This window comes from Clarias gariepinus, chromosome 15 (assembly GCF_024256425.1).
Source record: "Clarias gariepinus isolate MV-2021 ecotype Netherlands chromosome 15, CGAR_prim_01v2, whole genome shotgun sequence".
In the NCBI taxonomy this organism is placed as follows: domain Eukaryota; kingdom Metazoa; phylum Chordata; class Actinopteri; order Siluriformes; family Clariidae; genus Clarias; species Clarias gariepinus.
In genome coordinates this window covers 16,100,142-16,172,230 of record NC_071114.1, presented here as the reverse complement: position 1 = coordinate 16,172,230, position 72,089 = coordinate 16,100,142, and the positions used below count along the sequence as shown (strand labels likewise).

Below are 72,089 nucleotides of genomic sequence, written 5' to 3'. Positions count from 1 at the left end.
AATTTTCCCATAAGAAATAATGGAAAGTTATTGTGGAAGTTATAATGGAAATTATTCGTTCCACAGCCGGAAAAAAAGGCAGTACACGCATGCATGGATATTGATTATACCAGTAAGAGAGGTGCACTGAGACAATTACCCACAATTCCGCAGTGATCACGTGACGCTTGGCGTCAAAACAAGAAGCACATGCATGATACATGATACTCTGTATTCATAAACCAAGACTTGTTAGTTTTCCAAGTCAAAAATTATTAAAAATCTTTGCTAATTTTGTGGAACACTCACAAACCACGTTACGCACAATCCTAGGTTCCACTGTAGTTAGAATAGTTAGCACATTTGCCTCACAACTCCAGGGTCAAGGGGTTGGTCCCTGCATTGCACTGGGTCTGTGTGCAGGGAGTTTGCATGTTCTCCCTGTGCTTGGTGGGTTTCCTCCATGTACTCTGGTTCCCACAGTCCAAAAATATGCAGATTATGTTAATTGGCTGTACAAATTACAAATTTACAAATTGCCTGTAGTGTGTGTGTGTGTGTGTGTGTGTGTGCGTGTCCTGCAATGTATTGGCACCCTGTCCAGGATGTTCCCCGCCTTGTGCTCTAAGTCTTCTGTGATAGGCCCCAGGCTCCCTGCAACCCTGTATACTGGATAAGTGGTATAAAAGATAATAAACATTATTATGATTTTTAAAAAATATATTGTACCTAGTGGTCTAAATGGGAAATTCATTAAGTAGTTATAAAAGCCCTTTGGTGCAGAAATAATGCTGCATAAACAATGCTGTAATGCTGAGCATAGTGCAGTACAATTAATAACACAGTTGCCATGATCACAAGCCTCTGCTGTTCGTGACATAAATAAAACAGATTTTTTTTATGTCATATACTGTTATTTGGCAGCCTACCAGGAGGCATTAAATATGTTTTATTTACTCCGTAATAATTCAGTGATATTAATGTGAACATGGCATACTTTTTTTGTTAACCTATTCAATGTGGCATCAGTTGTGTGTTCAAGAATGAGGCTTCTTAGAGTCACAGTCTGAATTACAAAAGGAAGTACCTTTGTTCATTTTACATTAAATTTTTTTAAGTTGCAATTTTTTAATTAGGCACATGTCATCACTTTTGTTGAATGAAGCCTGTCTCACATGTCTCCATTCCACCTCCCAGAGAAACACATAATAGACTAATCTTGTCTTATTTAAAACTAAATGAATAGATGAATGTATAAAAATGCTGACTAAAAATATGTTAACAGTTCATAGAAAAATAACATCAGGGTTTTTGTGACCATGTGAACATTTTCAGGCAGAAGATGTTTTCTTTTTTAACTTGCACTGTTGAAAATACCTGTTCACTTAAAACTGGGGTTGCTGGAATGTCGGAGGTGTGCTTTAGCCCCAGGGGAGGTAGTGCGTACAGTTGAGCATTTTCTCTCCCCCACTTGAAATGACAGCCACTGAAGGGAAAAGGACTTTCTTTTCTGTACATGTCAATTTGTGCCTCTATCTCACTGATGGACTGTGTTCAGTGAAAAGAGTCCAAGTAGAGGCTCCCCAGTCTGCTTGAGAGAGATTGTTCCTGCTTGGCTTCATGCTCTCTGTGTGTGGTCTACTGTGTTTGTGTGGTCTGTATTTGGCACCTGCTTTCCTTTCTTCTGTTTCCTGTAAACAAATGGAAAAATAAGAACCTCCCATAAGAAAAGGGTTTACACATCCTTAGCAATTAGATAGACATTTTTTTCTGTTTCTCTCACGAACATACTGTGTGTAAACACCTAATTTAACCTTGAATCCATAAAAAATTATGTAAGCAATAATTTGCATTTTGGCATTTTTTGTGGTTAGTTTGTTGTAATCCTTTATTAACAGCCGTCTTTTCAAAATTATTCAACATATGTATTTTATGTGTGAGTTGACAATCCAGCCTGACAGAAGAACACCCACATTCAACCAACACTAATAGAACACTTTAATAGGTAGGGCCTCCCAAAAAACATTCTTAAAAGATGATGATTTCTTCATGGCATGGTTTCCCCAAGATGTTGAAAACATTTTCTGATCCATGTTGACATAATTGCATTACAAAATTTCTCCAGAATTGGGATTGGGAAGGCCACTGGGAAGGCAAACTGAAGTGATGTTTATGAAACCAGTTTGAGACAACTTTATCTTTGTTACATGGTGCTTTAACATGCTGGAACTGGCTATTACAAGATACGCTATTAAGGGGCCCATGGCATGATAAACATCACTAATTATGTTGACTATCACCCATAACGTTACAACAACCTTGCTGAACTCCACTGGACCTAAGAAGGTATAATGTGGTATATTGATAAGCAGGCAAGTTACATCTTCTGACACTGAGTTTCTGTTAACGTAGATAGATCAAGGCCTTTTCTCCCTGTACATCTTGTTGTTTCTTGCAGGTGCACATAGTTTAAGTTTGCAACTCTGCAACTCTAACTGACCCATGATTATGTACACTTTTAGTAAGACACACAGTTGATGTAACATTTTTTACCATAGCATCTAATAAGGGCCCCATGAATCAGACTAGTTTGTACAAGAGATATCACAGATGTTCAGTGGGATTAGAACTTTTAAAACTCTTTTTCACTTTCTTCAAACAGTTCCTGAACAATTTTTACATGAAAGAGTTACATGGTACTTGGTAGCAGGTAGGTGGTATGAGTTGTAGGTGGTAAGATAACATCCACACAAATAATAGGATTCAAGGTTTCCCAGCAAAACATTGCCTAGGGCATAACACTGTCTTTTGCCAACTGGCCCTTCTCCCATAATGCATCTGATGCCACCTCATCCCCAGATAAGCAACACAGACACACAAACAAACACACACACACATACACACACACACACACACACACACACACACACACATTTGTCCATAAATGCCCATGTTCTGTGAAAGAAAATGTGATTTACTGGACCAGGTTACCTTCCTTAATTCCTCCATGGTCCAGTTCTGGTGTTCACGTGCATATTATAAGTGCTAGACAATGGACAGGGATCAGCATATGCAGCCATATGCAGCACGCTGTAATACACTGTTTGCTCTGACAGATTTCTATCATTGCAAGATGTTTTTCCACAAAACTTAGTTTTCCAGCCATCACAGTTTGCCCCTTGTCAAAGATGCTAAAATTCCGATTGCCCAGTTTTCCTACTTCCAACACATCAACTTGTTGCCCACTCCTTGCTCCTTGCTAAGGAACAGGTAAGTGCCATTGTACCAGATAGTTAGTGTTGTTTACTTCATTACAGCAATTTACCAATAAATATGATGTCATAATGTTTAATCATTTATATTTATATACTTTCTGTGAAGTATCTCCAAAACAAGGTAACTGGTGTTACAAGGTTTTGGTGATGTTAGCGCAGTAACTCTACCATGAACACAAAATCTAAATCACAAAACCTAAATGAAAAAGAAAAAAAAGATGGTACCTTAAAGAGTTGTGTTAAGGGGAATACCAGTACCAGAGTGCCAAGCACCGCAGATGACACATTAATGTATTATTAATGTCAAGTCCTAAAATCATTTGCAAATTCATTTTACTCACACAATGAAGCATTTCCAGCTGCTAAGTGAGAATAAAATTATAACAAGATATAACAGAGAGATGATGTATGTATGAATATGTATGAATAACACAATGAGAGGTGATTTGAGCTAAGGCTAAAGGCTAAGTGCCTATAAAATGAGATTTTAAGCAGATGAATTAGTGGAGGTCAGAGAACCCAGAGGGAGAAGGGGAACACTAAATAAAAGATGGAGGTTACGTAGTTACATTGGGGTTGTAACTTGCCGCAATAGTATGTGTAAAGGTTGTTGACCTCCAGTCTCCAATTTTTATATTTGGAGCCACTGATGATTCTCTGCATCATATCTACCTTTGTTTTACTGTAACACTAAGATTTAGCCATTATATTTTTGACATCATAACAGAGTGTGTGTGTGTGTGTGTGTGTGTGTGTGTGTGTGTGTGTGTGTGTTAGCCACAAAGCACAAAGGAGGATGGCAAATATGTCTCAGTAAAGGATTCAGTAGTCACTGTGAGACTAATAGCCCTGTTAAGAGCCATTTGTGTGGCTTTCCTGGAGAAAGATGCACTTCATTAATAAGGTACACTAACGCTGTCACTATCACTGTCTCTGATTAAGCTTTAAAGAATGCATCTCTCTCCATCTCTTTCTTTTTAAGTCAGACTGAAAGAGGAAGTGTTAAGTCCTAATACCAATAATTTCTGTCTAGTCTTTGTTTAGAAATAATGAAAATAATAATGAATAATGTTTCAGTTAATGAAAGAAATAGGTTGTTGAGATGAACATTGAGGTTGACATTGTGGGAATATAAGCTAGACATTTATGTGCTACATCAGAAGCCACTTCTGCACACCATAAAAGCAAAAACCTAATCAATGCTTTATTTTTAAGCGCACACACATTGTGTTCGTGTGCATGGTCCAAAAACTGTTTGATTAATACCCAAGTCTCACCCTTGTGCCTGTGCATAATCTCATCTGGATAATGTAGATTTAACCAAGAAATGGCACTGCAACCATTAAGTCCTCAGCCCAGGACTTTAATTCACAATTAGATCATACAGATCATGCTGTAACACACGTAGTACTGTTTGACTTTTACATTAATAATTTGTGTAAATCTCTTTATCTGGAGTCATTCAGGAGAGGACAGGTTCTTTTTGGACTCAAGATTTTTCATTTGTGTAGTTTTAGAAGGTTGACCCTTACCTCCCCAATGGCTTGCTAATTAGGAATCCAAATCATTTCCAACAGTTTGAATACATTTCTGGACCCAACTGTAAAAAATAAATAAATAAATAAATAAATAAATAAAAGTATGCTTTTGAGTTTGCATTTAATTGATTCCCAAGTATTAGTAATGAACCAGTGAGAAATTTTTTGGAAAGATAAAAAAATGCCCTTAGTGAAGCTTTTTTATAAGCTAGTTGAGAGAATTTTAAAGCAGAAATATATATATATATATATATATATATATATATATATATATATAATATGTGAATGCTTTATTTGGTTAGTCCCATGTCCACATTATTTAAAGAAATCTATAAAATTGCTATCCATATAAAATGTAATAGAATTTAATTAAAAGAGTTCAACAAAACACCTTCGCTTTACTTATGTGGCACAAACGAAGGAAAAAAATACAGCTTTTTTAGGTCCAAACATGAACCATGTGAAAGATGTTCTCACCTTTTTTGCATCTTAATATCTGTAATAGCATAGCTGGCACCAGTCCAGCGCTCTGGTCAAGGAACAACCATGCAGCCGGAATACTAATGTCGTTCCATTCCTAGTGCATTTAGAAAGTCACAAATGTTCTTTATAACAGAGTTTAGTCAGCATCAAACAGCAACAAGGTCATCAGGGTCATAAGATCTTGGCACTCGAAATGACATATTCCAGCCGGCGACTTCAAAACAACTTTTAGCATTACAGAGGGATGACAAGCCCTAAAGATTACCATAAAGGAATTCAAATCACGCCTCTTTCCTGCTGCAACACAGAAAGAGACGGGAGGCAAAATCACGCTCACGCATTTCTTCTCTCCTCCTGCCACACTGCCACTGCGCACGGTCCTGTTCAACTCAAATTCCAATTCTTTTTTTTTTTTGCATCTGTACTTTTTCACAATTTTTCCAAAGCCACCACATCACTCTCTGTTCTGTGGAAGTGCAGTCAATCATACCATTTTAGGCAATTGCATCATCTTACAGACATAGATTTCTTATGTTGTCACACTGTTTCTAGATGCTTCTCTGAGTGCAGTTTTATTTATTTATTTATTTTAGAAACTTTTGGGGTTTTTATTATTATTATTTACCAGAAATTATGTGTTTTAAGTGGCTGAATATTTTTTAACTTGAATACAAAAAAAAACCTAACACGCTTGGAGAAAATGTCGTCTGCCCTCTTTTGCATGTAAGACCTGACAGATGCCTACGAAAGGCTTGTGTTATTTTGATTGACTGAGGAGAGAGAGCATGACATCCCTCCCACCCAGAAACCAGAGCCAATTTTTCTTCCTTGTAGCCCCAAGCCACAAATGACTGTTGCATCATCAGGATTCATCTCTAGACAACCACTTTTCTGTTCAGTTACTCAGGAAAACATTATTTTTTGATTAATTAATTATTTTTTTAATTATTATTATTATTATTTTTACAATACCTGAATTAGAAACTATTTGCCAAGAAATCCATTAAGTGGAGAATCAAAAGTCAAACACTCATTAACTCACCCATCTTCTATACCGCTTTATCCTGTATTCAGTGTCGCAGGGACCTGGAGCCCATCCCAGGAGACTTAGGGCACGAGGCAGGGGACACCCTGGACAAGGTGCCAATCCATCGCAGGGCACACACACATACCCACACTCTCATTTACATACTACGGGCAATTTGGGAACGCCAATTAGCCTAATCTAAATGTCTTTGGACTGTGGGAGGAAACCGGAGTACCCGGGGGGAACCCACTAAGCATGGGGAGAACATGCCAACTCCATGCACAGAGCCAGGAATCAAACCTGGCCGGGAATCGAACCTGGCCGGGAGTCGAACCTGGCCGGGAATCGAACCTGGCCGGGAATCGAACCTGGCCGGGAATCGAACCCGGACCCTGGAGGTGCAAGGCAACAGAGAGCTAAAGAAAAGCAAAGGCAAAGGATTCAACATCAAATCTGTCTGCCAAATGATGTCCTTGCCTCCTGGTACATCTCCGATTTAAGACAATCATGTATAGTTGTTTCACATATCACTCTGTGTAATCATTATATCTGATATCCACACAGTGTGATTAATCTATCTCATGTTTATACTGTAACTGTTTTTACCAGAGAAATGTTTTAGCCTAAGATTTTTAAACAATAATGCTGAAACACTAAACACACCATACACACACCACTACCATAAAGAAAGGACATACAAATTAACAACAAACAGACAGAATTTTTTTATTATTAATGTTTAATATTATTTAATATTTATTATTTAATATTATTTGCTAAGGAACAGATTATGAACAAAATCTTCAAATAGAAAATGTTTCCAAAAGCCAGGAAGAGACGTGCATCATGTTTTCAAACAGAATTCGTGAATCTTTGCTTTCGACTTTGTCACTAGGCAACTAGGAAAACAAATATCAAGAACTAAACACTGGCACTGATAAATAATTCAGTTCACAATTTATTTTTCTCAGACAAGCAAATGAAAGACTAAGACTAAAATGAGAGCGTATATTCATGTATATTCTTTATTAGAAACATCAATGTTGAGTGAGTTCAAGCTTTTAAAAATTTGACCAAGATTGGATCTCATTGCACTCAATCCATTTCCCGCCTCAGGGTTTGTGTGCATAAAGTTTGCATGTTCTCCCCGAGCCTGATGGGTTTCTTCTGGGTACAATCCAAAGACCTGCAGATTAGGCTAATTGCCGTTTCCCAAATTGTTCAAATTCAAATTTTATTTGTCACATACACAGTCATACACAGTACGATATGCAGTGAAATGCTTGTACGACCGCCGGTGACCTTAAAAAAAAAAAAAAAAACTATATATAAGGAATAAATATTAATAAAATGAAATGAAATACAAAAGACAATAAATGTAACTAGTAAAATAAACAAACTGTACAAATAAGGGCATAATACAAATATCACAAAATATAGAAATATAGGAATATGGGGGGGATGTTTATATAAAAAAATGTTAATGTTTTGGCATTAAAAGTGGCAAAGTGTCATGTGCAATGGCAGATATATAAACAGATATATAGACGATGGCAATGGCAGATATATAAACATATATTGTATAAAGTGACTTATGAAAGTGACATGTGCAAGATATATAAATATGTATTGCATGAATGTGTCCATGATTGTCCAGTCAATGTCAATGTTTAAAAGATATTACTCCTGCATGGTGGTGTGGTTGAGAGACCTTATCGCCTGCGGGAAGAAGCTCCTCCTCAGTCTCTCTGTATTGGCCTTCAGGGAGCAGAATCGCTTCCCAGACCGCAACCGAGTGAACAGTCCATTGTTGGAATGGCTGAGGTCCTTCACGATCTTTCTGGCCTTGATCCAGCACCGCTGGTTGATAAAGGGGGTTTGGTAGTTCCTCTTCTGCTTTGTACTAAGTCCACTATCAGCTCCTTTCTCTTGCTGACGTTCAGGAGATTGTTTCTCTGGCACCATTTCTCCAGATTTACAATCTCCTCTAGGTAGGCCAACTCATCATTGTTGGTGATCAGGCCCAGCACGACAGTGTCGTCAGCAAACTTGATGATGGCGGTGGAGTTCATAGTGTGTGTGTAAATACTGTAAGTGTGTGTATGTGTGTTCGCTGCAATGGATTGGCACCCCATCCAGGGTGTACCCCGCCTTGTGCCCGAAGTCCTGGGATAGGCTCCAAGCCCCCCACGACCCTGAATACAGGATAAAGCGGTAAAGACGATGAGTGAGTAAGTGAATGACGAACATTAAGACATTTTAATAAAAGACTCAGAAAAATTAAATAATGTAATAATTAGACTTTGAACCAAAGTTTTGCCGTATTGAGAAAGGTCAACATAGAATCAACTCTCAGACGCTGCTCACAAAACATTCTCTTGAAAATATCACAGAAGTTCAGGGCAAAATATGAACATAGCATAAGTAAGAAGGATTGCTGTGGAAGCTGTAGGCTAAGTGCATAAACCTGAAGATAAATGTAGAAGCTGATAAATGTAGAAGTGACTAGAATAGCAGCCAGAATGTAGCCGTTAAATCTTTTATACACAGCGTGGCCCTGATCCAGTATCGTTAAGAATATTAACATTTTTCTCAGATGTCTTCAGACATTTCCAAACAAAGATGCACTTAGGGTATAATTACACTTAGTATTTTAGCAAAAGACAAACTTCTAAACCTTATGCTGTATTTGGCTTACCGTCAAAGTATTCCGTCAGCGTGTTTTCTTGTAAACACAAGAGAGCCTCATGTGAACAAAACAGCAAGATGAGTTGTTGGGTAAAGGTGTAGGGTGAATGCGTAAAGGCAGCATCAAAACTTATGGTCACTAACTGAACCCATTTTTTATGTTATGTCCACTGACACATGAAATCGTTCAGCTGGATGATACAGCTACTCAGAGAAAGCCTGCTTATCAATGGCAGTGGTAATCATGGAGGAAGCTAACGTTTAGGGCTGATTAGAGAAGGTTAATGCCATTGCATTTATCAAAACGTCCGGGTCTCACTATGTCGTGCATATAAACACAAAAACACACTCAGAAACTGTAAACACCACAGCAGGAGAGTAAATCATCCCCCTTCCTAAATGGCACAGCACTGGTTTGCTTTGAATTGCAATCAGTTAGCTAATGACTCTCGTAACCTGAAGTGGCTACACTATAAAAAAAAAAAAATCTGTGGATGCTTAATAGCCTTTTAAAGGGTGAACTTTGAACTGCTGTCACTAAGTTTTACATATGTTGTCCATAATGAACAAATCAAAATAATTACAAATAAGACAAGAAAAGGTCATGGGAGAAAACTAATAGAAACGTGAAGCAAAATCTCAGAAATTTTACAAAACGGAAAAATGGAACGCGTTGCACCTAAAGTGTCAAAGGTTTGAGTCCTGCCTCTTGCCTCGAGTCTGTGTACGTGGAGTTTGCACGTGCTTCCTGTACTTGGTGGCTTTCCTCTGGGTGCTTTCGTTTCCACGGTCCAAATACATGCCGGGTAGACTAACTAGCATTTCAGAATTGTCCATAGTGTGTAAATAGGCATGCAAGGGTGTCCCTAAATGGAGGGATGGGGAGCTATCAACACCAACGGGAATACAGGAGATCCTTTACATATGAACTTCCATAGTTCCATTCCGAGAGCTCATTCGTAAGTCTAATTTCGTACAGTAAGTCCAACAAACATTGTCATTGTCAACATACTTGCAGTATATTACAAAAAAGAACAATTCTTGTCTCAATTATTTTACTTTTGTCTCTATTGTTATTGCTCTGCACTTCTTAGCAGTCCCAGCTTCACCACCGCTGCTTTGATTCTTGCTTCTGGACATCCTGGCATGCTGCACACACGTGGCAATGTATGCCGGACATTTGATTTACCTTCCACGCTTAAACAGACATAAACACATATTTGTCTTCAAAAGTTTGTAACACAATTGTTCACAAATGTTTGTATTACTTGGTACTACTGATTGTAGTATCCATGGATAATAAATTATATCCATGCCTTCTGGCCTTGTCCAGTTATCAGAAAATACCTATTAACTAACCAATAAAACCAGTAAGTAAAATAAGAAATCACAACGCTTGACCATGCTCAAGGAAATATTTTATTCAAGCAGCAATTGCTCACAAATTCCCATTCTTACAGTATCTCATCAACTTATTTGCTTGCTTTTCATTTTTCTTTCCTGATCAGAAAAGTACATACCCCAGCATTTTTACAATCCCTTGCCTCTGAGCGTCTGGGTCGATTCACTAAAGAGGGAAGCAGCCCTGTAAACAGTCTGTACCTTCCTAATAAATAAATAAATAAATACAACATCTTGAGATTACAATTCCCCTTTTTAGTGCAATCTGTTCATCTGTGGTCTTTTACTATCACCCAGTCTTAAGCTTTTAAATTGTGTATAGACCCCTCAAGCTGTGTAGGCAATGCCTCCTTCACTCACAAATGCACAAGCTTGAAAATTTGGCACAACTCAAATACTGTATATATTTCACCAACTGATCTTCCATCTGCTCCAAAGATTCCTTCACCTGAGCTGACATGAAAGTAGGAGTGGTGGAGAAAAAAGATGTACATAAGGTGTATAATATACAATAAGATACATGAGCACTAGGGTTTTGTTTGAACCCAACTGAGACCCGCTGTAAATGTGGTTGGATTTTAATAGTTTATTCAAACTTTCCACAGCTCTGTCTGATTCTGGATGATGGGGCAAACCCTGTTTCATATCAATATGAACTTTTCAGACAAATATCTGTTCATTTTTTAAATCAAACTTCCACTGTTTGATGAACGTTTGCTAAGAATACCCAATGAGGGATTATTTAGATGGCCAGATGTTAGGCACTGTAAGTGCATGTTTACTCATTCATTCAGGGTAGTTGGAAAACAAACTAACAATAATTTTATCTATATGTTTTGTACAGTTCTCTAGAATCCCTATCTTAAGTACATGATCTAAATCATAAATGAGTTTTCCTAAACATGTTGAAATGGTTTTTGGAATGGCTGGTCTGTTCTGATCATACAGACATGTATTTTTTGGGGGTCGATTCTGCACTGTGATTTCCACAGTCTCAGTTCCTGTATTGGTAACAGCTTGCCGTGAGAGAGTCAAATGAGACTACCATCTGGCTGTAACAACATCTGCAAAGTGTATGCATAATGTGACTGCAGTCTTCGGAGTGTAAGGGAGGCAATTTATGACATTTAATAACAATGTTGGTCACACACAGCAAATGCAAATGTAGATGAATGATCGAATCTCTAAATAATGGGACAAAAAGGCATTTATCCTACCATCCAACCATTGCAAGTTTAAATCCATGATGACGTCATGACCGCTAACCCTAGGAAGAAAGTGTAAAGGGCTGCCTTAGTGGCAGATGTCAAAGATCTTTTACAGGGTTATGTCCTCGCATAACAGCATCAATGTACTTAAAGAGACTTTTTACCATGACATTCATCCACCATACAACATAAATAGTTAACATAATCTGGGTTATCCAAACAAGCAGCACAGGCTATAGCGAATTCAAAGTGCTCAAATGCAACTCTCCAAACCACTGAATTGCTGAACCACAGTCATCTAAATGGGGTACTTTTAAGCTAAATCTAATACCGATTAGGAGATTTCACCAATAAATATCAAATATTAAAGCATTACAACAATTGAGTGTGTAAAGAAAAGACATAACCTGCTTCTTAGTGCAAAGTTTGGGTAACTTGTATTTTCAATTATACAAATCTAGATACTATCTCATCTACCCTCAGTGGAAATAACATTACCAATGACATTAATGACATTTTAAAGAGGTTAATCAGTTGCAACTTTTCCCATTATGATCATTCCCAGTGAAAAATATTAACAAAGCCTCTGCATTCTAATTTATGCATAGTGGCTTATTTTCACTGGCTAAATAATAATCCCAAAAATATCAATGTGCTACTGTGATACTGCGCATAATACAAAAAAAAATAAAAAATGATGGAGCATAAATCAACACTGCCACAGAAAATGGGAAAACAAGTTTTATCCACTCTTACTTGTTACACCTTATTTACTGAGGGTTCAGTAAATTCCTTAACATTTAAAACTATATGCAACTAAACAGTAAAGCTTGTTTACTACAGGTCCCTTGACCCTCTTCAAAACATTCTACTTGAGCAAACCAACGAATATTTTCACGTACTAAATTCAAGGCTTAGTCACTTGGGCAACCACTCAAGTTCAGCAGCGTGACTCAGTTGCTGAGAAACAATTCATGTCGTTCCAATTTGGTTGCCAGATTGTAATCCTTTATTCAGATGGTTATCTCCACTGAGAAGTGGGTTATCTAAGAATTCTGGTTGAAATTTACATGTAAAAAAATGATCACTATTATTTTAACATAATAAAACCATTTATTTTCCTTACCAGCATTTTCTTTCCATCATGTACCCCAGTCTAATATAGAATATCATTTTATGGTCATAAAATCGCACACCACAGCACTTTTCGAACCTAGTAATGGTAATTAGCTTAGAATTTTTGAGCCCCTCTTCATTTTCCTAATGATTGTTTTCTCAGAAATAGTAATCATGAAATGTCAGATAAAGAAAAATAAATAAATAAATAAAAGGATTTTAAACATTTTTAAATTAGCAAGCTGTTTTTGTACCTAATTGTTTGCTAGATCTGGAAGCCATTAGAATTTACTGTTCACTATTAATAAACCTACAGTAGATTGACCATCATTTTGTCTCTCTCACACACACACACACACACACACACACGAGTCTCACTCTGGTCCTGCTTTAAATAAAACAAACCCCAGCTGTGTTTGACCGCTGACCTTCTCTCCTCTAGCCCTGTACTGCATCACATATTAACAAGGCACATATTAGAATACAGATGATGAGTATGAGACTAAGGTAAGGGGAGGAAAGACATGCACATGCACACACAACTGCCTGCTCTCTGCTGTGAACAACACACCGATTTCAGCTGAGGTAATGAAGAATTGCACAGACGCACAGCAGTTAATGAACACAGGTGTCATCACACATCGTTTCAACTACCACATGCACACACACCCTGCTGAGTAGCACACTGCTCTCTCTCTCTCACACACACACACACACACACACACACACACACAGAGTGAGAGCAAGCAGGTGACCATACTTAATAAAACATTATTAGGATCAGAAGAATATGATTGACAGGCTATGGCACGGAATCAAATTTTTAGACTTCCATTTAATAAAAGAAAAAACTGCAGCTGTGAAAATGTAAATTGTGAGGAATAAATTTGAAACTAAAGGGTTTTTTTAGAAACATTATTTATTTTCAGTATATCAACCATTTTAAAAGCGTAAATGTTCATGGGTGACAAAGTAAGATGGATGCAATGAAGGAAAGCTGGGTTTAATAAAAGAAATAGATCAGAAATACTTACTGTAATCCTTCAGACCCAGAACTTTACATTTGTCCACCTTCTTGAGGGTAGTATGAGTGTAAGGAATTTATAATTCTATAATACTAACTAATTTTATAAAGGAATGAAGAAAAGTAAGAACAAAGAAAGCTCTTGGATCACAAGTGTCATTGATGTGTTTCATAGAGCATTCTATATACAGGAGCTCATTGTGAAGCGTGTTATTCATTACATATGTATTTGTTAGCTAATATATATATATATATATATATATATATATATATATATATATATATACACTTATATATATATATATATATATATACACTCAGCAAAAAAAGAAACGTCCTCTGACTTTTAACTGTTTTTACTTTCAGTAAACCTAATGTGTAAATATTTGTATAAACACTAAAAGAGTCAACACCATAAGACATAAACTAAAAATGTTTCACAATGTGTCCCTGAATGAAGGGAGGCTCAAAATCAAAAGTTCCAGTCAGTATCTGGTGTGGCCACCAGCTGCTTGAAGTACTGCAGTGCATCTCCTCCTCATGGACTGCCTATTGCGGACAGTCTGAGCACTGATGGAGGGATTGTGTGTTCCTGGTGTGACTCGGGCAGTTGTTGTAGCCATCCTGTACCTGTCACGCAGGTGTGATATTAGGATGTTACACGTTGTCTTCCACTGCGAGGATGATCAGCTGTCCTTCCTGTCTCCCTGTAGCGCCGTCTTAGGCGTCTCACAGTGCGGACATGGCGATTTATTGCCCTGGCCACATCAGCAGTCCTCATGCCTCCCTGCAGCATGCCTAATGCACGTTCACGCAGATGAGCAGGGACCCTGGGCATCTTTCTTTGGGTGTTTTTCACAGTCGGTAGACAAGTCTCTTTAGTGTCCTGCGTTTTTAGAACTGTGACCTTAAATGCCTACTTTCTGTAAGCTGTTAAGGTCTTAACGACCATTCCACAGGTGCATGTTAATTAATTGATTATGGTTCATTGAACATGCATGGAAAACTTTGTTTAAACCCTTTACAATGAAGATCTGTAAAGTTATTTGGATTTTTACAACATTATTGTTGAAATACACAGTCCTGAAAAAGGGACGTTTCTTTTTTTTGCCGATTTTTTTTAATACTTTGTTATATACCCTTTGTTGGCAATGACAGAGGTCAAACATTTTCTGTAAGTCTTCACAAGGTTTTCACACACTGTTGCTGGTATTTTGGCCCATTCCTCCATGCAGATCTCCTTTAGAGCAGTGATGTTTTGGGGCTGTCACTGGGCAACACAGACTTTCAACTCCCTCTAAAGATTTCTACTTAGTCTGGAGACTAAGACTGGCTAGGCCACGCCAGGACCTTGAAATGCTTCTTACAAAGCCACACCTTTGTTGCCCAGGCGGTGTGTTTGCGATCATTGTCCTGCTGAAAGACCCAGCCACTTCTTCAAAGTCCTTGCTGATGGAAGGAGGTCAGCCCCAAATCATGATGTTTCCACCCCCATGCTTTACAGTAAGTTTGGTGTTCTTTGGATGCAACTCAGCATTCTTTCTCCTCACAAGTTGATTTTTTACCAAAAAGTATAATATGGTATCTGACCATATGACATTCTTCCAATTCTCTTCTGGATCATCCAAATGCTCTCTAGCAAACTTCAGACGGGCCTGGACATGTACTGGCTTAAGCAGAGGGACATGTCTGGCACTGCAGGATTTGAGTCCCTGGTGGCGCAGTGTGTTACTGATGGTAGCCTTTGTTACTTTGGTCCCAGCTCTCTGCAGGTCATTCACTAGGACCCCCCGTGTGGTTCTGGGATTTTTGCTCACAGTTCTTGTGATCATTTTGACCCCACGGGGTGAGATTTTGTGTGGAGCCCCAGATCGAGGAAGATTATCCGTGGTCTTGTATGTCTTCCATTTTCTAATAATTGCTCCCACAGTTGATTTCTTTACACCAAGCTGCTTATCTATTGCAGATTCAGTCTTTACAGCCTGGTGCAGGTCTACAATTTTGTTTCTGGTGTCCTTTGACTGCTCTTTGGTCTTAGCCATAGTGGAGTTTGGAGTGTGACTGAGGTTGTGGACAGGTGTCTTTTATACTGATGACAGATTTCATTAATACAGGTAACGAGTGGAGGACAGAGGAGCGTGTGAGAGTTACAGGTCTGTGAGAGCCAGAAATCTTGCTATAAATTCTTTAAAAATCCTACATTGTGATTTTCTGGATTTTTTTTCTTATTTTGTCTCTCATAGTTGAGGTATACCTATGATGAAAATTACAGGCCTCTCATCTTTTTAAGTGGGAGAACTTGCACAATTGGTGGCTCACAAAATTTTTTTTTGCCCCACTGTATATGCCAGGCCAAAAACAAAACATATCCACATACTCTAATATATTGTTAAACCACCATTTGCTTTCATTACGGCATGCATTTGCTGTGGTAATATTTGCTTATGTAACGTCACAACATTTATTTTCATACCATCACATACATTTTTCTTGTACTGATGAGTCCATTGCAAAAAGTGCTCTCCAGCACAGTACAATAGTGTTGGCCATCTCTTCGGTTGATTTCTTGACACAAGACAATAGTTTGACCCTTTTGAAACAGAGTAACATCTTATGTGACTTTTTTGGGCAGGCCCTGTAATTTTTAATAAAATATTGTCAAGTCTACATGATCTCCCATGAAAATGCTTTGAGCATTTTGTTGCAACATCATTTTAACTTAAATACTGTGGAAATAGTGTTTTAAAGTCTGGAGTATGGATCTCTAGGTACGCAGTCAGACACAACTAACAATTTGCCTTTTAGAAAAAACACCATAATCCATTTTTCAGGTTTTCCTATACTAACAAGTGCTGTTAACAGCTGTCTCGGATAAAGTCTGGTGCTGCTTTGCAGCTAATTAAAAAAATAACAATCTCACAAATTAGAAGTTGTCGACTCGAGGTGTTGTTGAGCAAGAGGAAGCCCTGCAGGCAGCTGGGTGTGAATGTGTTCTGTTTTTATGTGGAAAAAGACAAGAGTCAGAGATTCACTTCACATTTTAATAGAATTTATCCCATAGTTTCTGTAATTCATGAACATCTACAAACAGCAGAACTTGTGATTTTGGGGTTGACTTGCCCTTCTTGAGAGGTTACCAAGTTATTGCAAACTGAAGAAATTTTCTGCAAAAACCGCCTGTGATCTCGGTGAAGCAGTCAACGGCATCGAGTGAGCAAACAGTGCGTTTGATTACAGACAACAGGAGACGAAAGAAGACGAGGAGCGACCGTCTCACTTCAGAGACCAACCGAGTCCGGCTTATAAGTTAAAATATGGAGGAATGCAACATGGAGTTTTAGAAAATCCCCACTCTGAAGCTGAGAGAGAGAATCAAAACCATAGAAAAAAAAGCATTAGAGGCAGGGAGGACTTTCAGAAGAAACATAATTATGACAGACTGCTTTTCCATCATTTTATGAGCCAAAGTAGTTTCCGAAGAGGGGTTTTATTCAAATTACAATGCTTGTTGTCTACACCATAAATATACATATTAGAACCCTAGATAGATGATTGTTTATTACATCGTTGTGTCGACAGGGACATAAACCCCTTGGGTGCTACTGTATACCAAAATTATTAGGGCTCCATTTTTGACCTTTTTCTCCCAGTACACTAAATGCAAGTTCAGTGCTGAGAGATTTTAAATGTAACTATTCAAGCGAATGATATTTTAACGTCCAAAGAATTTGTTTTTAACTTGTGCACATAGTGTTTAAAGTTAGCTAATCCTCCATTAATCTGATTATATCCAGGTCAGAGAGGAAGATGGCCATACTGTACCATGCTCATGAGTGTATACAACACTATGGTTGTATTACAGACTCAGCTAAATTATAAGCATTTTTCTCTAAACAAGCAAGTGCAATATTATATGAAAATAATTTAATATATAAAAAAATAATAATAAATACATTTATTATGTTGTTAATATTTAAAAAGGCTAAAATAAAAGTCAATGCAAGGCTGTGGAGTACATCTGGGAGTATGTTCCCTTAGAAGTGTTTGTTACCTATCGAGGCTTTTATTAATGCAATCTATGGTGCACTTTTAAACATGTATGCGCAAGAGGGCAGATAAGTGCTTTGGGGTTTTTTATGGCTCTAATTTTAAGTTGAATAAAAATTAGCATTCATAAAGTAGCTCCCATTCAGGTCATTACAGTCGTGGGAAATTGGAAGTTTCCTGTTGATTTTTATTTCTCCTGCCAACAAATCTTTTAAACTCACCACACAGCTCAGGACTTGTTTCCTTAGCAGTTAGAACCAATTTATATACAGTTCTAAATCTAAAACCAGCACCTTGTTGGTCATTCCATAGACCAAATTTCATGGTACTGGTTTTGGATGTAGACCCATATTTTCATGAACTGCACACATGCCCAAGAAGTGCCTTCCTTAAGCAAATGGATGAGCAAATAGGGAGGGGGACGTGGAATAATCTCTCAAAAAGCTCTTAGCTTGTTGGGGAAATTCTGAAATAACACTGCCTTTTTCAGAAATTCTTTGGCTTGCCAGACTGCCTGTCACCATCTTCTAACGGAGTGTGTGTATGTGAATGTGTGTGAGCAACTCAAACGCACCATCCAAGTGATAGACAAAGAGAAATGTGTATAAAAAGATATAGGACACAGTAGGATGTTCCTAATGTACATGACACTATAGGTATAGCTCTATAATGAGCAGGGCTTATGGTATATACACCATCTGTGCGCATGTCTGTAAATGGGTGTGATGGTGTGATGTAGGGCTTCTCATACTTTTGTAGCACCATGAGAAAGCCTGATCACAACTTTAATGCTAATATTATACAGGGTTTTTCCATCTATTCACGTTTTCACAAAAAGATAACTTGTGCCACTATTCTTTTCACCAACAGGGTAAGTACTATAGAAAGTAGAAATGCATTGATGACTCAGAGGAGTAGGACATCAATACCGCACTGATGTCAGCCTGAACAATGTCAGATTCAGATTGAAGGCTGTTCATTATTTATCTTGGTATTCACAATGGCTTCTAATGTGTACTTTAATTTGCCTTGTTAAATTTAAAATGTACACAATGTTCCACCTCAAGTGTATTCAGTGTCCAACATTTTCTTATTTAGCTGTATGTTATCACGATAATGTAACATACAAGTAATGCAAGTCTATCACACACACAAAAAAAATCTCATCCAGCACAACAGAAATAAGGTCAATCTATTACCAGATCATAAAATTGAATTCCAAATGCCGACATGCTGGGAGTCTAGAAGAGCAAAACTGGCTGCGTCCTCTGCCTGAGAGAGATAGTATACCCAATCTGCTGTCAATCACAGTGTCACCAGCCAATTATAAATATCAGAGAGGTCTTGTATTCAGAGGGCATAATCTTTCATACATATCGCCTTCCTTAGTATGTTTTATATTGTCGTATGGTGCAGAATGAGCAGTAATTCTCATTTACATGTAGCCCAGAATAAGAGAGAGCCCTCGTACCCTCTGGTTGGTAGCAGTCTTGATAGGAAGCGCTACCCCGAAAACAAGGTTTGAAAATGTACATACAGTAGATTTTGTACATAAAGATTTGTGAATTGGGTGAGATAGACATCCATTAGCCCAATATTGTATCACAGCTGTTCAATTAGGGGGGAAACATTGTGTACATTTCTGTTCCAATATCTCAAAAACAATGACGAGTGGGGTGTCCTTTAAAAAGCAAACGGCTTTTGGAATACCAAAATCAGAATCTATCGAAACATGAGACGGTGAGTAGGTGCATACCTACCAGAAAGGAATAACAGCAAAAATACAGTGATCGTAATAAAAGTGGACAAAGTGTGAACAGTAAAGCTCATATATAATCATGTCTACACCTTTTTTTTTTTTACGAAGTCTGCTACAAAACAAGCCCATACACCCGGCACTGAAAATACACCATGACATATTGATTATAAGCATTAACAAGAATTCTTAAACACATCACCTCTACACCGACTCTCAGGCAAAAGAGTGGAGCATCTAACGGCGCCGTATAAGCTTTATACAAATAATAAATCTATGTGTCAAAGACGTTTAAATACTTGAGTTAAACCCCAATTTACCACCCCCCAACCCCACCCCTCCAACCATGCTTAACCACCCATCCCTTCCAACATAGAGAAAAAAAATCCTGTACAGGAACAGACTGTCCATTTGTACTGTCCAATTCAGAAGAATTTGTGTGTGTGTGTGTGTGTGTTGTGGCTCAACTTATAAAAATACTTCAAACTGGATTGATATGGTTCAGTATAAAGTGTGTTGCACAATAATTAGTCCAAAAACATGTTCGTTTTTCTCTCAGTGAGCGAGAGAGTGTACGTACAAGGGATCAGATAGGATTTAATGCATGACGGATGGTGGCCCCGAACGCCCAGAAAGCACGCACGCACACACTTCCTATTGCCTGACTGTATGCACAGGTCAGGGTTTAAAAATAAAGAAACAGAAAGGCGAGTGAACAAAAACATGCAGGAGGTTCTCCTTGGATTGGGGTCAGCACTAATACATGGCCCCCTGTTCCTGTTCACCGTCCTCTGGGGGGAAGTCCGAGTTGAGCAGAGATTCCATGTAGGCGATGTAGCTCGAGCTGTGTGTGTAGCTCTCTTCGGCGGAAAGGGGGGGCACTGGGGTGGATACAGGCGCTGATTGGGTGGAAAGGCAGGGTGGTGCGCCGGCGCCGGGGTTAACACTGAAGCCTGAGTAAGGAGTGACACTGGAGGACCCCTGAAGCATTAGAGGGGCATCAGGGGACTCCATAGCTGCCGTGGTAGAAGGAACGGGCAAACGTGGACGCTTTGCGGCCTGAGGCTCGTCGCCAACTTTATCCTGAGAGCCATCATTGGTGACGGTCGCCTGTGGACAGAAACACATCGACATCAGAACACATGTAATATAAAGAAAACTCTGTGGTCTGCAGAACAAACTCCTAAAAACTGACCCCTGGAAAGGAATCTCAAGGATGCAGTAAACAGTTTGGTGTTTTGGGGAATTTTCTTCTCACACCTCAGTCAGTTTAATATCTGTGACTTAAAAAATAACGAGTCTATGGGGAGCACTTAGTTATGAAGGAATGTGCCAAAGTAGGGTATGCTCTGTTACCTATGTCTATTAATTTCGCACCCAAGCCCATGATTATCCTGTGATTTAGACTTGGCAGTGCAGGCAGACAGTAATTTCATCACAGTTTAAGAAGTCAGCTTGATGCTTATTTAGAAACAGCGTTCTAAGCTCACTGCTGATGGAAGATGTGAGCATCTCCTTGGTACATTACTGTTTTGAAGCTGAAGCATAGTGTGTTTCAGCACTGTTTGACTAGTTTTTGGCCTGAAGTAGTGTAGCGTTGTTACTTTGTATCAGCTAAAAGAAACAAAAGACATACAACATGCCTAAGGAGTCAATGGAGGTTAATGAAAGCTTACCAGACGAGACAGCACTCTCTTAGGCAATTCCTGATGGAGGGAGTGAATCTCACTCTGCTTCAACAACAGCTGGGTCTCATCCTGAAACTCCACCTGAGCGAGTGAGAGAGAGACAGAGAGAGAGACAGAGAGAGAGAGAGAGAGAGAGAGAGAGAGAGAGAGATTTTGTCGGGTGTGGGACTTGGTGCGTGGGCTTGTGTGTAAATCTGAAATCGATGACGACATCAGATCGAACATACGATCGCAATGTCTCCGAAGGAATGAGGGGGAAAAGCATCTAATCCTTTCAGCTCCTCACTCCATCCCTCGCTTTCTCGCTCTCTCTTTACCCATAATCCTCAGCACTGTGCTACTTTATGACTCTGTCAGGCACAAACACACAATCCTGCTGTGCTCATCATCATCACCTCCAATCACATCATAAAGCTGTGTGAGGGCTCCACGTACTGCTTCCTTTCTCAAGACGAACTACCTCAGTTACAGCATCCATAAGATAGATGAATATAAAGATACTCAAGGAAACAGAAATTACACTGAATTTAATATCCTAGCTTTGGTTCTTTCTCTTTCATTTTCTATTTTATACTTTCTTTATTATTTATTTCTTGCTTTTATTTTTTTTTCTTGTCTTTTCATTTCCTTTCCTTGCTTCTTTTTACCTTGATTTCCTATTTTTGGTTGACATTTGTTCAAAATTTTCTCATTTTTTAATTTTTTTTTATTTAGTGCTCGCTTTTCATATTTTTCTATTGATCTTCTGCCACTCTTTTAAAGTCTACCTAAAACTCCACTATAAAAGTAAACTAAATTACAGCATGGAGTAAAAGAAAAATTGTGCAAGTTTAATTAAAAGTTTGTGTGTGTGGTTGGTATTATTATTATTATTTCACAGAATTATTTAGATACAGCTTTGATGCTGCAAGTGTGAAAGACAGTGAGTCAGAGTCAGCTTATTAATATCATGAGAGAGTCAAGGTGGGAGAGAGAGATGATGCTGAATGAATCTCTGTATGTGTGGAGGGGGTCATTATACATTTCCTTGAAGCGCAGATGTAAGAACATGAAGATGGAAAAACAACGACAATGTGTGTGTATAGGGGGTCTTGTGTACATGGTAGCAGAGACCCCTTTATAAATGCGGACAGAGACAGTAAAAGGACACAAACATACCGAAAGCAGCTACAGCATTGCTCAATATAACCCTGCACACTACACACACAGCCAGCTGGATGTGCACATACTGCTGCTGAATGCTAATCAAAAGGAGCTGGTGCTAAAACTGGTTTTCTTCCCCGCTCCATCTTTTTCTCTTTACCCATAATCCTCAGCACTGTGCTACCTTATAACTCGGGCTAATAAACACACCATCCTGCTGTGCCGACCGTAACCCCATATATATCATAAACCTGTGTGCGAGCTCCATGACACCACTTCTCTCCACAAGAGGAACATTCCAAGTTATAGCATCCATAAGATACAGAGAGTGAGAGGGAGAGAAGGTGGGGGTTGGGGATATTACCTGGTAAAATTTGTGCACATGCTCCTTGACAAAAGAAGCGTTAAGAACACGTCCGTCTATCGTGTTTATCACCATCAGTTCACCAAGTTCAGGAGAGCCGTTTCGCAAACAGTCATGACTCTGAATGAAAAAGAAAAAGAGAAACAGAAAGAAGAAGAGGAGAAAAAAGAGGTTGTATGTTACTTCTGGTTATTTAATTTCACTGATGTCTGATATATCTCACTACATAAACATTGTTAAAAAAAGTTAAATATTATTTCTCTCCTCCTGCACTTACCAGCACGTTCTCGGGGTAAACGTTGTCGCAGTACGAGCCGTCATCGAAGTTGACCTCGTAGAAGGTCTGTGAACCGATCCCGATGATGGTGCAGCGATAAAACCAGCCGTCGCTGCTTCTACCGATGGCCTGCTGACCCAGTGAGAGGTCGCGCGTCACCGTCTTTACCTGCTGCACAGCCACATCACAACCCACACTGTCAAACCCCTCAGCGTGAAAAAAAACAGATGATTACTAAGTCACATTTAAATAATCTATCAGTACACCTCCAGCCCCAACACAAGAATGACATCACAGAGGTCAGGTGTGTGTGCTAAAGAATCTATGCTTTTTAATCTCTAAACTGGACCTGTTTAGAATATATATATATATATTACCCTGTCCTCCCAAGCTGCATCCCTGCATGTTTTCCAGTTGTACTACTCTCTGATGATTACCAGGATCAGATGTGTTCAGCTGATCTTCAATTCTGATCCAGGTTTTCAGCAGTGAGTAGTACATGGATAATTGGAAAACATGCAGGGCTATGGCTCACGAGGACCAAGGGTGGCCACCTCTGTTCTACGTGTTCCCCTCCTTACCTTTGCGTTGACCTGTTTGTGCTTGTGACAGGTGACGGACACGACGTACGGCCAGTCTGCGGGCTTCATCACAACACCAGCCAGGTGCGCACAAGTGACATGGAAGGAGGTGGCGCAGTTCTCGTAAGAACACTGGATGCACGCCCCACAGATCTTCTTTGTTGTCTTGTGGCAGTAGATGCACTTCTGCAAAAAAACAACAGAGAGGAATACTGTAGAACTTATAGGAAAGGAGGGTTGTTACATCTATACAAAAACATCTCCCTACTCATCATTCTGAATGACATTATTACACAGTTTAATGCACACTTCATTGCTAACTATATTGGAAATGAACTAGGAAATGAAAAAGGTAAGGTTATTTTACTTATGCACTCAACAAATAGGCTATATAATTAGACTTTCCAATTTAATTCTGAAAATAAATAATAAGAAAAAAAGATTTGTTATAACTTGTAATAGGACATCTTAATATTTCTGATGATTTCTAAATATCAATTAATAAAAAGAAAATTGTCAGACTGGAATGTGCGAGAGAGGGAGAGAGAGATTGTAACATTTAAACATTTTATCGATTCTAATTACCGATTTAAAATTCATTACTTTTTAGTAAAAAATAATAATTATAATAATAATAATGTCACTTAATTTAGGAATTTGTATAGAAAGTTTGTCAAGATACACCCAGGAAATGCTGCATTGAGAGTGACAAATCATGTAAAACAATTTCTTTTGGTATTTTTTCCTATTTTTTTGTAAGCAAGAAAGGTTAGATATCCCACCTTCACCAAAGCTATTGCATTGGTTATGTATAGTGTTTCATAGTTATTAGCCAGTTTGATGGGTCAGTAGAATTGAAGGGGTTTAATCTAAACCTCAGTGACTCAAACACCTATAAATATCTAATTTACTATAAAACCACTGAGCATCAGGACAGTATAATTTTTCTTTTTTTTTGCTACTCGTGACTACTTTTTTTTATTATTATTAGTTCACAAAATTTAATGTTGTTGTATTCGAAATAAACGTCTTAGCTGACCTCTGGCTATGAAAAACCCTGAGGAAAATGCTTTCTCAACTAAAAGTCGGAACAGGTCTCCTCAGCTCTAAATTCAGCAAGTGACATTAAAAACATAGCTGCACAGAGCACCAGCACTAATTTGTATAACACTGGTCAATTTAGGGTTGGAGGTTTCATGGGTAAATTTGACCAGCCTGGTGGCCAATCTTCATTGATTAGAAGTAAGAGCAGAGTGTGAAGTTTTAACTAGCAGAGTAATCACACAGTTTTGCTTAAAATACTGCAATGCATACAACATTGGGTGACATATCAGAGTTTAAAAGAGGACAGATTGTTGGTGTGCGTCTCCCTGGCGCATCTGTGACCAAGACAGCAAGTCTTTTTGAGGTATCAAGAGCCTTGGTATCCAGAGTAATGTCAGCATACCACCAAGAAAGACGAACCACATCCAACGGGAGTAACTGTGGACGCAAGAGGAAGCTGTCTGAAAGGGGTGTCTGGGTATATCCAAAAAACATAAAACCACAGCTACCCAACTCCATGTGCACATGTGCACCTCAACTCTCCTGTTTCCACCAAAACTGTTTGTTGCGAACTCCACAGGGTCAATGTACATGGCCGGGCTGCTATAGCCAAACCTTTGGTCACTCGTGCCAGTGCCAAACGTCGGTTTTTAATGGTGCCAGCGGCAAAAATATTGGGCTGTGGACAATGTGAAACATGTATTGTTCTCTGATGAGTCCACCTTCACTGTCTTTCCCACATCCGGGAACGTTACAGTGTGGAGAAGCCCCAAAGAAGCACACCACTTCAGTGGATCAGTAATGGTTTGGCCTGCAATATCATGCCATTCCCTAGGCCCATGACTTGTGCTAGATGGGCGCGTCACTGCCAAGGACTACCGAACCCTGGAGGACCATGTACACCCAATGCTTCAAACGATGTATCCTGAAGGCGGTGCCGTGTGTCAGGAAGATAATGCACCAATTCACAGAGCAAGACTGGTGACAAAGTGGTTTGATGAATATGAAAGTGAAGTTGAACATCTCTCATGGCCTGCACAGTCACCATATCTAAATATTATTGAGCCACTTTGCTGTGTTTTGGAGAAGCGAGTCAGAAAACGTTTATCTCCACGATCACGTAGCGACCTGGCCATATTCCGCAAGAAGAATGGCTCAAAATCCCTCTGGCCACTGTGCAGGACTTGTATCTGTCATTCCCAGGACAAATTGATGCTGTATTGGCCGCAAAAGGAGGAAGGAAAGTAATTATTGTGGTCTAAAACCAGGCGTTTCAGTATCATTGTCTAATCCCTGTATTTGCTTTAGATTGATCAACATCCAGACATATTTGCTTGTTAAATCTATAACACTGAATAAACACTTGAAAAAATACACATCACTATTATCATTTCTGTTTAGACCATTGCTAACAAAAATGAATTTGGATGCATCCATGTTCCCCCAATACACACTTTGTGCTTGAATGCACAGAGCTTGAAAATGATGAAAAAACTGAAGCCAAGTGAGAAAACAAATACAATTTGTGATTAAAAACGCATCAACCAACTTTTTATTTTCAAACAGAATTACACTCATTTCTTTTCTTCCTGGAAACGAGCAAAAGTCCATTTAAAAGAAAATTCATTTCCATTTTATGGCTTTCATTATGTGTATAAAATTGATCTCGGCTCAGCTTTTGGGAGTGTGCACGTTTTCATCAGAAACATTTTAGCGTTCAGAGTAACGAAAGAACTAAAATGAATATAAATAAAATATTGTGATAAAGGTTTAGTGATGTCATATCAGTCTACACACGTATGCCGTCTTTAGCATAGCAACACTGTCCTGATATAATCCTCTTTTCTCAATTTCCATCCCTCTGACACTTTCGCCCACATCCTCCGATGACCTGGGTTTATTGATGATAATAAAACTGCTTTATGAATTCATCAATACTCCATTTCAGCTTTTAAACCACCAGCACACTTTCGGCATGCTGCTGAAGCAGAGGCTTTGTGGAAACGATGGCCATGGCAGTTTATGGACAGCGATGTTTCCTATTTGTATTTATAAACATATTCATTGCAGTTCTTCATTGTTGCTATAAAACAGATTCAATATATTAAAAACGTTAAGGAATAACAAATAAACCACTGATGCACTTAGAAATATGTTGATTATTCGTACCTTGTCACTCGTTTTTAGTCATTAAATGAAGCACAAAAAACAAAAGAGCACCGGCATTTCAAATACAAGGACAGGTCTACTTCTCCTTCAAAATAAATCTTCAGATTGAGTCTATAACCTGCACAGTTGCTCAGAACACAATTAAAAATTTACAATTCTAGATGACTTCATGACTTATTTAACTGAGGACCTATTTACCAAAACATGACATGTATGCCACTTAGCAAAACATCAGCGTCGGGACCTGGCGATGCGTTCCAAAAGCATCATATTACAGAAAATCTATTACAATTGTTTTAAAGTTCAATTTATGTTTATTGTGATGGAGTTATTTTTGGAATCTAAATGTTCCCTGATGTAATTACTGTCTACGTGAGGGACATACAGGCAGCGTTCTCTAAATGATTTATAGATCAATGCTGACTCAGATTTAAAAGGTAAAGTGCAGGTTATTTAGTTAAATTTTTACTTTACATTTTGCATTAATTATTTTACATAAATATTTTTTTTTTTGTAGAACAAATCATCTGAGTTTCCATAATAAAGAAGTCCAGCCCAACCTTCCTCCATATTTTTCATATAAAGTGCACGGTCTGGAGTGTGGCATTCCATTATATACCACAGCATGCTTTGTATTATTGTTAAAATAATTTATGTGATCTTTAACAGCATCCAATTTTTATTGTGTACTAAAATTATGTATTTTTAGATAAGTTTTAAAGACCTTTGATCAATATTTTTTATATATTATTCTATATTAACTTATTCAAAGTTGACCAGCTGAGCTGAAATAACCACACACTGGCCAAGCTCTCTGACACGGCAGAACTGTATTATATAACTGAATCACAATTTGGGACTTGTCGAACATATCAAGCACACACACAAGCACACACTTACAAGACTTTTCCTAGTGTCCGGGATGGCAGACACGTCGACCGGCCCTCTCTCCACAACGTTAACGAAGCGAGCCTCGGCCACCGCAATGGCACAAATCACATGCACCCACCTGCACACAGCGCACACAGCATTTACTCACCAAGCAGCCTTTTAATGAAATGTACAGCATGTATTCAATCAGACAGGACATGATACAGTGCTGGCAATAATCCAGATGTCAAACTCTCCCTTAAATACACTGTGCCTTGTATTTTATCCTTTAGTAAAATTGTAAGTAAAAACAAACAACAAATAAGGCCAAATGTTTTGTATTTAGTCATAGACAAAGACACGTTGAAGAGTGTAGAGTTAACTGTATATAGAACAGTGTATTATATACAGTATACACTACATTCTTAAATATTTATGGACATCTGACCATTACACCCATACATGCTTGTTGAGCAGCCCCCTTCTGAAACCACGGGCACTGACTTTGAGAGTCTGTCCCCTCTTGTCTGAAAAAGGACAATCTTCTGTGGCGTTCTGTATCCATTCAACCACAAGAGAATTAACGAGCTCGGCTACTGACGTCAGGGGAGGACACCTGGTATGAAGTTGGCATTCCAATTCATGCAAAAAATGTTGAGGGAATGAGGTCAGGGCTCGGTGCAGGCCACTCAAGCTCTTTCACACCGACTTTGGCAAACCATATCTTTCTGACGCTTGTTTTGTGTACATGGGCTTTGTCATGCTGGAACAAGCATATATTTATTTCTACATAATACACATTTTCCATGCTATTTCGAGTGCTTCCAATTTTAGGATATCCTATTGGGAGAGGTCCACATATGGATGTGATGCTCAGCTGTTCATGTACTTATAGCCAGATATAGTAATTGACTAAGTATGATTTAGACTGATATAGAGTATGGCACTGCCCTTTAGACTATTAGCGTCTCTTACTTAGTATGTATAGCAAGTGCTAAAATAAAGAAGCAAATTACGCTATTACTGTCATTCAGCATAGAGATACATCAGTTTAACAAAATGAAGACTTTAGTCTAGACTTATTAAAGAGCAGCTTCAATACAGCATGAGTTATAGTACGGTACCTGTTATCTGTGGTCATCTTCAAAGCCCCTCCTCTGAGATTACATAAACAACATGCCTGTAAAACCACACATGCATAGTTTAACAAGCATCTATACAATAGTAATGAAGAGTGTGTCTGTGTATATATGTGTGTGCGCGCCTTACCGCTGTCCAGGCCACTGTGGAACAGCGAGAACACATCCAGCTTTCACGTGGAGTGTCAGGCTTAACGCCATAGCAACCTAGAGAAAGAGACAGACAGAGGGAAAGAGACAACGAGAGACAGACAGAGGAAGAGACGTTATCGACATTTCTTTTTTATGTTCTTCTGCATTGTTACTGAACAAGCATGCCAATAAAGCACACCTTAAATCTGAACGACAGACCGAGAAAGAGACAGGCAGTAAATTATCCAACACACATCAGTGCCATAAAGTTTATAATGTATTTTATAGTTCATCATCAGCTTCCATATTGTATTTTCTACAGATTTTTATAAGACTTGTGTCTCTAGCAGCTACTGCACCTTAATCAGTTTTAATGCATTCTGATGTAAACATGTATCTTATGCAAGTCTATTTGCATGTAACCATGACAACAACCCTTATCTGGGGTCTAAATTAGCACTTTGCTATTAGACTAATAACTTCAATTATGCAGAAAGATAAAAGTTATAGGCTATGGTGTAAGGAAAGGTTTTTAATTAAAAGCGACAAAACCGCATACTAAATAAAAACCCTGCTATTATAGAGTTTATAGGTTTATACACTTATAGAGAAGCCTCCTTATAATAGCAGTGGTGGCTAAAAGTATTCAGACAAAAGTAAAATTAAATATTTTAATGATGCTCTCATTTTTTTTTTAATGACTGTAATTTGTAATTTCATGCAATTAAATTGTTATACAACAAATCAATATGTAGTACAGTATGTAGTCCTTTATTTTTCAAAATCTGCTGGTTCTGGTTAATCAGAGTCCAAAAGTCAACTGCAGTACTCTCATCACTCCCTTAATCTGTGTCAGTACTCTCATTACTCCCTTAATCTGTGTCAGTACTCTCCTTACTCCCTTAATCTGTGTCAGTACTCTCATCACTCCCTTAATCTGTGTCAGTACTCTCATCACTCCCTTAATCTGTGTCAGTACTCTCATCACTCCCTTAATCTGTGTCAGTACTCTCATCACTCCCTTAATCTGTGTCAGTACTCTCATTACTCCCTTAATCTGTGTCAGTACTCTCATTACTCCCTTAATCTGTGTCAGTACTCTCATTACTCCCTTAATCTGTGTCAGTACTCTCCTTACTCCCTTAATCTGTGTCAGTACTCTCATTACTCCCTTAATCTGTGTCAGTACTCTCCTTACTCCCTTGATCTGTGTCAGTACTCTCCTTACTCCCTTAATCTGTGTCAGTACTCTCCTTACTCCCTTAATCTGTGTCAGTACTCTCCTTACTCCCTTAATCTGTGTCAGTACTCTCATCACTCCCTTAATCTGTGTCAGTACTCTCATTACTCCCTTAATCTGTGTCAGTACTCTCATCACTCCCTTAATCTGTGTCAGTACTCTCATCACTCCCTTAATCTGTGTCAGTACTCTCATTACTCCCTTAATCTGTGTCTGCTTGATTGCTTCCTGAAGATCATGTACAGAAATGTGCCACAGAAGTTCACTTCAGAATTCTCTAGTTTTAGCCATTTTTGTAAAAATAAATAAATAAATAAAAAATTTAGTCTGATTAGTCTCAGTTTTTTTTTGATGGCCACACAGCTCTTTAGTTCCAATCCCATGAGTTCTCATCACATCGAGTGTTTATTAGAAAATGTAAAAGCATTTTTATAAGCAGCTTTTTCTTACTAAGCAACATCAAGTGTTTAAGTGATCTCCAGTCATGTTTTTTGTCTGACAAAGTTGTCAGTTCAGCACCATGAGTCCAGGTTTTGATAATTTGTTGCCGTGTTCTTAACCCAGTTCATGTCATTAAAAACTTCTTAGTTGTTTTCTGTGCTTGATACAGCCAACATTCAGAATTTGTATTATTATTTGAGACATATCCTTGGCCCATAACAACTTCTAATTTATTTGTATTTTTTATTTATTTTTTGTTTGATCTGCTGATTCTAATTTTGGGCATACACAATTAATTTTGTAACCTTTCTTTACACTATTTTTTTTTAAACTGCCGCTTTGTTAGGGGGTTGGGAGAAAACCACTAACCAGGTAAAAAGACCGTTGATTCGTGTTTATGTAAGTATGCCATCCCTCCTATTCTACATCTTTAACTTGTATAGTAAATGCTGGACCAGGAGCAGTGATGTAAATCTTTACAGCCCAGCTGAACATTCTGAACATTCCCATCAACTGTGTGTGTGTGTGTGTGTGTGTGTGTGTGTGTGTGTGTGTGTGTGTGTGTGTTTAAAGGCTTGTTCAGTTTTTTTGTAAATTCATGCTGACTGCACCACAACAACTTTCAGTTAGGACTGCAGAAAGCAATCATATAGCAGCATCACCTCACTGAGCAACCCTCACACACACACCCCCACCCACAAGCACACACGCGCGCACACACACGCACACACCTCCTAATTGGCTACGCAGCTTACGTTCAGCCTGAGCAGAGGAGAGAGGCACAAACTAAACAAACCCTTTTTTTCCACTTTTTCACACCACCCACCCCGAAACTTTGCAGAAGCAGAATGTTTTTTCAAAGCAAACACAGACTCTTGAGGTTCAGGCCATGCAGAAGGAAATTGGCTAGGATTATTTGATTGACAGCGTGGTGTTGAGACGAAGATGAGGACTAGGCGCAAGAGAAAGATGAGAGGGAGAAAAAAAATGATTAAGATAAGGGAGCAGTGGAGGAAGAGCAGGCTCTAGTGGAATCATGCTGCAGAGCTCACATCAGGCAACTACTAGGCAAGTATTATTATACTGCAATTAATTTATTCTGCCTCTTCTTATTATTATATCCCACTTTTTTTTGTGAAAACTGCAGGTCGTTCAGATGGATCCTCCATGAGGTGGGCTATTGCTTTTCTAAGGAATTGGAAATCTTGCTGATAGAAAATAATTAAGCACTTTCTAAATGGCCCAAAACTTCCATTCCAAAACTCCATTTCAGGTCCATGTAAGGCCAGAGTGGGCACAGACTAATCCCCCCCCTAAAAATACCCTTCTATATATCTCTGACTGATACTAGCTCAATTTTGCACAAACCCCTAAAAGATATGGAGAAGATTGATGAAACCGTTTGGAAGCAATCAAGCATTGTTTGGGACCTGACAAATGCCGGATTTTGTCACAGGAATGAATGCATTTCCAACTGTGGCTGATTTTCAGCAAAATACACTTTTGGACCAATTTGGAAAAAACTGCCATCCTGTGCTCAATTTTTGAAATACACACATGTGAAAAAGCCTTTTCTCTCAAACAATGCAAAGCTCTAGCACCCAAAGCTCCTCTGGTACAGCGACGCTGGCTTTAAAGTTTATGCAGATACACTTTCTGTACCTGTGAGATTCGAAATGCATGAGGGAGGGGTGGCTGCAGCGAGTGGTCTATACAACAACCCCTCAACACACACACACCCTAAAATCACAGGCATTATACAAACTCGTATCTTTGTAACCACACATGGCTAAAAGCTAATTTCAGTATTTTGCTCAGGAAAAGTGGTGTGCCATTGTGCAATTTCTCTAGGAACTGTACCCAAATGTTGATGGGAACCAGGGACTGCCCAGTAAGATATCAGTGTGAGGGATACATGAACTGCCACACAAAAGTGAAGTAACTGGGACTAGCTTCATCAAATCTTTAACCTAGAACATGGATTTTTATTTAATTTTATGGGCTGGATTTAACTCTTCAACAGATAACCATATATTTGATACTTCTGCTTTTAGTGAATTCCAACATATTGCATTGCACATGGCAGAAAACTCATGGGGGTGTACTTTTTGAAAAATAATTAACATTGAACCAATATCCTCATGACTGCAGCCCACAGCCTGTTTACTACAGAACTATAGGAAAGTCAATGAGAAACACTGCTGTAGGGTTGGACAGAATGCTGTGTAATAAATTTTGTGTGTGTGTGTGTGTGTGTGTGCACTCACTAGCATGGACCTGCAGGTTGCAGCAGGTGCAGCTGAGCAGTGTGCTTGTCTCGGCAATGGAGGGAAGCGGCTCAGTGTTCGCTGTACCTGCACTGAAACACATCTCGGGCACGAGCGGCCGAGTCTGTTCACCACAACGAGACATGGAAATGCTGGCGGCGTCGGCAACAGTGCTGTCCTTTTGGGGCTACAAACAAAACACACACACACACACACACACACACACACACACACACACACAGGTGAGTGACTGGGAGACTGAAAATCATTACAGACCAAGTACTACTTCTTCTTTGTCTTTCAGGTGTTCCCTTTCAGGGGTCGCCACAGCGAATCATCTGCCTCCATTTAACCTTTTCCTCTGCATCCTCTTCTCTCACGCCAACTAACTTCATGTCCTTTCTCACTGCATCCATAAATCTCCTCTTTGGTCTTCCTCTAGACCTCCTGCCTGGCAGTTCCAACCTCAGCATCCTTCTACCAATATATTCACCATCTCTCCTCTGAACATGTCCAAACTCCTCAATCTGGCCTCTCTGACTCTGACACACCAAGTACACACCATACTATATTAACAAAGAGGACAACATACATTTTGTTCATTTATAGTTGCATTTAATGTTGTCGAGCATATGACTGTCTAACATTTATTGCTACTGCATGCTGCATCTTTGTAAGAACAGCAGATAACATCTGTACATGAGATGAACATCAAGATGGTTTAAGGAATTTTTGTCTATCTGGTTGTGCATTCGTCTCGTAAAAACTACTAAACTAATTTTAATGGAATTTTCACACATGTATTTGGTTAAGCTTGAGGTAACATATACTGTAGGCTTTGTTTCATCGCAAACGGCCCATAGAAAAATCATTGGACATGCCATTGCTTATTGCTTATAGCGGATTAAATATGTGCTTATGATCTTCACAGTAACATGTAAAAATTTTAGGTCACAGCAGGCACTGAACATTTTTTAAATGTACTTTTTTAATAAATGTGCAATTAAATTTCCAGAAAACAAAGTCACGGTCTCATCTGGTATTACCATATATGTATTACTTGCTGAAATGCTACCTAGCTTTTGTTAGTATGCGACATGCCTAATCACATACTCAAACAATGATAAACAAGTTTCTAGAAATGGAAGATGTCTATGATGTAGATTTAATTGTGTCGGGTTGAAGTCTTATTATTTTGATCTCTCGTGAAATGAATAGTATAACTCGGCCCCGCACACTTTTTTCGGTGAAGTAATGAGGTGTTACCTGTGAGTAAGGGCAGAACATCATACAGACAGCACAGTGTGGCTCCAGTGTTGCCATGCCAGCATTAAACTGCTTCTCTGCCACAAAGTCGGGTGAAAGGGTTTGCCACAAGGGACACTGATCCTGCTTCTTTGCTTCCTGCTCCACTGCACCGCCTACTGACAGCCCTGAGTACATCTCTGTGAAGAACCCAACACAATGAAAGACACACACACACACGGTTAAAACAACTACTTTCTTCCTATTCTTGTCTTTCCTACAGCCACATACTCTAATACCAGAGTTGCTAAATACAACCTTTCCAATGTTTTGGTGATAAAAGCAGCAGTGTCATACTGGCATATCCTTTAAGTAAGTGAGGACGAATACAGCCTAAACCCCAACTACGTGCTCCTTGTATTCCTCTCATTATAATCCTCATGAGTCCCTGTCTTTTTCTCTTCTCATTGCCTTTCTGTCTGTTTGGCAGAGACACTGAGCTGATGCTGCTCTGCTGCAGGCTCAAAGTGACTTTGAAAGTAGGTAAGCACTAGTCGTGATCTTCAGATCGATAAGTGTCAGTCTGAGCAGAAGGGGAAAAAAAGGCACAGATGGTGACATAAGCTGTGCTTTGTTCCAAAGCCCTTATTAGCTGTATCCTTTAAAAGTTCCTGTTTTATTGGGCAGTGTTTTGGCTGACGGGAATCCCTGGCTTGTATCATGCTCGGGCCATTTAACAAGATCATGAGTGGAAGCCCAGACACCACCAACATGCCACTGGTGGGACCTTCAACAACATCTTAACCCTTTGTGCACTGTCCCATGCCCCATCCAGCACTCTAGTGCTAGATTTAAACCAAATTGAACACACACGAAGAATTTCAATACTCTAGTTGTACTGAACACTTAAAGAAAAAGAAAAAAAAAAAAAGCAAAGTAAAATATAAAAAGCTTATCTTCATACTTTTGAGTTTGCAAAACAAGCAAATCATATCAGTGATGATTTGGTGACTATAAACACTGGTTTAGAAGCATTCAGCAATGATGCAATGTAGAGTGACCCACCCTCGTCGCTGGAAGCCTCCTGTTTGACAATGAAAGTCGGGGTGCGCATGGGTGGTTTGCTGAATGGATGTCTACGACTCTTCTTCACCTCCACCTTCATCTTCATCTTCGGGTAGGAGTTGGTCTGCAAATGAATAAAGGGGAAAAAAAACACATGTTCAAATACACATGCTAGGACCCAGAAATGATCCTCTCACCACCACCATTCACAGTTTAGCTTTTTTATGTTCTAGTGTGCAGTGCATTCTCTAAACATAGGATATTTTTGGACCAAATAACTCTGCTTGGAAAGCGTTAAAGAAAATCTCCATGTTGACTTGAACAAGTCTTTTTTTATCCCCATGGCACCCTTCTATTCTTTCTCTTTAGCTTTGTCCCTTTTTGTACTGGGGGTCGCAACATCTAATTATTTGATCTGCAAGATCTGGCACAGGTTTTAAACAGGATCCCATTCCTGTGGCAACTCTTCCATTTTGGGGTTGTATGGGACGTAGAGTTAAGTGGCGACCTGGTGGTGGCGGAGCTCGAACCCCTGACCAACCTGTCAGTAAAACAGAGCCAGTACTGACCCTTGGTATCTTTCCAATCACCAACACTAAAACCTCATTTCAACTGTGATGCATACTCAAAAGAGTTGCTGTTTTACAATCACCGAGAAAATAAATTGTGTATTGCAACATGAATTTACAGGGGAATATGTTGATAATGCATAACCTGAAGCTAAATAGAAACTGGAAAATGCAGCAAGGAAATGAACATTTAAGTCCAGGTAGCATAAATCACTCCTACAGGCTTGGTCTTCGAGATTACTTTTTGATAACTGATGGAATGAAATGAAATTTTCCAATAGTGGACATGCCTTTGCAAAAAAAAAAAAAAAGGTGTTTTTTAACAGAACAGGACCTCTAACAAATTTCTTTCTGCTGTTCACTTGCTTTTCTACAATGTTCATTATGGCTGTTATGCATATCATGTAAACAATATTGAACCCTACAAACAAGCAAGTATCAAACCTGTCTTTGTTAAATTAAAAAAAAAACTTTTATGGACACATACTGTACGAGCGGCATAAACCTGACAAATGATTCAAAAACTCTGCTAACCTGTAAGCTGGTATCTGAGCTGTTGAGCACTGTGCCTCCATTACTCTCACCCTCGTTCGCCTTGGACAATTTGTAATTTTTGAACGCCTCCTGAAAGCCGTCCTCCTCAGGCGATTTAACCTGTTTCTTCTTCTTCTTCTTTTTTTGCTCATCTTCTTCTGCCTGCTTGGGCTCCTTTTTGACTTCAGGCTGCTGGGAGGTTGCTGGCGCAGGACAGAAAGAAAAGACAGTCAGCAAATTCATATCAGAAGATTTGAAAACCTACAGACGTGGCTGAGAGGCAGGGGATTCAGAGGTACATTCGTGCTTAGTTTTTAAACAAAGTTGAGCTTCTTGTCATTAGTAAGCAGTTTTGAGGGAAATATAGTAAATCACTTTTATAAAATAGGTACATAAAAACAAACACAAAAGTCCTGGAGGTAATATCTGAAACATTTTCATTGCCATTCGACATCTCAAAGAATCCTCGTCTCAGCAGGGAAAGAAATAAAACATTCACTTCTGAACTTGAATTACTCAGAGTCAAAAATATACTACAATTTCATTAAGAAATAAAACACTGATGGTGTGTTCTTAAAGGAAAGTAATCAGTGAATGCTGGGAAGTTACTGTTACCACTGTTTATCAGATTGGTTATTTTCCAATAACATGATAACAGAATATGCCAAAGCCATGCTGATATCCAGTAATACAGCACAACCTTGGGTGTGATATTGTTTTTATATAATACTTCCACTAAGAAAATATATTATTTAACCGGTTCAGCCATTATTTTCTTTAACCAGTTAATTTGCTCTGGTTTTGAGGTTGAATCCCAAATAGCATTAAATTGAAAAATATGCACTGTGTGGGGTGGTATAAAATAAATTTACACACACACACGCACCAATTAGGTGTCCTTAATCACCAAGGTTGGAGAACGATTTGTAATTTAGAATTGTGTTAGGAGCTAGTTAGCTTTGTAGCAATAAACAGTAACACAGTTATTAGAATTTATTAATTATTAGCAATTATTAAGCAGTCAATTAAAATTTTTTATGAAAACATTATCAGATGTCTTCTTGACAAACGTGTTACCATACATTATTAGCACTCATGGAATACGAGTTACTCATTCTGTTGTAACTGTTGTATAATTCCTTTTATACTGCAATAACTATTATTTATAAAATAAAATAAAAATAAAAAACAGTTGTGGGATGGCTGTGTTGTTCGATGAATCACTTTCATTATTTTGAAGTCAAAAGCCAAGAAAGCCATGTTTTTTTAAGAGTAACAACTGTTATCTTTCGCCTTTGGGAAAAAATCAGTTACATCAAGTTGAATAAATGTCTCCGTACAGACAAATACAGAACCTGGGCAGTCTACGGGTTCTGCACCTAGCAATTTGCTGCAAATCAAGCATGCTGCTGTTCACCTCCTTCTCGGATTGCAGCCTCCTGTTCCTCCCTCTCAAGTGCCTCCAGAGTAAGCATGGCCTCTCTGGTCATCTTCTCCTCCCTCTGCTGCTTCCTCTCGGCCTCCTTCTCCTCCAGCCGCTTCTGATAATCATCCAGGTCCAGGTCAATTCCCTCGTCAGACAGCAACTTTAGTTCCTCAGGCTTTAGTCGGCGCACCTGCTTTATTTTCTGCTGAACTCTGTGTTCACAGAGACACATGTGTATTAATGTACAGTAAGCCAAGCTCTGGCCTTTCCATTCCCAGCAGTGCTTGTAAAATAATAAAGAATTAGCCTAGTCGGCTACTGGACATTCAGACATAATCAGAATTATTCACAAACATGGTGATTGTGACAATTCTTCTAACCTGCGAATCTGTTTCTCCTTATAGGTCACTCTGTTTTTCCTCCAGTACTCCAGTTCAGGGCTGGTCAGTGTGGTGGGCCTTTGGTGGTCCAGGATGGGCGTGTCCTTGCCTTTCTTCCACAGTTCGTAGCGGTCCGGCTGCAAGCAGCGTACGAACACGTCCATGGAGATCTTCACCATGTCCTTCCGACACGTGCACTACCACAGGGGAGGGGGGGAGAAAAGCAACCAGTTAATAAATAAGCTATTTATAATACCTTTTTCAAATCTCAAGTTAGCTTGGACAAAATTCAAGGGTGCATGACCAAGAAAACAAAGTTTTACTAATAATATAAAAAAATGTAATGGTTATTGAAAAATAAGTAGAAATGCTTTACAGTGAGCCTATAATCTTCAGATTTTAATTTACTTAAATACATTTTATAGTTTTTTTTCCCTTGATAAAATTAAAGAAATTAAATACCAATATCAATACAAAACTGAAAAAATATTTACATAATAAATAAGGAAGCAGAACTTTGGTGACAAAATTTATGCAGAAAAAGGAAAGAAAGAACGAACGTCGTGTCCACTCAGGTTTTATGCAGGGGATAATGTCAAAAAAAAAGCAGAAGCATCATGATTGCCTTTAAAGATGCAACTGTTTGCGTTTATTAAATGTCTATGGATGATTTCAGATCTGATTTAGCTCCATCCACCAGCAACAGCATTGGGGAAGCAATATTCAGAGCTGCTTTAGGCCATCTTGTGCATTTTCACAACATAAGCCTGCTTATCTAGAGCACTTGCTTATCAAGGAAGCATACTGTAGATATTATTAGGTCTTTTTGAACTTCCTTACATTCTAAAAGGATTACCTTTGGAAAAGTGTAAGTACCCTGCTTTAGATGGTTATCAACTCAGGTTTCTCATGAGCTGTCTCTTTTGGAAGGGTAAAATTTTTAGTAGAAATCCAGTCGAAAGAGTTGAAGAAATGTCCCGTCCTGACAGGGTCATTGTCACGACAGAGTACCCATTTCCTTCCCAGTCCCTACCACCACCTGACCGGTTTCCGTCCAGTTAGTATTTCACCCTGAAAATATTGGCTTTAGTGACTGGGTTCTATCCTGTTAAGACTCCAAACAGTTCTGCATATTCATTTATGAAGTTTGCCATTTTTTACTTGGAATTGTCCCGAAGTTCCTTAACAGAAACAGCCTTTGTAAGAGGTGACTATTTTACCTCCTAAAATATAAATAAAAACTAACCTCACCTTAAAGACATGTTTAATGGAGCATCACCCGAGTCAATAAGTGTGTCAAGAGTAATTTGTGAAAAACTTTGAAATTCTTTCTTCGCATATCCCAGCATAGTGGGGGTCAGAGCTCAGGATCAGCCATGATGTGAACCAGACAGGGTTAAGGGCCTTGCTCAAAGCCCCACAAAACCTGGTGGAGCTGTGGCTTGAACTGCCGACCTTCCAATCAGTAATTCAGTGGCTTAACCCTTTGAGCTGCCACTGCCCTCCATGACTGACTTTCTAGAAAACACCACACCAACTTTCAACTCTTCTTACTTCACTCTTTGTGCAAAGTGTACTAGCGATTTCACTGATGCTTAAAAAAACCTGGATGTGCATCATTTTGAATAATCGATACAAAAACAGTAGTCTCCATTTTCAGTGATTGATTTAACCACTTTTCCAACATTAGTCTTTGCTGGCAGTTGTTTTCTGTGTGCTAAATCAGAATACGAGTGTGTGATTACCAAACGGGGAAAAAATAAAAATAAAAGGAAGCGAGAGAGCGTGAAACAGCACGAAAGGGAAAGAGAGATGAAATAAAACTAAATTTCGTAGAAGTGTCTGTCCTCTATATTACATCTTGTTGTACTTTCTCCCCATTATGAGAACCTTGTGTTAAATTACGGGAAACATTTCCCTGCAAAGCGACAGGCAGCAATACTGAAGTGAACAGCTCTATATACACCCTGGTGTGTGTGTGTGTGTGTGTGTGTGTGTGTGTGTGTGTGTGTGTGTATGTGTGTGCTTCGCCTTAATAACCATAACAACAAGCACTAGCCGCAAAGCAATAACACTACACCTCCTGTGTAGTGCTCACTGGAGTCCTGTATTTTTCTGCTGAGCTGAGGGCAGAAAAAGAGGGGAAAATGGGGGGTGGGTGGGGATGCTTTTGAAGGAATCAGGAACACCTACGATCATCATGCGAGAACTGCCTCCATTTGAAAGACTGCAAGTGTATAAATATTTGGTGGAGGTTGCTTAGAGATGAGCAGAGGCATTGTGTTTCCTTTTAAAGATGATAAGTCTGTAGACAAGGCAACTTTCAGTGCTTATTTAGCTCTATGCATAAGAAACAGCAATGGCAAAGCAAGGCTCAGGCTGTTTTAAGCTGTCTGGTGCATTTTCATAGCATCAGCCTGCTTATCCAGAGCAGCAGGGTCTCATAAAAATGTCCTCAGTAATGCCAATCATTTAGGGATTGTGCATCACTGGGTGGGTGTATGGATGGCAATTTTTAATCAGCCCAGACATGAGGTCACAAAGCTATTTTGATCGTGTAAAACTAATGCCAATTGAAGAATGCAGGAGTTTCCAAAATGCGGTATTGCTACAGTGATCGTTCTACAATGAGCACACTACATGTCCGACTGCAGACGAGACCCACACATGACGCAATCTTTCACCCAGACAAGTCATTCTGATCTCCAAATCTAGCATTCCCATGAAAAAAAATGTTTGTGGTTGTGTCCTGTTGGGTTTTTTTTCTCGACGCAAGACACAGACGGCAACGATTATCTGTTCTGCAACATGCAGCAATTTCTCAACAACTTCAGAGAAGAGGAATCCGTCATCACAGACATGGTTATTGTGGATAAAACTGTGTAATGTTCATTCAGCATAAGCCATTATGAGGACGGTGGATGTCATGCATCCTTTTACTCGCACAGCGGTTGGCATTATAAACACACTGATGGCTACCTCGATGTCTATGAATCACTATCCTATCCCGGCATGCTGTAGCTTCTAATTGTCCTCAGACATAATTACAGTGGCTTATCGCCCTAAGTCAACACGACCTTCACGTTGTATCTCTTAACACTGCTTTCTTGTGTACTGAGCGGAAACCATTTATGGGGGATTTTTTTCCCCAATCATTTCCTGTATGTGTGGATGTGCATGTGGCCCTACAGCCTGACTTTAAAAAGGCTCCACTAATGAGCTCCTTCATTAAGCGCACACAGAGGAAAATCCTGCAAAGTGAAATAATGATCGTCATTTCTTCTCCTGCTTACTGTAAAAGCGACAGCTGTGCAGCACTATTGGAGTGTGAGAAATGGAGAGATAAAGCTAAAGAGAGAGATGGTAGAATATGTACATGAATTTGCTGTTTTTTTTTTTATTTGCTGCTTTTCTTTGGGGTATTGCAAATATTATTCATCCATCCATGCATCAACACATCTGTTAAAAATTTCATTCATCCAACTATCTACCTGTCTGTGCAAGTACTCCTGCAATCATCCACGTGTCTATCCATCCAGCCATCTCTCTTCTTTACCCATCCATCATTATATCTTGACATAACTTTACTCATCTCTAATCAGAGATTAGATCAAAGATCTATCAACTAATCTGCTTACCATTCATCCATTTTCCTGAACTATCTATATATGCATTCATAATACACATTTAACTTGTTTATCCATGCATAAATTTCAACTTGGATAAGCTCCTCCAGGTTACACTTATTAGAATAATGCAACTGCTTACCAGCATTGCCATTTTGCCATAGTCAACCCAGCGGAGTGTGGCGAAGTTGGTGGACTCGGCACAGTTGAAGCCGTGGTTGAATCCTGCGTGGTAGCCGTACGGGAACGTGATCATGAACTCCCCTGCTTCCTGTGTAATCTGCAAAAGACAATATATTTATTTGGAAAAGTACACAAACTCAGAGTCACATATTATCTCTCCATCAGTCTTGTTCTCTCGCTCTCTCTCTCTCTGAGAAACCCTAACAAACACCCCCATACGAAAGAGTTTGAGAGCCAAAAGTTTGTTAAATATTAAGCTATTAAAATGAAATTACTTTGCATTTTTAATTAGTCTAAATTAGTACCATTCCAAGCTCCAAGCTGGTTAGACACATCTAATGAGCACCTCTTACATAACTGCAAACTTAAACAAAGAAAGATCACATTGAAGGATTTTTTAAGGATTTATTTGCGAATTATGGTGGAAAATAAGTATTTGGTCATCTAGTGTACAAGGAAGCTAAATTTCTGGCTCTCACAGACCCGTAACTTCTTTAAAAGGCTCCTCTGTCCTCCACTCGTTACCTGTATTAATGGCATCTGTCATCAGTATAAAAGACACCTGTTCACAACCTCAGTCACAAAACCCCAGAACCACACGGGGGACCTAGTGAATGACCTGCAGAGAGCTGGGACCAAAGTAACAAAGGCTACCATCAGTAACACACTGCGCCACCAGGGACTCAAATCCTGCAGTGCCAGACGTGTCCCCCTGATTAAGCCAGTACATGTCCCGACCCATCTAAAGATTGCTAGAGAGCATTTGGATGATCCAAAAGAGGATTGGAAGAATGTCATATGGTTAGATGAAACCAAAATTGGGGCTTTTTTTGTCGGGCTGAAGGACCCAGCCACGTTTCATCTTTGCACAATGATCCCAAACACACCGGCCAGGCAACGAAGGAGTGGCTTCAAGGCCCTGGAGTGGCCTAGCCAGAGTCCAGATCTCAACACCATAGAAAATCTTTGGAGGGAGTTGAAAGTCTGGGTTTCCCCCGCGACAGCCCCAAAACATCACTGCTCTAGAGGAGATCTGCATGGAGGAATGGGTCAAAATGCTTATTTTCCACCATAATTTGCAAATAAATTCCTTAAAAATCCCACAATGTAATTTTCAAGTTTTTTTCTTATTTTGTCTCTCATAGTTGAGGTATACCTGTGATGAAAAATTACAAGCCTCTTTCATCTGTTTAAGTGGGAGAACTTGCACAATTGTTGGCTGACTAAATACTATTTTACCCAACTGTATATGGCCAAAAGTATGTGGACCCACCTCTTAATTATCTAATGTTCAGCTGGTAGGCCATGAAAACTACTGTGTTGGCTGGAGAGGTGTAAAGCACATCACCAATGGACTCTGGAGCAGTGGAACCATGTTCTCTGGCGTGATTGATTGCACTTCATTAGTCATTGAGTCTGGTGCACAAATCTGGGTTTGGCACTTGCCAGAACAATGTTCAACATGTAGTACAAACAGTATCATTTGGTGAAGAAGAATGAATCATTTGGGGATTTTTCAGGGTTTTCTGGGCACAAAGCCCTGCCTGCAATCAACTGAGCAACTCTGGGATAAATGAGAAATGAAATTGGGAGCCAAGCCGCCTCATTCAACCCCAGTGCCTGATCATAAAAATGCTTTTTTTAATTAAATGCACAAAGACTTTTAAAAATATTACCATATTCCGTAAACTCCATATTAATGCCCATAGTTTGGGAATGGTATTTTCAACGGTTCAACATAAGGTGTGATGGTTATTTGCCCATATAGATTTGGCCACACGTTTTAGATTCTGGAAAGCATCAAACTGGACAAGCATTAATTATTTTTTCAAGATAGACTTGTACATTGTACCATACCCAGCATATTAGAATACAAAAAACTCCTGAGGCACATTAAGTAACTCCTGCTTCAGGAACCACTTAAAGGAGGTACTGAAAAGTGTGGTTAATAAATAAAAAAAAAAGAGGTGATCCGTCTCAAATTAAGTTGTAAAAGGACACAAAGCTGGTTTTCAATGCCATGAGCTCAGACAAAAAAAATTGTCTCGCCTTCTCCTCTGATTACTGCATTCTTTCTCCAAGTCGTCCATCTCTCCAGACCCATCCATCAATCTATACTTCAATTTCACTCTCCCTTCTTTCCACTGTTACTCTATTAATCTTTTACTTTTACTTTTTATTACTCTCTCCTACTCCTTAATCCCTCATTCATGCTTTCAATTTACATTTACATTTAGGCATTTGGCAGACGCTCTTATCCAGAGTGACTTACATTTTTATCTCATTATACATCTGAGCAGTTGAGGGATAAGGGCCTTGCTCAAGGGCCCAACAGTGGCAACTTGGTGGTTGTGGGGTTTGAACCTGGGATCTTCCGAACCGTAGTCTAATGCCTTAACCACTGAGCTACCCCTGGTCCAATTAGACCCCTTTCACGCACATTTTATTTTCTACCTTCTTTACTGCTTCTGCTTGTGCTCCCTGATAATTTCTCACTCTCCAGTCTCAATTTCTGTGACTCTGTATCTCCTTAACTTCCTGATTCCTTTTTCTTCTGGTACTTTTCTCTCTACTCCCCTGTTCACATCTTACAGTTTTCCCCTTCCCTTGTGGTCTTCATTTCTCACAAGCAGATTACTCCCACTCTTTCTCTCCATCCCTTTACTTCCTATGCCTCAATCTGTTCATCCTTCCCATCTATCTTGCACTCTTCTACCACTTGGTGTGCTGATCATTTTCTTAGTATTGCCTTCTCTATTGTTCACAATTTTCTACATATACATTGCTTCTATTGATCTCTCTATCATCTTCATTTTCACTCTATCCATTCCTCAACAGAGCATCTCCTCCATAAACCAATCACTCACTTTCCATTCCTTACTTTCTCTACTACTTCCAATATCCATCCCTTGCAGTTCACCTTCCTTCTCACTTCTCATTCCATTCTGCTTTCTCCATTGCTCTTTCAATACATAATTTCTACAGTCTACCCCTTGTCTTCTTTTCATCTGTCCTTACTTAGTCCTCTTGTAACTGCCTCAGATCCACAGTAAGTGTGACACAAAGAGTTAGCAAGCCTTGCAAAACTTGACAAAAATTGTGAGAGTCTCCCAGAGATGCCGCAGCTCTTCCACTAGCAACAAAGTTAGATGGATGTAATGTCAGGCATTTTCCACTCTTTAGTGCTCACCCAACTCATCAAGCAACTTCCGTCTATCATCAATAAAACCAATGGCGTCTGATCAGCTACACATCAGTGGAGAAGATCATCGTGCACCACTGAAGTTCAATCGCCAAGGCAAGTTTAATGTCTGCCGTTGCACTGGATGTGCAGGGCTAATGTCTCAAAATAAAAATAATTAGCACATTTTTAATGATCTGTTGGCTCATTTGCATATTTTCACATTTTATACAAACATACCATTTCATTAAATATAAAAAAAATGTTCATATTAATGCTAATGTGCAAATGACATCATAAACTAATTTGTATATTCATCAAATTTATGCCATTTGCAAGTGAGAAAGATTTTCTAAAGCCGCTCAAAATATAAAATTATAGATTCCAACTTATTTCTCATAGAACAAAGAAGACGAACCATACTGATCAGTGACTAGAGGGTTGTAAGGTTCCCTACAGACCCTGGCTGACTTTTCACAACAGTGTATACTCAGAAATTTGCATGCAGCATCTCCACTCTCTTTTCTCTCTCAGAGAGACACAGAAATTAAATGAATTGAAAGCATAATGAGCATATGAGCGTGTGTGTTTGCGCGTGCTCATCCGTTCTGCAGTGCTGAAGCATAAACAAGTGGTTCATTTTATCAGAGCAGATGAGTGGAGTGAAACCGTGTGGGGGTTTTTGGTGGGTAGAGGGGGTCAAAAGGATGGATTAGAAAGTTTTTGCAGCAGAGACACACACACACACATGCACGTTATGCACTTACATTAAATAGAAAGTAGTCTAATTTGTCAGAGAATGAGTGGCCTAACTGACACACACGCAGTGCATTCCTATAACATCTCATATCCACAAACTACTCGAAGGCTACATTCACACTACCAGACAGAAGGAACTCTATTTAAAATTTTTACCCTAATGTGACACATTTTTTATGGTAGTCTGAATACACAAATCTGATGTTTTTCAGTCCTAGATTGATGCGACAGAAATGAGAACTTTTTGCCTTTGCGCATGCGTAGGGCGCTGACATCATTAGTCAGCACCAGCAGCCAGAGATTTTATAGCAGTGTTTTACTGCTTTTGTTAAAACAATCCATTAAATGAACGAGTGGCCTCGCAGATATAAAGCATTTTACCCCAGATGATGTGAGAAGACATCAATGTGCGCAACTTGCTGTTTCAGAAGTTTACATTAGAGTCAGATAAAAGTTTAGAGTTAGATAAAAGTCACCTGCAATAATGAACGTGAACCGTCATTACGAGCAATTCCAATCCAAACAAAGAATCAGAATTGTGCAATGTAGCTTGTAATGTGAACACCAAAACCTTGTTGAACACAACAAGGGCAGAAATTCAGCTATACTGTATGTTTATAAGGAACATTCTGGATTTTTGTGTGCCCTCAGAAAACGTCTCTATTAAGCCCCATGATGTGGGGAGTGTTGTATTTTTTGGTGTGTGCTGGTGTATAAGAGACAATGTTAATGAAAACTGGTGTGCAAAAGCAAATGCTTGGACATGATACGATTCGATGATACGAATGCTGGTAAACAGCTGGGAATGCTACCTTAGAAACAATTAGGAAAGCTACAGTGCCACAGTAGAAGCTGGTGAACAATTAGGATAACTGTAAAAGATGAACACTGGTGTGAAACCGGGAAAGCTGGTTAACAACAAGAAAACAGATGATCAATTAGAAATGGAAGAAGGACTGCCTGCGTGTGACTAGAAAAGCTGGTGAATGGTTAGGAATTCCCGGTACTGATGAGTAGAAATTGTGTAAAAGTGTATTCTCGTGCTCATTTGAGGGGAATTTTTTATTTATTTATTTTTTTTTTAAATGTGTAAAATTGTGATTACGGCTAACACTAAAACAGTAACACAGGAAAAATTAACGCTACAATAAGACATGAAAAATCCACAACTGAGAGACTTTGTACATACTCGATCGAAAGGGATGCTGTACTTCCTCAGGATGGAGGGAGAGATAAGGGTCATCTTGTGACGAAGAAACGCATCGCATCCCTGAGAGCTGCCAGGAAAAAACCCTGCAAAGAAGTAAAAACAATATATAAAAATCTTAGCATTTTAGACAATTTACTCTGAGTGCTAACTTTTATTTTTGTTTTAAATTGGCATTATGAAGAATATTATGCAATAGTTACTTTAACATGGAAAAAAGGTTATAAAAAATATAATAATATATATATATATATATAATATATATATATATATATATATATATATATATATATATATATCCCATCATGGGGCTGTCCCTGGGCAACACAGACTTTCAACTCCCTCCAAAGATTTTCTATGGTGTTGAGATCTGGAGTCTGGCTAGGCCACTCCAGGGCCTTAAAAGACAGCTTACGAAGCCACTTCTTCGCCAGTGTGTTTTGGGATCATTGTCAGGCTGAAGGACCCAGCCAAGTTTCATCTTTGCAGAAAAAAAGCCCCAATTTTGGTTTCATCTAACCATACGAAATTCTTTCAATCCTCTTCTGGATCATCCAAATGCTCTCTAGCAAACTTCAGACGGGCCTGGACATGTACTGGCTTAATCAGGGGGACACGTCTGGCACTGCAGGATTTGAGTCCCTGGTGGCGCAGTGTGTTACTGATGGTAGCCTTTGTTACTTTGGTCCCAGCTCTTTGCAGGTCATTCACTAGGTCCCCCCGTGTGGTTCTGGGGTTTTTGCTCACAGTTATGGTGATCATTTTGACCCCACAGGGTGAGATCTTGTGTGGAGCCCCAGATCGAGGAAGATTATCAGTGGTCTTGTATGTCTTCCATTTTCTAATAATTGCTCCCACAGTTTATTTCTTCACACCAAGCTGCTTATCTATTGCATTGATTCAGTCTTTACAGCCTGGTGCAGGTCTACAATTTTGTTTCTGGTGTCCTTTGATCTATTAAACGTTTGACTGAAGCACTTTTTCCTTTGGCTAGCTTTCTTGGTAATGGACATCTCCGAAACATTTAGACATTTAGATGTACAGCTTCATTGCCTATAAAGCAGGCTTTACAGTGTGTTATTCTAGGCCTGACATTGTCTCGCTAATTAACCCAAACAACAACAATTCTTTGGTAATGAGCTGAGATTGGGAGTCTTATAACACATCCTGTGACATGCAGATGATGTGTCAGAAATCATTTAGTAAATTCTCAGATTGTGCTGAGACTGCTGCTACAGTGCTCGTCTTAAATATTAGGTCTTGGGATTAGGCCAAACTTAAGTCAAACATTTATTTCAGCGCTAGTAATCATTTAAAATACAAGCTTACTTTAATGCAAGGAAATCCATGTTGTTCTATTTTACCCAGAGATCCAAACAAAACGTCTTCGGCTTTAAGTATTTTTCTCAATATTTAACCTTACATGCAGGTTATTATCGATCCTGCTTTCTGCAGTGCCAGGATGACACAAGAAAAATACTGTTTAATCACGGGGACAAGTTTGGAGGACCATCACTGTATGGTCCAACATTGAAAAATAGAACCTGGAATCACCAGTCGATACAATATTATCATGATACCTGGGTGTCAATTCAAATTGTATTGTGATTGTGAAAATATCATGATTGTATAAATATCCAGATTTGCTATTAATTGTTTTTTTTTTTTTTTTAGATTTGTTACAGTTCTTAACAAACTTTGGCAAACGATAAAACAGTGTGTGTGGTAGAAGCGAACCTTTTGCAGTGTGTGAATAGTTTATAACACGCCACCCGTAAGATTATTAAAGAACTGCAACATTTTATCACCTCTAATGCATACATACATAAATTTGGAAAAAAAAAAAAAAATTATTGTTTTTCGAATCAATACATAAATTGGCACACAAAAGAATCACAATCCATCACTGAATCTGAATCCCCATCTCTATAGAGAAAACATGCTATCAGACATGTTATCATACATTGTGAACCAGGTATTAATAAAACAAATGATATCAACAAACACTTGTACTGTTTCAGAAATAAGAGGCATTTCCCTCCCTAATTATATACGTTACGCCGATATAAAATAATCTCTTCTACGACACTTCATCCCATCACATTTCTAGCGATATTTGCACAAATCCCCATTTTATTTCTGAAGTTGCTCAGGAGAGATTCTCTAGATAAGAAAAAAAGCTCACCCTTGTAGGACACTGCTCCACATTAAAATGTAGCTGATGCTCCAGAACTTCCCCTGAGGGACATTAACCTTAAGCTTGATTTAGTCTTGAAAGTGGGATATTAAGTAAAGTAAAAGAAGTGCAAAACAGACAAAAGTATGGCACAGACTGACTAATGTGAAGAAAAGGTTGAGAGCGGAGAACACTGCCACGCTATATCAGGAAGAAACCACAAGTAAGAGACACGGTGGATACAGTAACATGTTTACAAAGAAAGCTATTATTAAGCTGTACTTCTTGCATGAACAAATTAAATAAAAAACACTACAAACACATGACATTCAGCTGAGGTCTAAAGTTTGAACGTAGCTTTATTAATAACGGTGCAATGGAATTCACTAAAAATGGGTGGCTTATATAACGGCTTTCTTCATTCTATTGCTGAACCTTAATCATTTAGTCACTACATCATTGTACCCTAGTTCCCACCTACAAATTTAACCTTAACCCTGAGCTTAGACTTAAGGTTACGTTATTAAAAAAAGGTACTGAACACTTTCAGTGTGCTGATATCGAGTGGTGTGATGAAGTGGTGTGATGAAGTGGAGTTACTTTTACAACCACAGTCCACCTTGCATGTGGAACAGCTTCTCTTATCGATCGTCAGTTGAAATCGACGGAACAAAATACGCCTTCTTTACTCCGCGTTAGTTGCTCACAACCCAAGAAAACATGCTCTGACTGATTCAGAATCAAATCCCTTCCTTTCTGCCACTGAATCACACTACAGCCCCCTTGGCACAGCCGATGTCACCCAGATGCTCTCGTGGTGTTCTCTCCTGCTACCACACTGAGGGAGGGAAAAGCACCAGGGTTCCTTTCGAACAACTAAATACTGCACATGTAAAAGCTCCCTTAATGAACGAGAAAATGAGCAGGCATACCTGTAAATGTCATAGTGTGTGAACATTTGCATGAGGTGTTATGCGAAGCTACTATAATTAGTCATTAGAGCTTTGCTACCCACACATGGTGACTTTTCAGTATTAAATGATTTTACACAGATTTTAACAGGAAACTCGTTCCAAGCACTTTCCATCAAATAACAGTGGATCTGCACCCTGTCTGTGTGGTTCGTTCGCCTTTCCTTGCGCTGTCAGATCATAGTGACGCGCAACACAAACTAATCTTCATCGACCAGCAGAGCGAGAAAAAGAGCCATGAGACATCAGGCGGTGTCTGTGTGGGTTGGGGGGGGGGTTATGGTTATAAGATTCTGCTTCTCTCTCTTTGCTCTTACAAAAACTTTTCCATCAGTCTGTGTGTGTGAGCAGTGATGAAAGGATACACATCACCACGCTGATGCTTTTGTTCATTTAATACAGTTGCTAGTTGCTGGTTATTTCTTTAAGAGAGGCCAAGCCATTCTCCACATCAGACTGCTCGGTCTTACTCAACTTCTCTCCTTCTCTTTAGCACTCATGAGTATGAAGAAAGAGTGTGAAAGCGACAAGCAGTGAGTGAAAAAAAATAAAATAAAATGACAGATGACTGACTATTCATTTCCAAGTTTGCCATCCAGTTTGACCTGAGATTTCTAGACATCTTTTTTTCCTCTCAACATAAGTACAACTGCAAATACAAAAGACTGGATCCAAACCGCCTGTGATTGTGTGATGGTCGCAGATTATAGACACAGATTTTAGTTTTCTTAGTGCTCATTTCCTCCTGCTTGAATGGTCTCTTTGAGTTTGAACAACACAGGAAATGAAAATGACCTGAGTGAACGTACAGTCCACCACTATAGGGGGAGATTGGAACATGATTCTCTGAAATATATAGCTGGCTGAGGGAATTCAATCAAACACGTCTTTACACCGGAATAAAAAATATATATATATTTTTTTTATTATTCATTCCACGCTAGACTCACCTTTGGTATTAAATAAAATCTTTTTCTACAATGTTCGACATCATCCACCCTGAGCTAATACCCAGGACAACCCAAGCAACAATTAAAGAGCAGCTTAGGTTAGATTTGACATAATCTACTCTGTAATCTAACTGCATGGTAAGTTTGATAAGATTTCTTAAACCGAGAGATAAATTACCTCACACTCATGAATTTAAAACAAGACAACATGAAAAATATGTTTGCATAATGATAACCAATTGGCCCTTCGAGTGGCGCAGTGGTAAAGTGCTCGCACTATCATCTGGAGATCGCGAGGTCGATTCCCGGGTGATGCTGTAACCTCTTGCAGCTGGAGGTCTAGAGAGCTGACTGGCCGAGCTCCCTCAGAGAGGAGGGATGAAGGGTACTTAGTGCTCCCACATTAATCACGGCTCTACAGCCAATCAGGGGCGTCTGTAAGGTCACGCAAATGGAAGGAGCAGATAGCGCTGTCCTCCGAGTGTGTTACGCCGCCCCAAACTGTGCATGAGCGAGCAGTTCGAAAAGATGCGGTCAGCTGGCATCACATTGTTCGGAGGAAACATGCGATAGTCTTCGGCCCTCCCGGCTGAGTGGTAGTAGTAGCCTTAATTTGGGAGCCCCCTAGTAACGGGGAGGAATTGGACACGACTAAAATAAACATGATAACCAATTAGAATAATTAACCATAACAGGATTACCTGTAAATTATTTTTGTACCATGAGTACTCAAAAATGACTCCTCTGTCCATATTTTTCAATCTTGCATGGATCAGGTAACATGATTATGCGACTGGCTTCTCAATGGACCAACAACATGATCCTCCACATCATGAAAAAACAAAACCTAACCACTAGGCAGGAAAATATTGTGTCCAGAACATAATTCTGTATCTCAGACTTGACTGTCAGCCCATGCTCATCAATAAATGTTGTTGAAATGTGATAAGGGCCTAACCCAGAGTTAACACAACAAGAGAATGAGTGATGCATTACCTTTCGCCAGTCTTTCGAGCCTCTTTCCGTGTTCAGGAGGAACAGCATACCTGCAGACAAAAAGAGAAAAGAGAGAGGGAGAGACAGACAGAGAGAGAGAGAGAGAGAGAGAAGCATCAGTTGTCAAGATCAATAGTAAAATGCCTGAGGTGAGAGCGGCAAGTCTGCTTCATCACTATTACATCCTTTTCTCCAGTCTGACAAAAAAAAAAAAATCCTGCTGGCATTTGACATTGTTTGCTGTAAAACTAAGTAGAAGTACCTAAACTTTTGTTCCTTTGTTGTTGTTTTTTTAAAGTTAAATCCGCTCCACGTTCGCACCCTCTGGCCTCGCCCAATCTCTTTCTTTAATAATAAGGCAGGCGTAAATAAAATGTCCGTAGTTTAAAAACAAATTATTTACCTGCAAAAAAATAATACAGTGTATTATATATACACTGTATTATTATTATTATTTTTTTTAATACTAATTTGTGACTGCCAGGCAGATGTCTGCTATTTTCTTATTATAAGGATGTAAAAAATGTTTGGATAATGTACTTTCAAATTGAAAATGAGTTTCGGTCGATGTAAGTGCAATTTACAGTTATAACTATGGTGACCATGTAACACCCACGAGAGAAGCATTCAACCACTAAAAGTGTGCATCTGTGTGTGTATGTGTACTAGGGACAGGCATAAAATTGTTTATATTGCTGAGAAAAAACATTGACATGAAAACGAACATGGGTAGCTTTGTCCTACTACATACAGTACCCTTTAACCTAAGGCGACACAATTCACCAAAGAATGGATGAGCTGGTGGAATTAAGTCGCTTTAATTCGCCCCCAAGATCTTGTACTGATGATCGGAGAGTTGCCTGCCATACATGCCCGTGAGGGTAGTATTATGATCTGGGGTTGCTTCTGTTGGTCAGTTCAAGCAAAGCAACTGTTAGTTCAGCAATGGTATCCTGACTACTTGAATATACTAAATGACCATGTTTTTCCACCCATGGATTTTTTTCTTCCCTGATGGCACGGCACGGCCATATTGTAAGACGACGATGCCAGGATTCATCAAGCTCAGATTGTGAGGGAGTGGTTCAGGAAGCCTGTGACATCATTTCCACACATGGGTTGGCCACCATAGAGTCAGACCTCAACCCCACTGAGAATCTTTGGGAGGTGCTGGAGAAGACTTTACACAGGAGTCTGACTCTCCAATCATCAATACCAAAATCTTGGAGTCAAATGAATGTGACACTGAAGATGGCTGTAAGCAAAGCAAAAGGCAGTCTAATAAAATATTAGTGCGCGCAAATGTTTTTTTGGGCAGAGCAATGTAATAACAATATTAATATCACCATTTTTTGCTTGCAGAACCCCTACCTTTTCCTCGAAAGTTTGTTACTATTGGCACACATTTACACTCTTATAAAAAAATGGATCCTTGAGTGTTTGAATCTTCCCTGAAATGGAAACTGTTATATATGCCTCTATATAAAAACTTACTATATTGGGGACTACACACACTTCTACTTGATACCAGAGCTTTTTATAACAAGTTCCCCAGGATTAATTACAGGAATAAGTTGAATATAAATCTATAAAAGCTATATAAGAGCACTAATCTTAACTAACTCCAAGCTTTTAATTCATTTTAATTCAGACCAGTAAGGACAGAGACGGATAACCCCACGCATTTTTGTAATGTCATAATAAATCTTGTAAGATTATGGATAAATTATTATGATGTGAAAACTAAATAGCACACAATTACACATACATATAATAATGACTGGATTATTCTAGTACCAGATTAATTTTAAGCAATCTCCTAAAAAGCATGAAATATTTTACTTGTCGAAACCCAACACAATCTGCCACTATCATTTCTGCCATCATATTTATTACCACAATTATTATCCAGACTTTGGAGAAAACGCTCTCCTCAAGAGAGGCTTTCATTGCTGATGATCATGCTTGCTCCGACTACAGCCGAGTGACGCACAGGGAATGAAGTGTGGAGGGGGAAGTGAGGCTATTTTTTTCTACAGCTGCACACTGCCATCTAGTGCACGTTTTGGAGAATGAACATGAGTTAAAAACCCTCACAATGACAAATTTAGATCAAATAAAAAAAAAATTTTGAACGACACATCATTAGATTATATAATACCGTATATAATCACACATTTATTAGCATTCAGGTGCCAACCTATCCAGAATTTTATTATAATGATAACAGACAAAAGGATATTTTCAGCATAAGCTATATTCGAAAAATAAAATATTTTGTAGTTTTATAAAAAATAAATGTAAGGTTCTGAAATCAAATATATAAAGTTGCTTGAAACAAACTCTTTTTTTTCAATATTTGCATTTCAGAAGCCTGAATAGAAATAAAATGGATTTATGAGCTCCAGATAGATTCCCAGGTCTAATGTATAATGCATGTATCATGCCATATCTCAAAGCCTTCGTCGTAAATATAATCAAACATTATGAGCTGCTGTATATAAAGCTCTCTCAGTGTGTGTGTGTGTATGGTTAGTTAACGAATCAGAGGGCAGAGTCCCGATGAGGTGGCTATCACAATCCATCACACAAAACATGTACGTCACTTTTATATCAGTCTGCCACTGTGAAATAAAAATAAAAACCATAAAATTTATTCCATATCTGTGCCTTTTTAAATTTAAAATATATTTAGATGTTTGGTTTTATGAAAGGAAAACACAATATACCATTTTAAAATCTGATCAGAGGAAATAAAAGAAGATGAAGAAAGTTAAAATTGCACATTGTCAGAGAATATTTCTGCCATATATATGCAAGGAAAACTGACAATTGTAATTATTTTTTTCTTTTACAATTATTTATTTTGAGACTGTTTTTTTGGGGGGATACTTTCTTTGTTGGAGGAATTGTGAACCCCAGAGCAACTTTGTCCTCATCATGGTGCCTTGGGGTGTCCAAACTTTTGAACGCTTATACATTTCATTTGAGAGGATGCAATTCTTAAGGGAAGCCACTGTATGCGTCTATTTTTGGAGAAGATTAATGTATGATAAATTCACACTATATCACCATATTGTATGTTTAAAAACTGCATCATAAACCATGATCAAAATTTAGCAACTGACCATGAACATTCAGCATCAGGACCACTATAACACAGTAAACGTCTTAAGAGGCGCTGCTGAGAAGGTCACTGCATTCTGCTATTATACGTCATCATCTTCTGGGATGGATGAAAGAAAACAGCCAAAGGCCTTCGGTAATTCATACACTGCATTATTTCCCCCTCTCTGTTACTCCACCCCACACACACACACACACACAGTCAGAGCAATTATTTCCAGCAGCATATGTGCGTGTGTGCTTGTGTGGTACTGCAACTGTGAAATCTTGAAGAATCTGACAGAAGATGTTGAGTGGGGGAATATGACCTTGATGGGTGCAGTGTTGAAGAGGAATGAAGTTAATTTCACAGTGGCTGAACAGAAGGGCTCGACAAACAAGCGCCACACACAGCTTAACGTCCTGTAATTACTCGACAAGTGAAAGCGATTAAATTTTAGAGAGCGAACGCTTGCACTGCACTGAACGGAGAAAGAGCAAGAACTGAGTGCTGGTGCTGCAGAGCATGCTGGGTTAGAGGGGAAACCTAAGATACGAAGGGAAGGAGGGATTAAGGAATTTGACACATCAGTTATTTCCCCTTAAACTGAGGAAGGAATGCCACACCTCCATGACTGGTACTGCATGATAGAGGCCACCTATTCTACATTAACAAAGAAGCATCATGGCCCCATTCCGCTCTACCCGGCGGTGGTCACACCCCACTCCGCCCTAACCCGACAGGGCGCCACGCCCCACTCCGCTCTACCCGGCAGGGGCCACGCCCACTATCCTATATCTGACTTTAGTCATTAAGGCCACTTATTTACAGTCTCAGTAAAAAAACAAGAACCTCAAAGAAACACGGTAAAATGTACACAAATTGATAATTAAAATGGCAGCAAGCTCCAATGAGGCCTTTCAACGATGTATATGGAAATGCCTGTAGATCTTCACTCAACACACACGGTCTGCAGCACTTATAAAAAAAGATTTTTGACAATACCAACTGCAAGATAAACTGGGTCTAGGTATAAATCACAAGCTCTGGCATCTAACATCACAAAACTCTCTCTCTCTCCCCCCTCCTCACCCACACACCCTCACAAACTCAGTGCTCTGAGTGGCTCAACCAACAGTCAACAGCCCTGACAGAAGAAAAGGACCAGGAGAAGGAAAAAAAAGTGAGTGAGTGACAGCTCTGCTGTAAATCAGAATAAAGCTGCACGGTACGAGGCTTTACAAGCGACCCACTGGGGTGCACACTACACTAAGTACAGAGTGCACACTACAGCTAGAAATCTCCAGTGGCCTCAGCACATGCTCTTATGGTAATTTAAATCAAAACAGTTAGAATATGGGTTGATTCCTTATTCCACCTTGGGTTTACATTAATTTGTAAAGCCAAATTATGATTTTTATTCCCAGTATTACGCTTTCTGCTCCTATTAGTTTTAAAATAATTGTGTTTTAACTGGAAACATCAAAACAAATTTCACTGTTTGATAGAGCTATTACTTTCTATGTACTCTTTATGTAACACAAATTACTTTCTAATGGGAGGATAGTGCACTTACACCATATAGGGAATCTACACCAAAGATGGGAAACACCAAATACTGCCTGACACGATATCGTGATACCTGGGTGCAGATTTGAGTACTACAATTCTGTTTGTATCATGATTTCATCAATATCCAGGATTCAACAAATCTAGCAAATTATTTACTATTAGCAATTTATTACTATTAGCAATTTATTATTTAGGGGCCAGGGGTAGCTCAGTGGTTAAGGCATTGGATTACGGTTCGGAAGATCCCAGGTTCAAACCCCACAACCGCCAAGTTGCCACTGTTGGGCCCTTAAGCAAGGCCCTTAACCCTCAATTGCTCGGATGTGTAATGAGATAAAAAAAATGTAAGTCGCTCTGGATAAGAGCGTCTGCCAAATGCCTAAATGTAAATGTAAATGTAAATTTACTCCTACTACATGGGATTTGGTGCTGTGTGACTAGTTTAGAGATGTATTATAGGGATTATAAAGGAACATTTTATCACTGCAAACATAAATTAATCAAAAATTGTAAAAAAAAAAAAATAATAATAATAATAATAATAATTTCTGCAATACATGAATTGCCACAAAATACCACAACTAACTAAATCGATTTTCCCCATCTGTAAGATATATACTGTTTAAAGTTTCTCTAATTCCATTATTTTACACTTAAATAATATTTTACAGCTGAAATTATACGGCAATTTTTTAAATCAAAGTTTCTATTAAAATATTCAATATTTTTCACATTTGATCAATTAAAAAAAAAAACCCTTCAGGTGCTGTGATTGTTTTATTAAAGCACTTTAACATTTCGAACCACTCTCTATTAATGTACTCGCTTAAGTTTTGGAATCCACTCCATTTACGCACCATTTCTCCTGCATTCCCTAGGGATGATTTTAAACCTAGATGTGAAATTTGCTTCATTAGTTTAATTAAGAGATTTCAACATGCTGATGTAAAAAGTCTGATTAAGATGTTTTGGGCATCAGTTCGCTGTTGTGATGCATAAAAAAAATCGATTCTTTTTCCCCCTCTCTCACTTAACCAGCTAGAGCAGATCGATCACTTCTCAGCCTGTCTAACGTTCTAACGCTCTAAACGTCACACAATTGCTAGTAATTTTTATTTATGAAGTCACACGGCACCAGAATTGTCTCAAACCACATTAACGCCACACCGGTCAGCCTGTAGCAGTGCACCACTGCCATCTAGTGAACACTTACAGAATTTCAAAGCCTATAAGAGGTACATCCTTAGAAAGCTACAGGAGTCTCTGGTGTTACATCTGGACACTTGGACCACTAACATGCAGTAAATGTAAATATCACCACAATTCTGTGTTAATATGTCTCATGGCACTAACGGACATTCCACACTTGAACATATTTCTGTAAATACTGCAGCAGTGCATTAATGCCATTGCTTTACACTAGGGGTGTAACGATGCATGTGTGAGGAAAAAAATGTTTGTTTCAAAATGGAAGCCTGGTTTTCTCTCTGCCTTTCAGTTCATTCTACAGACGTGATGATTAAGGCATGCAGTTTTGACAAGGTGACTTCCCGCAAAAACATGTCATGGCAGATTGACTATATTATGTACATTTTATTTGTGGCTCAACTGTGCCTTTAAACAATTTGTTGAGTGACACTTAACAGCTGCCGCAAGTTCAGAGGAACTGAAACTTCTTTTTCCAGTCCGCTGCTTTAGAACAATACCTGCTCCCAGTACATTTTACATGTATTATTTTACTGTTGGCAGTGGGGTAAAGCTGTTTATACCACAAATATTACAGATGGGAGGAAAAAAAATTATTTAGTTAGGCATCTCCACACGGACAACAAAATATGTTGCATTTGATATGATAACATGTTGCCACTTTTCTATAATCTATAATACGCTCTAAACTATTCGCACAACACAGCATCCCGGGTGGTAGAGGCAAATTATTTGCCCAGTTAGTTTAGAATTGTAACAAAATCTGGAACAAAACAACATATTGTAATATCTATAGAATCATGATAAAAATTTAATCGGCTCCAAGGTATTGTAATAATATTGCATTAAGTGATCAATAACATCCCCAACATATGTTGCCATCATGTGTCTGATGGGTTAGGAATTATTGATTTATTTTCGATAAGCACAAATCTAACAGTTTTCCTGAAAGTTGGTCTAATAATTTCTAAAATATTTAGTTAAAAAGGCAATCGTTCCAAATTAGCTGATTTCTTAACTGTATGCATTTGCTGACACAGTGCTGTTTTGTGTAAGTTAAAAGGAGTCTCTATCAATCCCGTTTGTAAGATAGTCTTCAGCATAGGAGGATTTGACACTTTGTAGTTTCATAGTAACACGACGAGCTGCATTTTTTCTTGTTTTGAATGTCTGTTCATTACTTCTATACTGGTTATACCTTTAGCCATTAATTCCAGTACAAGTTACTAGCAGTAAAACAAAGTATTTGATATGTATGTTTGCTGAAACTTAAAGCGGCATCAAAGCTGCTAATTTCCTTTGCTCAAATTACTCAAAAATTAACAAAATTTGTTAAGGGTTCATTATGACTAATGTTAGCTGCTCTCATTATCTAGCTACTGACTCTTATCCATCAGCAAACACCTCTCACTAACCAGGACTTGGGCTGGCCGAAGTGCAGGTAGTTAATGCTGTAGAGGTCCATGTCCTCGGTGTGCCAGGCGAACGTGGTCTTCCACATGCCAAAATAGAGGTAGGGGGTGTTAACGCCCTCGATCACGATCCCACACTCCTGCTCCACCATGTCCAGCAGTGTGTTCAGATGGCCAATGTTCCACTCCGTTATGTCCTGGCAGAACACACACATATGCCATGTTGAACTATGCGACTGTAGAACACTAGATGGCATCCTTACACAGGCACTTGGTGTGTCACTTGAGTAAGTAAATTAATGTTTAATTACTGTTTTTTTTAAAGCTTATGACAACACATTAATTATAAACTGATAGGAGCAATGCTGCTTTGTGAGGCAATTAAAATACCCATAATAACTCCTGCTCCTATATTAGGACCCCCAATAATCTGCCTCAATGACACAAGTAATGCTTAGCATAATTAACCAATTGTTTCCTTAATTAATTCTAAACAAACAGAGCGCCTTAATAGGATGAGCAGCTCAGTGGGTCTGAATTCAGCAAAGAAGATTGAAGAAAACATGGAAGGTAAGAAAAAGAAAAGAAGTAAGGGAGAATGAAGGAAGGAATAGAGACAGAATTCTTACAGAATCTTATTCCTTATTCCTTATTTTCTATGATGGCGCCGGTTAGGTGGCTGCCGTCGCGACTCTGTGGTCATTTCACGGCATATTGTACTCTGTATGATTGTGTATGTGACAAATAAAATTTGAATTTGAATTTGAGAAATTAAATAAAAGAGAAAATCCTGAAAGGGGGAAAGAAATGTCCAAAGAAAGGGAAGGAAGGAAAGACAAGAAAGAAGAGTCCTTTTTTGGAAATGACAAGGAAAAAAAGAATTAAGGACGCAAGATACAAATGAAATAATGAACGTATGAGAAGTAAGGAGTCAAAAAAAGGGACAGATGGAATAAACAAATTAAACAATGAAAGGACTGAAAAAAAGAAATGATTAAAAAATAAATAGATTGTAAACCAGTGGAAAAATGTAAAAGAAAAATGAAAAGAAAGAAAAAAAGGAACAATCAATGGAAAGAACTGAAGGAAGTGCATAAGGGAGGAATTAAAAGAAAAGGAAGAATGAAAAGAAAGAACGACTCACAGGATCATATAGTGAGCCGCTGATATCTGCGCCGTAGATCGGTGACACAAACGTCAGATTTTTCCAGTACTTTCTCTCCAGATCATCAAAGTCTTTATGCTGAGGAGTGCAGTACCTGCAGAGATCAGAAAAGCAGATTAGGTTTAAAAAAAGGAAAAAAAGGTTTATTTAAAGAAGACAAACATGTACAAAAACATGTTAACCTCTGATTACATCTACTTTCAAAAACATTATAACCTAATAGTTGCCTGACAGTAAATTCTAGTAGAATTCTACATAACTGGCTAGAATAAAACACTAGAGTTTGTTTGTTTTCCTCAAATTAGCAATGAAAAACTAACCGTCTAAAATCTTTTGAATTTCTTAAGGATATATATTTTTATATATATCCTTAAGAAATTCAAAAGAAATTTAGTTCTATAACTATTCTAACTGTTTCCTCCTCCTCAGGACAATCGCTAAACTACTAGTCACATGTGCTAATACACATTCAACGCTCGGGTGTTTTAAGTCTATTACGCATAAAAATCTATAGTGTATATATATTGTTTAAGCTTTTAGTTCACCAATCAAACAAGGTCTTGGTTCTGTAATTACTTAGTGAATGATATAATAGAAAAGGGTTCACTGACTTTAGTCCATTAATATAAACAAAGATTCTATTAGTATTAACAGGGATCCTCTGTGTTAAGGCCATGTGATTAATCAAACTTTATGATCAATTATGATTCTAGCTTTTAACAATTATAAAAACAATATAATCAAAATTAAATGATTATCATGCAGCATTTGATGATTTTCTTGCTAAAAGCTATTGATGGCAAACTGTAGGTGTTCCAGCTGGCTTAGGCTAATACCAAATAATTGAACAAATGATCTCATTAAGATGTCTGCCAAGATTTCCAGTGATTTTCAAAAACATTTTATTATAACACATGATCTAACACAATTTAATTTAAAATTACATATATTTTAGATTTATTACACATAAAATCAAAACACTGTCTTTTTTTGTTGAAATTTTGATGATTACGGCTTACAGCTCATAAAAATCTAAAATCTAAAATCTAAAAGCAAGTAAAAATGTTTAAAAAAAATTTTTAAAAAGCTCTCCAAGCTTTTTTTTTGCAGACGTATTTAAAATGCAAAGAATTTCACTATTATAAACACATTTTCTTTTAATAGATGCCTGACATTTCAAAGACAGTAAATAATCATGTTAAATAGTCATAATTCAATACTGACCAAAAAAAAAAAAAGGGATTATATCTGCCATAACCCAGAAGCCACAGACAGCATCGGAAAAAAGCTAATTTGCAGTTGAATTATTACTCTTCAGACTTAATTTACTATGTAGGTGTCCTTTATAAATTAACATAATTTAGAACTGCGGCCATTACTTTTAATAAATGTAATCCAGTTTGAAAATGTTAAAGAACCCTGATGTAGAAATCAGCACAAATTTATCAAAGGCATTGAAAGCACTAAAATTTAGTTTAGTTCTTTAAAACTTATGCAAATGACAGATTTTAATGGAAAATGAAGCACCCTTTGCAGACCATTAGAATGGGTCACACTGTTGATCTCTAAAGTAAAAGTCACATGTGAGGGCCATCATTTGCCAACCAAATTACAGCCAAACTATACTGACCATACTTATGCATGCAGCATTTCTCACAAACAAGCATATAGCAGCATGTGTGGACGTCTTCTTTAAAGGTTAAGTGTTTAGTTCTCTTATCGGTCAGATGTTACCGAGTAGAGACAGCTCAGTGGTAAATTTTCTGCATTAATGAGCAGAAGGTTTTGAGGTCAAATCCTAAGATGACTTATGTTTCGTTAGAGCAAAATTCTGTCTTTTTAAAAACTTTTTCACCAAGATTTGTGTTCTGTATCTTATGCGAACTCACATTTAATTAAGCTGTCTAACAACCAAATCAATGCAAATAATCTCTGGACAAGCTGAAAGGTTTAACTGACGAGCCTGCAGCAATTTAGCTGAAAAAAAAAAATTGAGGTTGCAAGTTTTATACAGTGTGTTTGTTTCCTCCGCTCCAAGTAAGTCATTAGCAAGGTGTATGATCTTAGTAAAAAAACTATGTGAAAAATGCTTAATTTAACACATCCAAATTGTTATTTCAGTCCTAAGAACATTACAAAACAAAATAGAAGAGAATTTAACACTAGGGTGGATAATTAACCTATCAATAGGGAAGTAAGATATGGCTTGGCAAAAGTGATTTGGCTTTAATCTATGACTCTAAAGTTGATTAAAGTAACAATATATCTCAAAGTGCTATTTTCTTTGTTTTACATCATTTCTTATTAAAGAATGATACATTTGCTCTTTACTCCTTAAGTTAAAAAAATAAAAACAAAACACAGCTTGTAATTTTAGAGCGAAACTGGAACGCACACACTCTTGAAGAACTTACTGAAACAATGTTTTTTTGTATAGCTTTGGTATAGTTATTTTACAGTATGTTGTGTGTAGCACCTTGGTATCATTTTACTGGGTATTGAACTGCATTTGGCTGAAATAACAATAAAAGCCTACTTGACTTGACTAACTGTTATAAAGCCCTTTCACTGGAGACTCCTTCCGTAAATGTTTAGGATCCAACTATAATGACCCATTTACTTTTTGCATTAAATATGACACATAAAACACCTTTCCAACTATAAAAGATATAAAATAAATATGATGCACACACAAGTTAAATTGTAGTAAAGATGTGCGTGACTCCGGACCAAATATGCATTTATGTAAACTGCTTGCATTTCATTCTTTTTAACTGTTTGCCATGTATTTTCTTAAAATATTATCTATATAAGCAAAGGAAAGGTTTTGTCTGTACACTGGTCAAAACGCTCTTTTAATAATATTTTTATGTTTCATAGACTGGAGGGCACGAAACCAACCAGTCTCAGAAAATGTTCTGCCTGTATGTCTGTCCAGCCAGATTTCGTCACAGCATGATGCAAAACTGGTTTGACAGAATTTAATGAACCTTTGTCAGTGAAATCAATATGTTACGTAAAAGTGAAGTTATGAGCAATTATGTGCCAGATTATGTCACAGCATCTAGCAATTTTATATTCTTTTTATTTACCAATTTAGCACTTTTACCCTTGAGGTGGGGGGGCGTGGCTATACGCATCATTCAACAGGGCCTATTAATGTGTAAGAATACCGTGTAGAGAGTAAGGGGAAGACACAGAAACAAGAGTAATGCACCTACAAGCCACCAAAATCTTCAAAAAACAGAAATGAAAGTGCGACACACCATGACTAACTCAAAAATAGAAAGTGAACATTTAAAGATGAATGACAGATCACTGTATGTTTATTCTTCCTGCCAGAAGTTTAAAACCAGTTTGTCTCATATGTTCTGAAATTTTGACACTAATAAAAAGCAGTAATGTGGAACAACAGTACAAGATTAAAAAAATAAATTTAAAAAACAGGTCGTTAGAGCAAACATATCCGCAGCAATCCAAGGTAAGGGTGTGTAAAGTACCTGAACTGTGAGCCCAGTGTTATGCACTAAAATGCTCCCTGGCACAGATTACCAACCCTACATAATCGCTATAAAAAAACAAATTGTCTGTACATTGGTCAGAACTCACTCTTTTAATGGTATCGCTTTACATTTCAAACTCAGAAATTATAGAAGTCTGCAAGTCTCTGTCTGTCTGTCCAGCCAGATTAGGACTAGACAAAGTACTTCGATATCTGCCTGACGTTTAACCTCATGTTGACTAAAAGTGATGTTATGAAGAGTTATGGGCTGGATTTAATAATCTTTATAACTTCATAATAAGTTACTAATAAGCTTCTTGCTCAATGTAAACAAACACCTGCACCAGTAGATATTAATTAAAAAAGCTAAACTGAATTAGTGTCTGAACAGAAAGACTGGCAGAGGTCCTTTTTAGCTTTAAACTTTAACCTATTACTACAAACTTTTGATCCCATCAATGACGGGTACTTATTAATGGTATAAATATATTATAACTAGCATAATATTAATATACTTTCAAAAATTTTGGAAATGTTCATGAAAAAATTGCAGATTTAAAAGACTTCTAGTCTTTGTATAATGTCACACTTTAAGTGACTAAGATGTTATTACAGAAAAACTAGTGTATAATGTAGTAGAACAAGCTAATTAATAGAAACCAGCAGACTAAATTACGAAGAACTCACCACACAAAATCAATTGATCCGTTATACAATAAAACTGTTGTTATACAAATCTGAGCATTCAAAATTAAGAAATTTATCAGTGCTGTGAAATAATTAATTCACGTCATACACAAGGATGTGTTGCTGCACTCTCTTTATATTTTCACTTATTCTGCTTTTAAGTATCCGGTCCGTTAACTTGCAGGTTCAATGGTTGAATCCCAGCTGGTGTGCTAGGGTGTACAATCCGTTAATCCATAATTAATCATTAATAATCCATACATATAAAAAACAATGGATGGTTCAGATGTACTTTGGTATGACTTAGAAGCAATTATTAAGGAGTCCAAGTGTTTTTTATGGTGCCATAACATTTTCAGATGTGTTTTCTTGCAGTAAATGCCTCTGTGACTGGTTGCTCTCAGTTACAGTTAGTGCAAACAACATTTATTAGGACACCAGGAAGATGCATATATTTAAACATTCCAACAGTGTTGTCTTCCATCATCACATCTGTGGAATGCCTCTTGCCCAATAAAATTATTTGGTCGGAACTAACTCTTGTATAATGTATTTTAAAGCTACTCTCACGCGAAAATTGAGCTATAAAATAAGATCCCTCCAATATTACACTATTCCCTCTCATTTTGTAATTCATACAAAATCCATGTATTTCTGAGTTGCCTTGGTTAGTTTCTGTTCATCACACTACGATCTCTGTTGATTATTTTTTAGTAAACCACAATAGGCTTCATAGCTTACTATAATGCAATCATAGTAAGCTACACAAAAGCAACCAAGAAGAAAATTCCGATTTAGAACCTACTTTTTGCTGTTGGCCAGTTTGCGATATTCTCCCACAGTCATGGACTTCTTCTGGATGTTGTATTGCGTGAAAAGTCCTGACTGACCAGTGACCACTTGCATGATGGGAGCAGGAATGACCATTTCATCGATGGTATCGTAAGAACGTCTAGGCTTCCACTCTTTAGGAGGAATGACCTGGAAATTATGCAGAGAGAGAAATATGGAAGAAAAGATGAGATAGAGCTAGTGTTAGTACCACAATAGTAAGGATTCAACACAATCTCCAATAATCTTGTTAGAGAAATTATAGTTATTCTTATTTTGGAATTCCATTCAAATATTTCACATGTCCTATGCTAACCTTGTGTTACCCAATTGAATAGTGATTTGAAAGTACAATAATCATACATCAACAATCAACTTCCTGAAATATTAAAAAGTAAATGAAGATTAAAATGCCATTACGCTAAATCCGTTTAATACACCTGGATTCCAAATTTTGTAAAAGGCTGTGTTTAATTTTGATAATGTGACATACTAGAAATAGTAAGTAAGTATTTTTATTGTGCTGTTTACGATTTCAAACACTTCAGGTTTTTCCTTTCATGTAATTAAAAAGAAGAAGAAAATGAGCTTGCACTTTATTTGGAAGAATATTTGGTCCACCCTGTTTCCTTACAGAAATCCTAGTACCCACTCTTTAGATCTGTTGAGTCTCTAATGCTGAAAACAGCGTGTGAATACCTTAGCTAAGCCTACGCGATGTGCTCCTTGAGATTCCATATACGCAATGTACTTTGCAAAGTCGCTGAACTCTTCCATGGTGGGCCTGAAGGTCATGATCTTATAGGCTGCATTTGCGCCGTGTGAAGGTGCAGGACCTGGCTCCTCATTTGGCTGCAAATTGGGCTCTGAGAACTCCGAGTGTGGTTTTGGAGCCAGATCAAAATCCGAGGCAGGTGGAGGAACTGCAGGGTTCTTAAGGGCTGGAGTGGAGTTCATGGCTTCGTCTGGGGCGGGTTCCACCGACATGCTTGCAGGTAAGCTAATGCTAGATGTACAAATAAAAAGACAATGAAAATTATGAAACACACTGACTACTCTGGGCATTTTTTAATATCTAAAAATAAAAATAACAACATGGCAAGTGACGTTTTGGTCAAAAGGCTACTTTATTATGTGCTTTAACGGTGACCAGTTGATGAGTAAAGGCCCTAAAGTGATGTCTTTATGATTAACTCTGCAAATAATTTACACTTAGTAAACCATACACCACTTAAAATCACTAACTAATGAGTACATATAACACTAAAGCAGAGTTTTGCCTCCAAAAAGTTGCAGTTTCAAAAATACTCACCGGGACCACAGATACCTGCCATTATAAAGATGCCCTGACCCACTCATCTGGCCATAACAAGTTAAGCTAGCACTTGTCAACCTCATTCAGATCTTTACGATTGCAGTTTTTTTCTCCTTCCAACACATAAACTTCTAGAACTGTACCTACTGAACCTCATAAACACTGAACCTAATAAATCCCACCTCCATGACAGGTGCCACTCAGTGTTATTATCTTTACCCCAGCAGTTTTAATGTTATGGCTGATCAGTGTGTATACAGACACTGTAGTTATATTTTCTTTTAAAGACCCAGTGACCTCCAAGGAAAAAATAACCTTGAGTTTTAGAGTACAAAATTTGCTATCCAAATCAAAGGTCACTGTCGTTTTATGTAAGCTAATATTTCTGCTCACTTTAAATTTAACTTGATAAACACAAGAGCAGACATCTGAAAATGTACTAATATTATCTAGTTATACACAAACACACTCAGATATATGCAAGAACCATTTTTCACATCATAACAGCTGCATTACATTGGTTCAAGCTTTATGATGTCCTTATTATATTCAACGTAACTACATATTCAGCTGTAATTCTCACTGAACAACACCTGAACTGTAAATTAACAGCCCATGATACATCTTTACAAATTCCAACTGTGAAAATGTCTAGATACTTATTTTTATGGGGTTTGTTTGTGATTAGACAATTTAAAAAAATGATGATTTATATTAATGTGAATTTTGACTTTTTTTATTAATTTCTTTGTTTTTCCCCAATACTTTGTTTTGTCCTGTTGAGGCAGAGGTAGAGCTGGTGCTCAGTCTACAAAGTACCAATCAAAATAAACCATGTGCTCACATCAGTGACTTCCTGTTCCTGCTCACTCAGCCTTTTTGTACCTGAGCAAATGCATTAAAAACTGCTTTACTGACCTTACATCCTATGAGGAATATTGAAATATATGGCGAAGTAGTGTTTTACTGTGTATATATTAAATACTGTAATATAGTAAAGAGCACTTGGTATAACCAACATAAGATTTAAGATATTGAAAGTGTTCATTCAAGTATTCTATTACCTTTGTGAACATCTAAATGAACCCAAACAAAAAAAAAATGTTCTAGTGCTCAAACCAACAATGATTTTTGCTCCCCATAAAAATTCTACATTACATTTATACAGTTAAAACATGTAACAGCAACTATAATACATCATTCCTTTACCATCTTCATTTATAAAACAGTATAATAATAAGACATATATCCCACAACATACAAACTAAGCAAAAAGTCCTCTGTTCTGAAGAGGTGGAACTGCTCTGACCGTTATAAAGCACTAACTCTTCCCTTGATCTAGTGAAGGTTTCACTGGATCAACTTTTGTCATTTTTCTTGGTTAAACAAAAGACGCTTTTAATTATTAAAAAGAACAAGTGAACAAATATAAACATGGGATTTGAATTACAGCTATCAGATCTTCTCCTAACGAATGTTTTGAATATATATTATAATGTTTATGATATAAACAAAAATAAACAAAAATAACTAGAGGTAAAGTAATTGGACTCTTCGTCTAAATGTCAATACAACTAATGAATAACAAGTTATTCATATTGATTTAAATTTGCAAATCTGATGGAAAAAAACGGGGTGTTTGTGGTGTCCAGGTTTTTTTAAAGTGTCACATGTAGTCATGGTTTATGTTCCCTTTTCACACACAGTTGCTTTTAGTTTTAGTTTATATAGTTTTTTAAAATTAAGGCATGAATATACAAGGAGAATTTTGCAATAAATTTCTATTTAATTTTTCACACATGACTTAAAATCATGGTATTTTTGGTATGAGGTCAATATACCATTAAACAACAACAATCACACCTGCCATGATGTTGACCTGCCTGCATGGAAGCATGAGAAAGTCTCGGGAATTAATTAACATTATTAATATTGATCATTAGTGGCAGGTAGAAATTTTTTAAATATTTGTTAAGTATTTTTACTGTTATAAAAAATAAATGGAGGCAAAAATGCAAAGTAGTGGGAAAGCACAAGCAGAAGCTGGTGGCGTTGAGGGCCTTTTCTTGCTTCCACCATCTACAGAAACAGGGAAATAAAATGCATGCATGCTGGCTTAGGTAATTTAATACTACTACACCCAACACATCGACAGGTCCGAGGTTTCCTAGTGTTTTGTGCATGTGAATATCACTGTATAGTGTGTGTGTATAACGGAACACAGCAGTAACACTAGAGCTGCAGCTGTAAATGGCCCTTTGTGTACGAATGGGATCACCAGCAGGCCGTAAACATACACAACTCCAGCACTGCTGATCTAAAACACTACCCTTACTCGGTTTCATGCAGATACTGACACGTCTGTGGTGTTTTAAATAATCAGCCTGAGACTAACACTGATACACATGAATCCCCAGTTTAGACTGGTTTTGACATCCGACCATTCCTCCATAATAATAAAAAGTCAACATGTCCGATCGACGACAGCCCTGCAACATTTCCGCCTACAACACCCTCCAGTACCGTGTTTAAAAATGCTGTGCACTACGTAAAGAAGTGATTAAATAAAGTATTACCTCCCGCTTTTATCTTTACGCTCCTTTATCCAGTTATCGCTTGTTGGGCTTTATCTCTTTTTCCGTCCTGCTAAATGCTCGATTAGTGCTCCATCGCTAAAACTGGGCCCTGTCTCTTGCTGCAGAATGTCCGCGCTTCCTGATTGGACCGAGCGCACGCGTACCTTTCAGGCGGACGTAAAAACAAGATGCTCATTGGGCGATTTGTTTAATTGACGTCTTCTTAGACCAATCACATCGCAGTTGATATGCGCCGTCTAAGGATCACGGAAAACACGTACACACATGGGGTGAGTCTAAAATCGACTTCACGGGGTTTTATGGAGCAAACGTAATTGATATGCTGAAGTTACTCTACTGGTTTACGTCACAGAGAAATGTAACAGATATGACCACGCAACAGTGGCTTTTTATGCAATAGCTCCTCCCTTCGCTGATGATGAAATAATATATATCACGTGGCCATGGGCTCCGTATGGAGCTGTACGCATTAATGACAACATTAGAATGGACTGAAGATTATTCGCTGACACATAGTGTATTTGTTGTGACTCAGCAGCAGCACTTACAAAGCCACTAGGATCTTGTGTATGAAATCCTGTTGGCTTACTCAAGAATAATTAGACAAGAGTATCATTTTGGATGTTTTTTTTTTTATATATCCAAAATTATGACACTGTCTCTTTGCACTCATCCTGGACATTCATGGACACTTATGGACACATTTATGCACACTTACACTTACATATTTATATTTTCATTTCTGGCCCATTGCACAAGACACTTTTTATGTATATTTGCACACCCCCAGTCATTTTACTTAATTTTTTTAATTTAGACTAAATTTCTTTTTTTTCTATATTTTGCTACATTGTACATAATGTCCTTATTTGTACAGAATATTTTCATTTTTATCCTAGTTACATTTATTTTCTATTGTATTTCTTTTTATTTGTATTTATTTCCTATCTATAAGCTTTTATTTTTTAAGGTCACGGGCGGTCATATAAGGCATTTCACTGCATATTGTACTGGGTATGACTGATATGTAACAAATAAAATTTAAATTTGAAAATGGCTCCATCCTGTTTGTTTCAGTCTATTTGGCTATCTGGTGAAATGAAAGAGCAGACGAATTGGCAAAATAAGCGACCAAAAAAGTGGATGTTTAGGTCAATATCACATTGTCAAAGTCAGTGGTATATTGTGGAGAAAAAAAACAAACAAACAATGGAAACGAGTGGGATATGAACCAAAAGCAAGACATTTGCATTCAATACAAGACAAAGCCCACTGGGTTTTTTTCCCTTACTGTGCCTGTGATGTGTAGTTTTTTGTGTATTATTGTGTACATTTTGGAAGATGTAATGAAAAAATTTTTTCTCCTCAATACTAGACAAAAGGAAATATTAATTAAACTAAGAATTGGATATAGCAAACCTCAATAGCATTCTATTTACAGTATGTAGACACCCAACACCTGTGAGGAATGCCATGAAATTGAATACATTAGACATCTTAAGAGAGGATGGTCTGAAAAATCACCTGAGAAGATGAGGAAGAATGAGACCAACAGTTGGTGGTAATTTCACTAACCTACTGAATTCCAATCGCTGTTAAACAACTAGGAAGAAGGTGAAGAAGAAAAAGAAAAAGGAAGTATTTAAGGGATATCTTAAGGGCAGATGAGACGAGAAAAGAGGATTTAAACTTACGATTATTAAAAGCCAGCAGGTTAAAAAGACCACTTAAACTTGTCCATCTTGAAAGCATCAATGCAATCAGTCAAGCAGATCAATAATACAAAAAAATATTTATATGCCGAATGCAAAAGGGTAGTTAATAGGCCAAGCCACATTTTAATGTTTTATTGTCATTCTTTTTATTATTCAAAATTAAAATATAAATTGTTTTTTTGTAAACTAATTTTAGTGAGTGAAAATGTTTGGATCTAAATGTAACTTTTACTAAAATAGGAATAAAAAGTTCTAAACGTCTGGGTTTTCTTTTTTTTTTTTATCATAGTTGCCCATAACACCATGAACAGTAAATCGAATTTGTTCCCTACATGTGGTTGATTTGAGACACACCCACACGCTACACGTATTCTCCCGTCCATCTGTTACTGCAGCCATACGATCCCAGATAGGCAGTTGTGACCTAATGCAAAGCGAAAGCAAAACTTGTTTTTTGTACAAAATACCATTCATTTGTTCTTTTCTCAAAGCATTGGCTTGAATTTACACTTATTTTTATGCAAATCCAAACACAAGGCTTAACAATTGAGCCCAACTGTGGCTTTCTGACAAGTGCTGCGTGGGATTGAACCTGCAACCTACTGGCTACTAAGATTGACCTCATACACAATACCGCTTATCCCCAGGCAGGTGAATAATTGGAAAGTTCACATAACATGGCAATACTCTCGCTGTGGTGTAGTACACATCCTAAGGGAAGTATACACTAGAGAACTGAATCATAATAGGGACCAAATTAAAAATATCCTCCTGATAATAAGAGGAATGGGAATGACAATTAGATGCATTTCAAAA

The 72,089-nt window shown here is 38.1% G+C and overlaps 1 protein-coding gene across 1 annotated transcript; it reads right to left on the bottom strand.

The window, feature by feature from the left end:
- Nucleotides 1-16,766: 16,766 nt before the first annotated feature.
- On the bottom strand, nt 16,767-69,688 carry kdm4b (lysine (K)-specific demethylase 4B). Its single transcript, XM_053513013.1, has 22 exons — nt 69,538-69,688; nt 66,346-66,652; nt 65,621-65,796; nt 60,606-60,720; nt 59,465-59,658; nt 52,166-52,215; nt 47,055-47,158; nt 41,885-42,022; nt 38,117-38,313; nt 37,728-37,948; nt 36,311-36,513; nt 35,208-35,331; nt 34,164-34,342; nt 32,898-33,084; nt 28,948-29,024; nt 28,803-28,858; nt 27,709-27,817; nt 23,596-23,781; nt 23,015-23,185; nt 22,738-22,857; nt 21,219-21,311; nt 16,767-20,652 (listed from the first exon to the last, which is right to left on the bottom strand). The coding sequence occupies exons 2-22, from the start codon at nt 66,631-66,633 to the stop codon at nt 20,299-20,301; spliced, it is 3,342 nt and encodes a 1,113-aa protein (XP_053368988.1). The 5' UTR covers nt 66,634-66,652; nt 69,538-69,688; the 3' UTR covers nt 16,767-20,298.
- Between the last annotated feature and the right edge of the window lie 2,401 nt (nt 69,689-72,089).

Coding starts and splice junctions, on each gene's coding strand:
- kdm4b (XM_053513013.1), bottom strand. CDS start 66,633: ATGTCGGTGGAACCCGCCCCAGACGAAGCCATGAACTCCACTCCAGCC. Junction 33,085..34,163: donor TGTTCTGCCCTTACTCACAG/GTAACACCTCAT, acceptor TTTTGTTTGTAG/CCCCAAAAGGACAGCACTGT. Junction 21,312..22,737: donor ATGTGCACAAATTTTACCAG/GTAATATCCCCA, acceptor TCACTCGCTCAG/GTGGAGTTTCAGGATGAGAC.